The sequence below is a fragment of the Haematobia irritans genome, chromosome 1 (assembly GCF_050003625.1).
Source record: "Haematobia irritans isolate KBUSLIRL chromosome 1, ASM5000362v1, whole genome shotgun sequence".
In the NCBI taxonomy this organism is placed as follows: domain Eukaryota; kingdom Metazoa; phylum Arthropoda; class Insecta; order Diptera; family Muscidae; genus Haematobia; species Haematobia irritans.
In genome coordinates this window covers 100,402,780-100,474,868 of record NC_134397.1, presented here as the reverse complement: position 1 = coordinate 100,474,868, position 72,089 = coordinate 100,402,780, and the positions used below count along the sequence as shown (strand labels likewise).

The following is a 72,089-nucleotide window of genomic DNA, read 5'->3' as shown; positions in this document are numbered from 1 at the left end:
TTAAAAAAACAAATTGCAGCACAAATCGGCACAAACCTAGCACAATCCAGCACAACTTTCAAATTTTCGAAATTCGAAAATGGCAATTCTACTTTCTTGGACATGATTCTGGCAAAAATTTTGTTGAAAAAAGTTTTTTCGAAATATCTCGGCTATTTGATAAAATTTAAAAAAACAAATTGCAGCACAAATCGGCACAAACCTAGCACAATCCAGCACAACTTTCAAATTTTCGAAATTCGAAAATGGCAATTCTACTTTCTTGGACATGTACATATCGTAGAACAAATAATTGAAACGAACCAGCTAAGCAAATAAATTGTTGAGCAAATAAATTATCGGGTCATTAAATACGCCTCAATATAACAACGTAACAATATGTTTGTTTTATGTGAACATATTATATGTTTTGAAGCATTTTGAGCCCAAAAATTCATTTTAAAGAAAATAAACTTTTCAGTTTTTGCTTTGGATCATTTCCCACCAAGTTATAATACTGTTATGAATTTGATATTTTTAGATTTAAGTTTATTCAAATTAGTTTCCATTAATTTTAAATTGTAACGATCAGACTACAATAATGTTTTTGATTTTTTTGGTTTTATGTGTTGTGTTGTTGTGGAAATTTTATATGTTGGCCTGCCTAACAAGGTGCCGGCGCTTAAAAACGCCACTTGGCACAGCAATTTGAATAAAAAGATTTTTTTATTTAGGTTGTAATGCCGGTTTTAGGCTTTAAAACTTGAATGATACTTTATTTGAAATTTGATGATTTATACTACAGTAACGGCATTTCTAATTATATTTTCTTTTTTTCTAACATACCCTTAAAAATAAACAACAATCCTTATATCTAAACATATGTTCTATTATTTATTACTAAACAGCTGTTTGAATTACAATGTAACTTAAACTATTGAACAGCTGACTTAAAGCTAATGTTCCGAATACACTCCTCATCATTGATTTATATTTGTTGAGTATAACAATTATTTATACCCAATTTATCCCCAGGAAAATGGAAAACATCTTCAAATTCCTTAAAAATTTCAATAATTGACTGCCTGGAATCAGGATCACATGTTCCAATATCAACATTGGCCTATAAAGTTTCAATTCTTCCGGAATTACGTGACTTCGAATGATTAGCATAGCAGATGTCATTCACTTAATACTATGTTCACGAAATTATCGTAAACGAGGATTTTGGCCGAAATTCTCCTAGATTTCAGTAGATTTTCAAAATGAAAATATCAGCTGATTTTATGAGGATTTGGACGAAATCTCTTCAAAATCTCGAATACCTTCACCGTGCAACGCTGAGGAACATTCCGTTCTAAATTGTAATAAATTGTACAACGCTGTGTTTGTATGCAAACAAATTTTTTCAATCGGCGTTTCAATTCGAAAGTTATGGAAAGGTAAGTATTAAGTTAATTTTTTGTTTATTAGTTAAATAATTACAAATTGTAAATATTATAGACGAAAGTATAAGAACAATGCAAATTGGAGCCCTGATGCCGAAGCTTGTCTGATCCATGTGTGGAGGGATAATGCCTCCAAGTTGCCAGGAAACACAGCCACACATAGCATGACATGGCGAAGGAAATGGCAACGTTTGGATACGAATTTTCAAAATATGAAATAAAAATCAAAATTCATAATTTAACCAACAAATACCGCTGTGAGAAAAAAAGGTTGGCCTTTCTGGAGGTACATCATCAAGTTGGAGTTGGTTTGAGGAAGTACATGCCATTATAGGATCACAATCCAGCAATAATGACGAAGAATTGATGGAAGATAATTTTACAACAGGTTACCTACCTGTCACATTCATAAAAAAAACATTGCCGTAAAAAACACACCGTCAGTTTTCAGTAGATTTTAGATGTTTTCGCAAAACTGTATGTATGTATGTTAGTTGGATATACACAAAATACACAGTTCCAAAGATTTATTTTCTGACATGTCGTTTTGTTATTTTCGTAAAGAGCCAATTCTAATAATTCTTATTGCATTTGCTTTTGTGTTGGTCGTAAAATTGAATTTAATATTTTAGTCGTAATTTTTTGACCGATCTATGTAATTATAATCTACAATCCAATACAGTATGAGTAGGTTTTGGGATATAATCTGTAGTGAGTACTCTTTTTTAATACCCACCACCATAGGATGGGGGTACTCAAACTTTGTCATTCCATTTGTAACGCTTCGAAATATTGGTTTCAGACCCCATAAAGAATACATATTCTTGGTCGCAGTGAAATTGTGAGTCGATCTAGCAATGTCTCTAAATTTGAGCTCTTGGAGAGGAAATTTCAGCCCTCTGGTTGAAACTTCGTACGTGATGTATATTGATATGCCATCTAACAATAATGCAAAAATTGGGTCAAATGGACCAAGAAGTAAAGTGCCTTGTATAGGAATTCAATCAACCTTTTTTATATTACATAGTTTGCATATGAACCACAGGATGAGCGTTTTTCAAATGCAACAACTTTTCAGTTTGAGGGTAAATATAATTTTCAACATAAATTCAACTTGACTTGAAATAGCTCATCTTCAATACATCTTCAAATTGTTTGCGAATTACTTCAAATTTGCCAAAATGTTGACGAAATCTTTGAAAAGGTGTTGAAGGTAATATGAGAAAACTTTGACAAAACACTACCCTAAAATGCAGCGAAAAAACCATGTGGTTTTCAATACTTTTTTGTGCAACGAAGTTCGTGGTCAATTGCAAGAAATTAAAAAAATGGAAAATTTTAGACAAATAACCAAATTGTTTATAAAAATAGGTAAGTGAAAATAAAAAATGAAATAAAACTTTAAGGAAATCACTAAATGTATATCTCTATGCAGAAAACTAAAATTATTATTATGGATTCTACACCCTCAAAAAAAATCGCTTCTCTAACATATGTTCCAAACATATTTTGCAGGAATCACATATATTATTGGATACTGCCGAAACATTAATATGTTTGTTTTATGTGAACATATTATATGTTTGGAAGCATTTTGAGCCCAAAAATATTATATGCTTGGAAGAATTTTCCCCAAAGAAGATTGTGCTCATTCCCTCATATAATTTTCACTTCCACGAAATTTTTTAGTTCTTGGCACCTTTTTGTGTAATACAAATAATGTTGAAGAAATTATTCAATTTTTTTAATTTTTTAAATTTTACCTTTCTCCTGGACGGAGGACCATACAGTTTGTAAGCCGACACACTATTCACTGGGCTACGTAGCTGTTATGGTCTCCTGTAGACAATTATCGTTATAAGTTAATATAGCATAGTTTGCAGCGCCCACGACCCCATAGAAACATAACAGTATTTAACAGAAACATACATTTGTTGGCCACGTGGAGCAGTGGTTAGCATGTCTGCCTTGCATGCAAAGGGTCGTGGGTTCAATCCCTGCTCCGACCGAACACCATTTTTTTTTAATTTACACATTTGTACTTAATTTTTACCTTTAAGGCCGGTATTAAGTTGGCATTATCACTCTAAAATGGAAATGTTTTGCCTTTTACTTTTCTTTAATAATTCATTTTAAAGAAAAAAAACTTTTTCAATTGTTTTAGCTGTAAAACTCGAACTTAATGTCCGCTTTTCTACTTGAAGGTGTCCGTCAACTCCTCTTGGTTTATTCTCCTGGTTCCGAATGTCTATTCTCTTTACTCCGAATACTCAATCTAATATTCAAATTAAATAATATTTAGACTTAAGCATATTAAATTTTTGGCCTTATCATAAAACAGTTTTCCGAAACAACATACAAGCGGTTTCACAGAAATTGCTCCCTTTTGATTCTCTCGCTGTGTTATGTTGATATCTTTCGTCAACCCTCCCGGTTTACATCTCTATTTCTTTCTCTATACTCTCTCTCTCTCCCTCTGTCGCTCTCTAAATAAAATATCACAACATATATATGTCTACTCGAAATTTGTGAATTTATATATGTTTACATTCACACATATTATTTTTATGAAACATTCATGCCCCAAACATAATATATTCTAACATATTAACATATGTGTCCCAAACATTTAGTGTTAGTTTAGGAACATTAAATGTTTGCACTTAAATATATTGTGTTTAAAAATTGTGCCCGAAACACATTTTGTTTATATCGGAACATATGAAAAACATATTTTTCTAACAGTGTACGTACTTGAAAACATTAAAAAGCTGACCGATGAAAAAATGGTGGACAATTAACTGGAACTGCTAAAATAGTTTATAATAATTGGTACGTCAATATGAAAAATTAAATCAACACTTTAGAGAAGTCACTAAATTTAAATCTCTTTGCAGAAAACTAAAATCTTTGGACGCTACATTCTTGCAAACATTAAGAAGTTGACCAATGAAAAATGAGTGGCTTATCGACAAGAAAAAGTTTCCAGAAACATTACAACATGCAACCAATTAAAATTGTTAAAAACAACAAATTGTTGAAATCAACAACTTCTGGATGAAAATGTGCATCACAACGTCAGTTTAATTTATATGCTATTATCAGTTTAAAATGAATATTTTGTGAATTCCTTCTGCTGGAAATCAATTCTAACACGCGGTCCATTACGTTCCTAATTTCAAATTGCCCGCATGTTAATACATTTTAATGCTGTTTTATGACACCAAAAGGAAGGAAATCGAATTATCAATGCAAAAGTGTTTACTAATAAATTTAAATCTCTAAATTTAAATCTCTTTGCAGAAAACTAAAATCTTTGGATGCTACATTCTTGCAAACATTAAAAAGCTGACCAATGAAAAATGAGTGGCTTATCGACAAGAAAAAGTTTCCAGAAACATTACAAGTGCAACCAATTAAAATTGTTAAAAACAACAAATTGTTGAAATCAACAACTTCTGGATGAAAATCTGCATCACATCGTCAGTTTAATTCATATGCTATTATCAGTTTAAAATGGATATTTTGTGAATTCCTTCTGCTGGAAATCAATTCTAACACGCGGTCCAGTACGTTCCTAATTTCAAATTGCCCGCAGTTTAATAAATTTTAATGCTGTTTTATGACACCAAAAGGAAGGAAATCGAATTATCAATGCAAAAGTGTTTACTAATAATGTTTAAGATATATAAAGTTTTGGCTTTGACTTTCAATTTGAAGTGGGGATATCATTCATACAAATTTAGGTTGAAAAGTATTTGCAACGATGTTAATTTTGAATTTGACTCGCATCGAAAATTGTTTGACAAATTATTGAGTAGCGATGCATTTCAATTTGAGGATAACATTTGAGATATTATTGCTAATGTGTTGAATTTCACTGTTGAGGGTAATGTCTGTTTTTTGTTGAGAACGCGATTTTCTCAACAATTTCTCAACTTGAATATTACCCTAATCCTTTGAAAAAATGTTTGAAAAATTGTTGAAATTTAGCATTTTTCAAACGTTTGTGTTTATTGGGAAGTTTAATTTGTTTCTCTTCCGTTCACAATATTAATTTTCACGCCGCTGCGTATTTCATTTGTATAAAAGGTTTTCTTTTATAATTGTTTACTCATATTATAAAAGTAAGCAATAAAATAATGTTTAATCGGCTATATAATTTTCTTTTAGCTACAATGGAGAACGAAAATGTAGAGTGGAGCGAACTCGAAATTTTAGAAGATGTTGCGTGCCCCCTTTAATGGCGCTAAGGTGGTTTCCGACAGCTCGCGGCACATACCTCAGACGGTTCCAACCCACCAACCTTAGCCCAGAGGGACGAACACTAATTGAAAACATTGACATATCAAACAGAACAAAAAAAACGATTATCAACACGAAACACACTATTTGACAGTGGGAGCTTGATCTTTGCCTCCCTTCCATGGTTCTTGTTGTCCTAGCTTACCTTACTTTTGCAAGAACCCCTTATCCCACACACTCACCTCACATGCCTATACCACTCAGTTCACCTCCTCATAATAACAAGACTAACACATCATAATTTCGATTTCACAAAACATTACAAACATATTTAGTCATCATTAAAAACATTCAAAAACTTATCACTATTGACATAAAACAACAGCTTTAAAAATTATCTTTTTTATAAACAAAATATTGACACTGACAAAACAAAATATTGAACAACTAACACCAAATTTTCAATTATTAAAGTGAGCCATTGGCTCAGATTTGCCTATGTTAAAACTCCAGACGTATTTTGGTTTTTTACCCCTTTAACGGCTCGCAAAAATTATTTGTATCACGAATTCCTAACTAAAAGAGCTCTCTTAATTAAGTTTGGGGGATCTAAACACTTAACGACCCCAAAAGGAACGAAATATGTTTAAAATAGTAAAATTATTATTTTTGATATTTAAACTTCATGTGCATTTCACGCCAGCTTGGCACTTGGGAGACTCTCTTTTCGGTAAGTAATAAAAATTCTTTTACCTTATTTTCCAGTGTTTTAATATTAGAAAATTTCTTCCCTTGCAGGTTATCAAGGGATTTGTTGAGGAGAGATGACAGTCGCGGCTACCTCGCTTCAAGCAATTTTTTTTTTTGAACGATGCAGATAACAATGCCAAACAATACCAATCAAGCAACACGTCGTTGACCCCCAGGTTATGTTTACTTCAGTGGAGGTCAGCAGTTTATGAATGCTTCCTTTGACTTGGCGTACTACACATCATAAAATAGAAATGCGAAAAACACACAAGAACATTAACATGTAATCGAGCTAACATAATATAACCATTTTCCACACTCACTTTTATTAATTACGCCAACCGTAAAAATAAATAACCAAACAAGCACTTCAAAATATTGAGTTTTTATAATTTAACGTTTCTTTCTGCTTATATTCATCTCTGGCACCAATGAACCAGAGTTGATACTTCTTCTGGACTGGGTCACAAATATTGTCAACGACACTGACTAAACTGGCGAGAATGATCGTCTATATGGCGTCTAGCCCTTTTATATGGCCCAACCTGACGCTCCAGCCATTTTCCCCATTTTTGTTCCCGTCATGTTTGTTTTTATTTACTTTCCTATATATCAATAGCTACCAACAATTTTCGTGTTTACCCTACATTTTCCTTTCCAATAGGCCCATTCACTTTTACAGTGTTGTATGTACCCCACCGCATACAACTCTGTAACTTGGCACCACTTTTGTCAACCCTGCCCGAATAGCTGTCAACTTTCACATTTTATTTCCTGTTCCGTCGGCCACACCACTGTCGTCGAACCAAAAAAAAAAATTATAATAAATTTCCCCCAAAAATTAAAACAATTATAAATAATTCAATTTAACCCTGCCAACATTCCAAAGTTCCATTTCATCCTCATCGCTACCACAGACTCGTAAATGTCACCACAACCATGTGATGGGGGAAGCATATCAAAAAGTACAAAATGTACATGAAAGTATTTTGCCATCACTACTGTTAGAAGAGCCATTTTATTTTTTGTGAAACGCCAAGCGCAACCAGCTTGTTATATTTTATTTAAATAAAAACGAAAATAAAGTTCTGAAAACATAGATATTACGCTTAAAATTGTGAAAGGTATATGGTGAACAATTTTCGACTTTCCAAATAGAATAAAGTGATCGTTTTTCAAATATTTTTCCAGGCACGCTGTCTCCATCGAAAATAAACAAACTGGCTGATAGACGCTGTAATATGTAACTTGCTACTTAAAACTCAACATCATTCTTTTATTAATGCAAAAAATTATGTTAAATGTGATGAGATAAACCGAAAAATGTTATATTTATAAGAAATTATAAATGTTTAATCAAATCAATAAACATCTACACAATCGTGTTTTACTTGACCACAATGATTCTTCCACAATTACCTTAAAATGCACTTTTTCTGATAGTTTGTAGGGGTTCTTATTGGCGTCCTTAGAAATTGATCTAAATAGGCACCTAATAATTTCACTGATGAGAAACTTTTTCGTAGTAACTTGGCGTGGTACAACTTCTCAATAGTGAGGGCGCTTTTCCGCCGAGTTTTTGATGTCGTATATGATTGTTTTCGGCGTAGTGGGGATTCTCAGAAGCGCCCCCAAATTCAAAAAATGTTGGCTGGGAATAACTAACCAATATTAACCTCATTTGAGGCAACGGCAAATCTGTTGCCGTGTGTAGCACCCAAGACAAGGTGGCTCTAATATGCTATCTCCACTGGGCCCTTTAGCTGCCAGTCTGCAGCAACTGTCCCCCATCTGCGCCCCAGGACTCCATGCCGTGGGATAGTGTCATAGTCCACTTGCCATGCAACAAAACTTCGTGCTTTCTGCCACAAAGAGAAAGAACGATGTGCAGGCAAGGTCTACCAGAAACATCGGACCATCCACCCCGAAGCACAGATGTCACGTGTAAAATGTAACCCTTAACCAAACTTCTCAGATCTCATACTATCTTCTTTCCACAGGAGCAAAAAAAGAGCTTCCAAAAAAGTAGTTTGGATCCCCAATCTGTGATCCGGAAGTAGTGCGAACTTGGATCATCTCCAATGAATTTTACATGGGCTTGTCATAGGACGGAAGTACTCCCTTTTTGGATCCTTTGCATTGCTTTAGAAGTTGTGCCCTGGAAGTTAATTTGTATAGGTGGGTACTATGTTCGGTTTTCGAGTTGAAAATCACTTTATTTTCGCGATTACTTTTCCTGAAATAATCAAAATTATAAATTAAAACCAAAATATTCCTGTAAAGTCTTGTCGAAATCTAGGGGAACAAGAAACTTCGCATCAATTGAGTTAATTTGTCTGCTTCATATTGAACTGTTTTAATAAAGTAACCGCGAAAATTTCAACTCGAAAAGCGAACATAGTACTTACCTTATGAAGGAATTTAGAAAGCGAAAAAATTTTTTTTCAACCAATTTCACTTTTTTTTCATCCATATTTTTTATTACACTATTATTTTCCTATTATCTAATTTTTTACAATTTGAAAAACTTTTTCGCTCCGACCAGGCGTTGAACCTAGGTTTGTTGGCACCATAACAGAACGCCTTAGCACACTCAGCCATTGAACATAAAGCGACAAAAGGCCTATTCAAATGTTTATGGTATGATCGTAATACGACACCAAGGAATAACATTCTAATTGCTTCTCGATATGTTCTTTATTAGTATGAACGAAAAAATAAGAAACGCAGGTTCAATTCTCACCAGCGGCAACTTTTTTATCAAATATTTTTTAAAAATTTTTTTTTTTATTTTTTATTTTCGTCATATATTTTCGTATAAATATATTTTGTCCATTAAAAATCAACAAAAAATTAAATATTCTCATAATTTGCAAAACCTTCGCAAAATAACTTCTATGGAAGCGAAAAAGTCAAACGGCACAGGTTCAAATCCCAGCGGAAATGAAATTTATTTTTTTATTATTATTTCTTTACTTTTTTATTAATTTTCTATTTTTGATATTCATTTTTTTTGTAAAATTTAAGTGTCCAAAATTTGCACTTAAAATAGCCTGATTGCGTATTTTCTAGTACTTGTCCACAACGACTGCATCGGAAGTAGAAAAAAATCATTGGGGGATCCCAAGATGCGCTTTAGAAGAAATTTTTGTGGACTTGTCCAAAAGGACTGCATCGGGAGTGGAAAAAATCATTGGGAGATCCCACGATGCGCTTTAGAAGGTATGTTTGTGGACTTGTCCAAAAGGACTGCATCGTAAGTTGGAAAAAGTCGATGGGGGATTCTGGGAAGGGCATTAAAAGAAATGTTTGTGGAACAACTTCAATTTTTTTTTGCTGGGATACTCCACCCTGAGAAGTTCTCTACTGCACTTGCACGGGTGCCCTCAAGATCGCTATGACACCATCCTCTTCATCGCCACATGACAATCTGCCGCTGCTTATGTCACGTTCGCTGTCTGCTTCTGCTACGCCGAAATTGCCACCATAACCCAGGTAAGTGTCCCTAATTGACTAATAGTAGTGAAGATGTGCAATTTCCACGTGACTGCATTGCGCCGTCGCGTCTAGCTGCCATTCCGTAACGCTTGGCCACTACATTTAGCCACGTCGCGTCATACTTTTCCCACAGACTAGTGTCAGTGTCACCCCAACCATAAAAGCCGACCATGACCTCCAACCAATTTCCTAGTATCGCCGGACGTCGTTAAAACTTCCAATTGAGCTTTCCTTGAGATTAAAATAAGAATCAATTTGTGCCTCATTTGCCACCATGGTATACTAATAAGTTGGCCTTAATTCATTAAGTGACTGTAAAGGTCAAACTTAACAAAATATTGTTGATATCTTGACTTTTGAAGTTGTTAAAAACACTCAAATTGAGACTAGAAACTCGGTATTAACTCGAATATCAGAAGGAAGTAAGTTTGTACTGACTTTGTTACAAGCGGGTGAATTGTACAACAAAAATGGCCAAAATCTTGCTCACCGTTGAATAATATGCACTCGACATATATTTCCATAACGTCAATACACAGTTTTCATCAGTGATACAGAATTCAATTAAATCTTTTTACATTTGTTTATTTACTTTTCAATGAAATTGTGATGATCCCTTTCCATACTTTTGGTTATTTTCGTTTGTTATTGAGGCTTTCTTACCAACAATTTTTATTCCAGAAATGGAGAAAAAAAACACACATACACTATTTAGTTCATTCATGCTTTTGTTGTATTTTCCTATTGGATCAATTAATTGCCCAATTGGTTATAGCGGACAATACAATTAAGCGGTTGAAGGGTACTCGGTTCCAAATTCATTGCAAAAGCTAATTCCATGATGCTACGCGAGTTAATATTTGTGCACAACAACCACACTTGCATTGACCGCATCCCCAATTAATGGTTTACATCAATCGATTTCTACAATTCGCATCTCAATCGTGCCCAACTGACAATTATTATTCGTGATATTTTCCATTTCGGATTATCGTAATCGTGGGATGTGAATTTATTATATTGCACAACATCTGTACACAAAAATCCTGACTAATTTGCATTGAAAATTCTTTGCGATGGCCCCTTCTCTTCACGTGATTTCTCCCACAGTGTATCTTCTCTACTTCCATCCAATTTCCTCTCTATTCTATATTTTCATTCTGCCATCAAAAAGAAATCCGCACTGCCGTGTCACAGATCACAGGCCTATACACAAAAACAAACACGTCATGATGATTCTTTCCTGACTCACGCTTGACTCATATCCCTCTTGCTATCCGGTTTCCATGTAAGTCTTCCTTCATAACGATCTATTGCTGTGCCAATATTATTTGATTAGCCCTGCCTTTATCTTTCGCCTCAAAAATCATTTTCCATTAAAGGCCGGTATGCACCTCTAGCGAAAAATTTCATTCCCATAAGAAATGCATTGCTATTTATGCTAACGAAATTTTCGGTAGCGTTCAATTTCGTAAGCTGGTACGCACCTCTAATGAAAATAACAGGGTTGTCAAAAGCATATTTTGGCAGCAAACATTTAATTTACAATCATTGTGTGCGTAAAAGTTTTAAAAGGTCTGTAAATAATAAACAATTTATTTGAGGAATATTTGGAACATATATTAACAATTTTTAAAAGCGATTAGCTGGTTTAAAATTTGTGTACACAGCCCTGTTTTTTTGTTGTAGACTTAAATAAATTTAAATTTTTACTACCGAAAATTTCGCCTTAATGCTTAGTACTAAGTTCGTTTATGCGAAACACGAATATCTTCATATATCTCCGTAAATAGGGTCTCAAAACCAGATATGTTAACTTATTTATGCGAAATAATATACCGGGCTATTTTTTCTTGCGAAAAATCCAGGGTTGTATAAATATGTTCTTTAAAATGATCAAAACAAAGATTTCGCATTTATTCCGCGCTAACTTTTTTTGTATGAAGTATTTTTTTCGCGCGAAAACGTGATCTTAGTACTAGACTTAAGGCCGGTATGTACCTCCATAGACCAAGGAAGGTATAGACATCTCAAGTGAATTCACAGCGCTGTAGTTTGTCTGCACACCGTAGATGGCTCTTTTTCGTCTGCAATTGAGTGATTTTTTAATTTGGCTTTAATTTGTTTTCTTTCCTTTGTTCTCTCGTTGAAACACCAAATATTGTGAAAGTTTATAAAATACTATTCATCCACACCTTTTTTGTAATGCAAATTGACTAATTTATACGGTTATTCTCGTTTTCCAAAAATAAATTGAGTCACTTGACTGCGCAATTGAGTGGAATGACTGCGCACTGCAAATAAACAAAACCATGGTGAATTATCAAGGTATGTCTCTATATTTTCTTGGTCTATGGTACCTCTAGCACACAATGATTGTAATAAATTAAATGTTTGCTGCCAAAATATGCTTTTGACAACCCTGTTATTTTCATTAGAGGTGCGTACCAACTTACGAAATTGAACGCTACCGAAAATTTCGTTAGCATAAATAGCAATGCATTTCTTATGGGAATGAAATTTTTCGCTAGAGGTGCATACCGGCCTTTAACAACAACGAATGTATTAATGGTGATGTAACTTGATGACCACTTGCCACTGAGTAAGTATAAGTAAGTATATTTTTATTGAGACTTATTCATTTCGATTACAAAGTTGATGTGTACTTATCGATAAGTTATGGTAAACTTAGAACTATATCTGTCTTGTTCTAATACACGATTTATAATGTAAAATAGCACCTTGCTTCATAGAAAATATTTCGATTGTGCGTATATTGCACATTATATGAATGAAAATAAGGCTTGCTCTTGACCTTTACTTTTTCTTACAGAGCGTGGATGTCTGCGTTATTATAATAAATAATTAGAATCTACAACTATAAGACACTTAAAACGAAATAACAATTTTTGTTAGCGACGAATACTAATGCAGTTACATGTAGAAAATACATAATAATAGTTTAACCTTAATATCACAGTTTAATCGAATATGCAGGAGCATAATACAGGTACTTTGTGTTTTGATGTTCATGAAAATAGTTTCTATGACTAGATTAAAAGAAGAAAATGTATATAATTATTAATTATCCCCTGTGTGTCGCAGGTGTTGTTTTCTGGTAGAATTGCGGCAAAGTATGGCTGGCTGATTCATTGTCAGAGATTTCATTGATGATGGCAACGGGTGAAAGATATTTAAAATCAGACCAGTTAGAGTATTTTTCTATATTATATATTGTGCTCAGCAATTCATTTTCGTGTGTCTCTAGTCTCTCAATAAATTTTCGCTGGATGCTGAAAGCGTATCTGCATAGTGGTTGAATCCCTGATGTTTCGTAAATATGGGAATTGGAGAATTTTTTTTCGCGGCTTTGATAATGTTTATTGACGCATTTCCTCAAGATTTTCCTTTCCAGTATCTCCAATTCGTTGGCTACTGTCGGGGAGATAGTGAACCAGATTGGAAATCCGTATATCAACATTGGTCGTATGGCACCTTTGTAAAGTAGAAGTTTTGTCTTTTGTGGTAAGTGCTTGTTTCCCAGAATGTAAGAGAATGACCCAAGTACACGTTTTGTCTTTCTCAGAGTTTCTCGTGCATGTGTGTTGAACTTTAGCAAGTTGTCAAATGTTACTCCAAGATATTTTATTTCCGTCTCGAATGGAATTTCGATGTCATTTAGTGTAAGTTTGAGTGTTTTGCTCTCAGGGACTACAAACCTGGGGCATTTACGAGATGCGTTTCTTATGCATATTGCTTCGGATTTTGAAGCGTTTATTGTTATACCCCATTTAAGGTAATAATCAGTTATGATGTTGAGGTGTTTGGTTGCTTTGCTAAGTGCATCCGCCGGAGATATGCTATGGGCGTAAATTAGACAGTCGTCCGCGTATAGTATTGCTTGGAAGCCAGCATGGATATGTGGAAAGTCATTTAAGAAAATATTGAATAGGTAAGGAGCCAGAACGCTGCCTTGCGGCACCCCAGTGTTGACGTCGCATAAATTGAAGGAGTCCCTTGGATATCAACTGTAAATTTTCTGTTGGTGAAATAGCTGGAGAGTATTTTTATTATATATGGGTCAGTTTCCAGTTCGACTAGCTTATACAAAATTCCCATATGACAAACAGAATCAAATGCCTTTTGGATGTCAAGGGCGATGGCGACAGTACAATTTTGGTTCCTGAGATTTGAGGTTATATCGTTGTGGAATTTGAAAAGTGTATGTTGAGTGGAATGATTTTTTTTGAACCCAAATTGGAAAATTGATATGGCGTCGAATATGAACTCATTTTCAATTTTTTCTTTTAGGATATGTTCAAAAAGTTTTCCTATGTTGGAAAGAAGAGAAATTGGACGAAAGTCTGCCGGCTCAGAACTAGTGGCCTTTTTCTTGATGGGCAATATCTTTGCCACCTTCCAGGCTGAAGGAAAGTATCCATTATTAATGCAGTGGTTAAATACACTGGTAAGTAGGTTTATCGTACTAGAGGGAATTTTTTGATAATGAAATTGGAAATCCTATTGTTTATTGTTATTGTTTATGCGCTGGATAATAGATTCGATCTGCCTAGTATTAGTAAAATGAAAATTGTCGGAGTTTTGAGATGCGTTGAAGCCTTCATTGAATGTATATATATGAGGTGTTGTATGCCCGATATATGCGGGTACTTTTGTGTCGAGGTCCGGTACGGGATTGAGAGGGATTGTACGTCGAAAGACTGTAGAGTAATATTGCTGGAAGTGATTCGCTATATCATAGGGAATAGTGGAGACATCGTTATTAATTGTAATTTGATTACAAAATGGAGATTTTGTTTTCCCCGTTATCTGATAAATTTCTTTGAAGGCGGACCGACCAGGCTTTATATTTTGCAGTTTTTGTTTAAACTTTTCAGCCTGCTCAATATTGACCAATTCTTTTATGATAATTTGTAATAGCTGTATTTGCTTAGAAATAATAATGTACTCGCTACTTCTTCTATTCCCAGTACGATGGAAGATGTTTTTCAATTGCTTCTGCCAGATGTGTTTCACTTTAAATAGCTTTTTCGTCCTTTCTGACAGGGGGAACTTATTGTTGTTAATTAGTATTTGTTGAGAGTGAGCATCATGTATTCTTTGAAAACTTTTGTTGAACTCGTCTATTAAAGAATCAATTTCAATGTTTTCCAGGTTGTTATTATGCTGAGGTAGCAGACGGCTTGAAGCTGAATTCATGTCACCGCGGAAATTGTTCCAATTGGTACTTTTGTATGATGTAATTGTAGCTGGAGTTCTTAAAAGAAGGCCAGAGTGTTCCAGTTTTAAGGCAAGTTTTATTGGAAAATGATCTGAAAAGGATGGTAAAGTTGATATCATATAGTTTGATGAGTTTATATTTATTAGATGTGAGCTGATTAAGAAATGGTCAAGATATGAGGGACCATTAGGATATGATGGCGAAGAATCACAAAGTCTGACAATTTCCAATGAATGATTTTCCAGCCAATTGAGAAGAAAATTTCCATTTGCATTCTCGAGGGTATCACCCCAGTGTGGATTTTTTGAGTTGAGATCTCCTCCGAGAATGAAGGCATCAAAACTTGTGCATAATTGCAGTAATTTTTCCATGTCGGATTGTAACATTTGTACTGGATGATTGCATGGTATATACACTGAGCCAACCAAGAATCTTTTTCGGATGTTGTTAAAAAAGAATTCAATTTTAACTAATGAAGTTTTAATTCCCACGTCGTTTAAAAAGACTCTATCATAGTGGATTGTATTTTTTATGACAACAGCGACACCTATTGGTGAGTTGTCATATATAAAATTGTATCCTTCTATTTTTACCCTTTTTCGTTTCAGATGGCATTCCTGAATAAATCCAAAATCTATTTTGTTGTGATACAGCGTATTTTTAAGATCTATTTGTCTACTAGTATCAACCAGTGACCGTACGTTGAATGTTAATAAATTTATAGATCTATGGTCCATATTTAGATTTTATTTTTTTTTTTCGCTTCAGTTTTTGGCATTTTTGTATATTCAGAGAGGAATATATTCACCTCTTGCTCAATTGTCAGTTCTTCTGGTTCGAGAAAAAGGAACTCAATTTCATGAATTGTTCGATGATTGATGGCGGTTTTGGTATTGCTACGCTGTGTTGCACTGAGCGTGATTGGAATAGATCAGCAAAACTTAGATCAGGGATGACATTGGATGAACGTATAACCTTTTGTACATTATTTTTGGCAATGGTGCGTTCTTCCGCAGCCTTGGCAATTCTTTGCCTTCTAGCTGCGGCGTATTTTTTGTACGTTGGACATCCACGCCAGTTAGCTGGGTGTCCAGCTTCTTCGCAATTATTACAATACGGTTCCATATTGTCCTCTCGTTTTCGTTGACATTCGCCAGGGTTATGATTTTGGTCGCATTTTACGCATCTGTAACCAGAATTGCAGTTACGTGAAATGTGACCCCATCTTTGACATCTGCGACATTGAATTTCAGTTCCTTTTTTCTTAGGTTTTTCCCATTCAATAATTTGATTTTGTAAGCCGGTGACTTTAGAAACATCGCTTATATTTTTCCCTGGAAGAAGTGAAACAAGAAAAAGACCGGTGTCAATTTTATTCTTTATAGAATTTGCTGTTGTAAATTTGACAATATTTGCCACTGTGTCAGGTACTAGGGTGTCTAATTCAGATTTAATATTTTCAATCTCAGTATTTGGAGTGAGTCCTCTCAACACCAATGCAGTTTGTTTCATCTCCTTTGGGGTGAATGAATATGAATGGATACTTTTTTCTCTTAATATTGTCATCATTGAAGAGTGGACAGCTATGTCTGCAAAGTAAAGTTTACTTTTATTTTTGTTTATATTTTTAACTTTAAACGGAAAAGTAGGTATTGTGTTGCGTAAAGTATCGACCAGTGTTTTAATGTCGACATTATAAATAAAGATGGGTGGGCACCATTTTGGTTTTCCTAAGTTTTTATTATCATCATTCTTACTGTTTTTTCTTTTTGGTGGAGGTTGAGAGCTGGTGCTGGCGCTTTTAATATTAACGTCGGCTAATACCTCTAAAATTCCAAACCTGTTCTGGTCCGTTGGTTTATATCTTTTTAATTTTTCTGATAAGTCAGGAATTACGATGTCTGGGGTAGATGCAATTTCTAATCTTTGTCTCTTACGTTCATGTACTTGGGCATTCAATTGGTCATATTTGTTGTTGCCTGCAGGGCATACTTGTTGATGTTGGTTTGCTGTGGGAATTTCTTCCCCTTGCCACTGAGTATAAATACTCATTGCAATGTGTTTCCTCATCGTTATAAATGGTAAGCGCGAGATGGCGCTACTTAAGCACTTTACCGAATTTCAATACCGTCCACAATTTCAATACCGTCCGAATTTCAATACCGTCACAACACCCCGTCCACAATAGGTATATCCATGGCTGAACAAGAAGGTTAAATCATGGGCCCATATGATTACAATTTTTTTATTTCGACAAAATTTTAAGATGTCAATATCATATGTTTATGGTGATTGCAGCTCTCCAAATGACACTGTATAGCAAATGCATCTCAAACAAACTCGCGCATTCATAGCTGGAGAATTGTTCAAAGATGACTTGAGTATCTTGATAACATATTCCAGACCCAAAATACCACGCACATCAGCTTTTAAACTGCATCATAAACTGTTTTTGTTAGTAGATGGCGAAGATCCATTTGACTGACTTCCATTCTTAACTTTGGTGGGTATTATAGTCTTATTTGTCTCATATCGGCGTTCATCGGATGAATTATCCACTTCACAATCACTCATAGGTGACGCAATTAAATTTGAACCTTTATTTTTCTCTGGATTTTAATTATTGTTTCAGGACAATTGAAAGAATAAATAATTGCCACTTTTACCAATGCCATACGATTCTTTTATCAGCTGATTTTGACTTCTTAAAATTGTAAACAACATATTGAAATTTGTTGTTTTTGTTATCGTTATTCAACCTCCTTATTCAGCCATGGGTATATCCATCTCGTCTACAATAGTGGTGTACAAAAAAAGGAAAACCTCTAATACCACCACATACTACATTCGTGTTGCCACCAGTCTGGCCACTGCATGAATCCAAATTTATACAATGAGTGTTTGAGAAATTACTAAATCGGATGACCAGTATTTGGAGCCTCATAGTGTGATTATATTTCTATTATCACCTTTCATTCCCCTTCTTGGAAAAACCCTTTTCGAAAAATTTTCTATTCTGTCACAACCGGTTTTCCTATCTATTTCACGGAAGTTCTCCATTTCTATGTGTCCGTCGATTGTTAATTTCCATAACATCGCATTGTCCATATCCATAACTACGAGTGGGTTGCCTCCACATTTTGGGATTTCGACAAAGCGCTTTTAAAATCAGGCACATTTACTGACCTACTCAAATCATGGTCATTTGAACCATACAAACATTCCTACTATTTTGGGTAATCATCAGAATATTTTCTTTTGTGTTCGTTTATATGAACATACGTGTGCGTTTATTTACCCTTATCCCCAAATTGAGTTCATAACATGATTGAGACATATTTAAGGACAGGCATATTTTATATGGCAGTGGAAAGTTTCGACACCAATAACCAAATCAACTTCTAGCGTAGACCAAGGAAGGTATAGACAACGAAAGTGAATTCACAGCGCTGTAGTTTGTCTGCACACCGTAGATGGCTCTTTTTCGTCTGCAATTGAGTGATTTTTAAATTTGGCTTTAATTTGTTTTCTTTCGTTTGTTCTTTTGATGAAACACCAAATATTGGAAAAACATGTAAAACTCTATACATCCACATCTTTTTGTAATGCAAATTGACTGATTTGTACGGTAATTCTCGTTTTCCAAAAAGAAATTGAGTCACTTGACTGCGCAATTGAGTGGAATGACTGCGCACTGCAAATAAACAACACCATGGTGAATTATCAAGGTATGTCTCTATTTTAATTGGTCTATGCTTCTAGCCAATAATCCATTCACAATAAAAATAAGTCAAATTTAGCGCTGGTTTAACTGCGGAATTTTTTCTTCTTTATATACTGGGTTATCATTTATTCGGTCATTAATTGATTTGACTCGTAAGCAATCTTTCCTTTGCTCCGTCTACCAAACATCCATCCTCTTGGCACATAGGTATCTGTCAGCCTACAAACCACCATCAAAAAATATATCTCCATCGTCTTCGGTGTAGAACGTTCACAATGACTAATGAGCTTTACAGACTATCAGTTATTCCGGACGGAATGTCGGTGTTTGTAAAGAATCAGTGTGTCGGATCGATACGACTTGTCGGCGATGACTAAATAATCGGTAAATGTGTTATCGATCCAATAAACATGCAACAGTATCGATTATGCCTTCGGACTTAACTTATAATGTGCATAATATATGGGATATGTTCGACACGAGCACTGTTGTCCGGAATAACTGATAGTCTGTAAAGCGCATAAGATACCTATAGTCAATGAAAGCCATCATCATGCTTCACCCTTTCTTCAACACACACCAGTGCCATTCCCCATTGATTTGTCAAGGCTTCAGCATTATTTTCATTAATTTCCCTTCCGACTTCTGGGGATTTTCCCTTCGCCCAATGCCACACTTCCTTACCGAAGCATATAAACAATCAAAAATTGACTATTTCTACACGGACGAAAAAGACTGTTTTTCATATGTTTGGGTATAAACATTATATGTTTGCAACTCAAATTTTTAAACACAATATTTTTGAGTGCAAACATATAATGTTCATAAACTAGCATAATATGTTTGGGACATATATGTTAATATGTTAGAACATATTATGTTTGGGACATAAAATGTTTGTAAATATAATATGCTTGGATTCCAACATATATTAATTTAGAAATAGCCCATAAACATATATGTGTTTACAAAGAGAGACCATAGACCAAGGAAGGTATAGACATCTCAAGTGAATTCACAGCGCTGTAGTTTGTCTGCACGCCGTAGAGGGCTCTTTTACGTCTGCAATTGAGTGATTTTTTTTAATTTGGCTTTAATTTGTTTTCACTCCTTTGTTTTCTTGATGAAACACCAAATATTGTAAAAGCATACACAGAAAAAAATATCACCAAAATATTTCCAATTAAAAAGTTAATTGAAGTTGAAAATTTTTTTAATTAATAAATTAATTGATACAATTAACTTTTTAATCATGATAGAAACATTAAGTTAATTAAGTCAATGATTGAAAATTTTAATTAAAAAATTAATTGATACAATTAACTTTTTAATCAAATTCGGAAGACTAATTCAGTTAAAAAAGTGCTGATTTTTTTTTAATTAAAAATGTATTTCAAACAATCATTTGTTAATCCAAATAAAAACTCTAAGCCAATTCAGAAAGTAATTAAAAATAGTTACCTTTTTTAAAATAAAATAATTGAGTTTTGCAATCAACATCAATTAAATTTTTAATTGAATCAATTAAAAAATTAATTGAAAATTGCTAAAAAATCAATTAATTTTTTAATCAAGAATTTTTTCTATGCCCAATTAAAACTGTGATTGATACTATCATTTTCGTGATTGAAGACATTTCAATTAAAAAATTAATTGGATCAATTAATTTGGTGATTGAATCAGAAAAATTTTTTTTTGTGTGTATACATTTCTGTACATCCACACCTTTTTCTTAACGCGAATTGACTGATTTGTACGGTAATTCCCGTTTTCCAAAAAGAAATTGAGTCACTTGACTGCACAATTGAGTGGAATGACGCGCACTGCAAATAAACAAAATCATTGTGAATTATCACGGTATGTCTCTATATTTTCTTGGTCTATGGAGAGACAAAGTGTATGCTGGAACTAAAATAATGAAAGTAACCAATTGGCGCATTACAAATATATATACACAAAGAAAATTTCATTAAATATAGGAAAAATACTACGTGTGAATATAAACAAGTATAAATTTACATATTATGAGTAAACATATATATGTTGTGATATAAGACTTCGCCAAAAATTGTATATGCTTAAGTAAAATATTAAAATGAGTATTCGGAGAGAAAATTCATTCGGAACCAAGATAAAATATATTTGACAAAAAGAGCATGAGTTTTGTTTATCATTTTCGCATTACGGGCACAATTTTTTTGTTTCGTCAAAACAAATCGGAACGTAGGACGAGTAAGTCAAAATATTCAAACAAAGGTAATTAAAGGGATCTTCATAAAAACTAACGAAACGGCACTATACACTGAACAAAAAGCATATCCGGTTCCAAAGATTGTGTCTCCACTTTAACAATTTTGATATTGATTCCGAACCAAAGAAGCGGAGAATACAAGTAAGGATGCTTTTAAGAAACAATTCTCTTTTAAATGGGGTTTTGTGTACTTGACTCTACGAAGCACATTTCAATTTTTCGCTTTTTTAGCTTTTTTCATATGCTTTAAAATGTCCGTTAAAAACAAGACTTCCAGTAGAAAGTATGCTATGTTTCAAGTAAAAAATGTCTTTAAAATAAAGTATTGAAAAACATATCCTATTTTGAATGATTTTTGCCTTGTAGTCAAGATGCAAAAATGCAACAAATTTAAAGACAGTTTCATTAATTTTAAAGAATTTTTCTGAATTATTAAAGTCAAGTTGACCTTAGTCCAAAATTTGTTCTTTTATGTTATGATACCCATTTTTAAGTCAAATCACTTAATTATAACGACAACACGACTTCATTGAAAGTATCGACCTATGAAGATCTATAAAAACAAGATTAGTTCCTCTTTATTAATGAGTAGTCCAAGAGGAGTTGACGGATTTTTTCGAAAATAAAAGTGGACATTGAGTTCGAGTTTTGCCGCTAAAATTATTTCTCATTTTAGCGGCAAAACCAGAATAACATTACAACTTTTTCCGGTAAATTGTATTATAACATGGTGGGGAAAGATCCAAAGCAACAATTGAATAAGTTTATTTTCTTTAAAAGAAATTATTAAAGAAAAGTAAAAAGGTAAACATGGCCGTTTTAACGTGATAATACCAATTTATTAACGCGTGTATAAATTGGTATTATCGCGTTAAAACGGCCATGTTTACCTTTTTACTTTTCTTTAATAATTTCTTTTAAAGAAAATAAACTTATTCAATTGTTGCTTGAATTAAATTAAGTACAAAATTATTCGTTAATAAAAATTCATATTTATTTGTATTTCTAAATTAATGGTGTTACATGCTAGCAAACAATTGTTCACACCAAAATAAATTTATGTGCTGTTGTAAAATTAAATACTGTTAGGATTTAAATATAATGTGCTTTTGAATGGTTATCGTTAATCTTAGGATTCGATGGAAAAATATTTATATATACTCGACTTCACGTTCTTCTTTTGTAAGAGTTTTTGAATTTCTTCGAAAATTTTAAACTTGTATACAAAAACCTTTATTTGTTACACAATTTTTATTGTTGCTATAAAAAAATAATATTTGATTTGAACTCAGTCCATTTCGTTTATATCAAGCACTTTTCTTTTCTGACTTTAAGTCTTTTATAAAACACACTTTACAATTTCGTAGTAAAAATTTAATATAATAGTATGTAATGCTGAACACTTTTTCGGGAACTTCCGAACGTATCTGGAATATATGTTAAACAAAAAAAAATGTTGTTGGTCGAAGCAGAGATCGAACCCAGGTCCCCTGTCACGCAAGGCGGACGACCAACCACTGATCCACGCTGCCAACAAATGTATGTTTAACAATGTTATGTTTGCATCGGCTCGTGGGCGCCGCAAGCTATGCTATATAAATATAACGATAATTATCTCTTGATGACCATAACAGCTACGTAGGCCAGTGGTTAGTGTGCTGGCTTACCAACTGTGTGGTCCGCTGTTCCGGCAAAAGGTAAAATTAAAAAAAAATATAAAATATAATAATTTCTTCTAAAATGTTTGTATTACAGAAAAAGTGAGAAAAATGTGAGGGAATATACAATTAGGCAGAAAAAAAAAATTGAGCACAATCTTCTTTGGGAGAAAATTATTCTAAGCATATAATATTTTTGGGTTCAAAATGTTTCCAAACATATTATATGTTCACATAAGAACACATAGTTTTTTGGAAGCAACATTATTGAATTTGGATGGAAAAATACAAAATGTTTGGAACTTAGACTAGCCAAACATATTATATTGTTTAGAACAATATGCTTTCAAACATATTATATATTGGAAGAAATCAAACATATAAATGTTTGGGCAATACCCAAAAATGTATATGCTTGAAGCAAAATATGTTTGGGAGTATATGTTACAGAAGCGATTTTTTTGAGGGTGTAGTAGAAACAAAACAAAATAGTGCAGCAAATTAAGGAATACCTGCCAGTGGTTAACCATTACTCTACTTCGTTCATTCATTATCCGCTTTACAGATTATCAGTTAGTGTGTAAATATAACCATAGCGATAGGCGAAACATTTTTGCCGCAACGGCAAATACAATAAGCTTGACGACGTTTCCTAGCGTTTTTGTTGTCAATACAGCATGCTTTGACAATATTAAACAATGAAGTTGAATAAAAACATACAATGGCTTGTTATTTGTTGAGTTATCTACACGTGTCCAGGCAACAGCAATTCCTAGTGGTGAGTTAAAAAAATTGATAAGCGATGGCAACACTATACCAGTTTTCGCCAAGGAGTTAGAATAAGTTTTAATTTAGCGACACGCCGCTAGCCGTCACGGTATTCCGTCGCGGATTTTGGGCTTCCCATAAGAAATACACGTAAATAAGTGTTCGCCTACCGCCTATCGCTATGGTTATATTTACACACTTATTCCGGACGACAGTGCTCGTGTCGAATATATCTCATATATTGTGCACATTATAAGTTAAGTCCGAAGGCATAATCGACACTGCTGCATGTTTATGGGATCGATAACACATTTGCCGATTATTTAGTCATCGCCGACACGCCGTAAGATTCGTTACAAACACCGACATACCGTCTGGAATAGCTGATAGTTTGTAAAGCGCATTATTCCCAACCGTGTTGCCACCTACCACCCTTGCAGTATATTGTAGCATATTTGAAATCAAGCCCAATTCCAATGTTATTATGTTCCCCATGACCACATTGATCATCAACATTCCCAAATAAAGCTGGGTACTATGTTCAATTCTCAAACAGAAAACCCTTTTGGTTTCCATGGTTACCCATTTTAATTAATTAATTTAGTAACAAAATATTTATTGCAAACAATTCATTGGCCCTTTTCGATTCAGTATTTTAAATTTAAATAGTCCTCATAAATGTATTTGTACTTTTAACTCATTGTTCTTGTGAACAAAAGAACCACTGACTTCTCTAAAGTGGTGTGCCCTGGAACCAAAAAACAAAAACTATGTTCACATGATGATGGAAATGGTTTTCAAAATCCAGCCAAAGTGGATTTTGGAAATGTATTGTGAATAGGGTGTCGGCCGATCCAAAGGATATAAATCTGGTAAGTTTTAAATCTGGAAGGTGATTATCTGGTCTATGTCAGAATTTCAAGAATGTATGTATAAATAATGAATCTAATAGTCAAGTGTACTGGTCATTACAAACATATCGATCGTCGTAGTCTACAATTAATTGTATTCAACTCATAATAATTTCGAAATAATTTCGTCTTGAAATCCTTATCTTCATCAAATGTCATAATCCGTACCTACACTGACAAAAAAATGTCATTATAATCCGTCGTCGCATTTAATCATTCCTGGGAATCTTTTTACATGGTCACTACACTGAAAAAAATATGTATCCTTACTTGGAACGATTACCGGTACAGAAGGAAACCAATTCTAAATCCATTCAGAAAATCGACAACGTTTAAATGAAGAATAAAAAAACAAGTGTTACAAATATTTATAACTCCGGGCGAAAAAAAAATGTTGAATCCGTATACATACACAAAAAAATTGATTCTATTAAATTCTGATTGAGGTGCCTTCAATTGCAGAAATGATAGTATCACTATAAAACATTAATTGAAAGTCAATAAAAAAATTGATCTTAGTTTTTCGTAGTTGATCCTTGTTGTAATACAAAAAAGTTGAATCGATTGAAATACCAATTGTATATTTCTTGAAACTCGATCAAACCTTCCATCTAAAAGAATTTTTGTCAATTTTCTTCCCGGTGTAACAATAGAGTTCAAAATTTAAACAAAGGTCGAAAATATTGTCAGTGGCTAATTGAAAAGTCAAAATAAAATTTATCTGTGGGACTGAATTATATTACCAATCTCGTAGATTGTGAACCTCTGCCTAAACTAAAGTCGCCATATAATTCCAATAAACGTTCTCTCTCACTCTATCGCTTCACGTATCGAGATATTACAACGTGGGGAACTTCCACACCCTGAGATACCTCTAGTCGGGCTTCAGTCCACATAGTTTCGTCCTGTCATATATTAAGCTAACTTTCTCACACTTCGCTGAAATATCTATATCATGACACTGCACCTGTCGCGGGTCATAGTAACATTCGCTTCATTCCAAAAGGGAGCGCCCTGATGACGGTTCCCTGTCCTGAACCATTTGTAGCACCTATCAAATAAGCCTAAAATGTGGCAAATTACTTAGTATACTGACAGGCGATCACTATGCATTTGGACGCTTGATACATAATTTCCCCACACATATCTCCATTCCGTATTACACTGTCATTACACCGATTTTCAAGCCTTAATATCCTTGGCATGATACCGACCTAACGGTTTGCGTTGAAGTGTCTCCAGTTCATACATATTATTTCCAACTGTTCTAACAATCCTACACTTTAAAAATTTCTTGCACAACTTGGCGTTTAGATTCTTTTTAAAATCGGATAAGGCATGATTCCGACGATAGTCCTCTTGTCCTGGAATGAATTTGATTTTTCTGGCTCTGTCATCATACCTCCTCGCACTTGTTTCGTATGCCTTGTACATCTTACTTCTGATGCTCTCTCTAAGAAGTTCTATTTTGTCACCTTTGCTTAGATTTTGCACTTGATGGTCCGTCAATGAATGTAATTTCCTCGCTAATCTTTAGTCTGCCCCACTGGTGTACATATTATTTCCAAACAAGGCAAAAAATGGATTTACACCAGTGGCAGAATGGACAGCAGTCCTCAGAGCACATTCTATTTCTGAGAAGTACATATCCCAATCCCGGTGATCATTTTCCACATAGGTCCGTATTGCTGCCAGAACCGATTGATTGACTCTTTCGGAAGCATTCGATTGAGGTGCATGAAATGCAGTCCTCACGTGATTTATCTGATATGCCTCAATCATTTCCTCAAATTCTTTGTCGCTATGAATTGTCTCAGGCACCCCGAATTTGTGGAAAATTTCTTGTACTGGGAATTTAACGACATTTTGAGTAGTTGCTTCTCTCATGGCATGTAAGAAGGTAAATTTTGTGAAGTGGTCTACCACTATAAAAATGTACGCATTTCCATTCTTTGACCTCGGATATTTTCCTAGGAAATCTATGTACAATTTCTGAAATGGCCTTTCTGAAATAACTTCTCCAATCGTAGGGTGTAATGTATGATTTGCAGGCTTCACTTCTTTGCACACCTGGCAATTACGAATATATTGTCACACTTGAGTCGCCATTTTAGGCCAGTAATAAAATCTTTTGAGCCTTTCTAATGTTTTTGCGATACCACCATGACCTGCTATCATATTATCATGAGGTTTTTCTATGAGTGTATGTGTGATTTCTTGCGGAATCCATATTTTCCATTCCTTATCCCCTATTGACTCAACTGTAGGCTTTCTCCGAATGAAAACTTTATCGCCATCAACTTTAAGATCGGGCAGTTGGACCTGGTTGTTCTCTATAGTTTCACGTATGTCTTTGTATTCCTCGTTCTCAAAAGCGGTCGTTTCAAAGTCGAGCAATTCCAATTCAACTTCCTCTATTTCGATTCCTTCCTCTACTGGCATTCTTGACAGCGTATCAGCTACAACATTTTTTGATCCTTTTCTATGTTCTATCGAGAAATCATAAGCCTGAAGTTGTAATGACCATCTAGCCAGGCGTCCACTAAGGTCTTTCAGTGACATTAGCCATTTCAAGCTGGCGTGGTCTGTAATTACAGTGAACTTTATCATCTCTACATATGGATGGAATCTTTTTATGGCTAATACTGCCGCTAAACATTACTTTTCGGTGACTGAATAGTTTTTTTTTGGCACGAATTGAGTTTTTGTGAATAGAAAGCAATAGGGTTCTCTGTACCATCTGAATTCTTTTGAAACAGTACTGCTCCGATTCCATAATCAGAGGCATCGCACTGAATAAAAATATCTTTCCGGAAATCAGGATGTCTGAGTACTGGGGCAGACGTCAGCGCATGTTTCAGTATTCTAAATGAATTTTCCGCTTCAGGTGTTATTGAAAACTTCTTACCCTTTTTCAAAGTGTCTGTCAGAGCGGCTGATATTGAAGCAAAATCTTTGATAAATCTTCTATACCAGCCTGCTGTGCCCAAGAAACTTCTAACTTCCCGGGGATATATTTATTTCCTGTATCGCTTGCACATTTTCCGGATCCGTTTTAAGCGTTCCGCCTCCTATGATAAACCCTAAGTACTTCAATTCCCGAAAACAAAATAACGACTTTTTCAATCCAATTGGTAGGTTTACCTTGTTTAAGCATTCAGCTACCTCACGTAGGATTTTCAAATGTGTCTTAAAATCGCCTGCTATGATGAATAAGTCATCCAAATAGATAAAAACGTTTGATTTAAGTCGTGCCGGGATTACCTTGTCCACTAGTCTGCAAAGCCGTTGGGCTGCGATACACACCCCGAACGGCATTACTTTAAATTGGTAAAGTGGTCGACCTGGTACCGTAAAGGCAGTATAAGGTTTGGCCTCTTCTTCTAATTCTATCTGCCAAAACGCGTACTTCAGGTCGACACTGCTTATATAATAAGTCTGGTCTATATGACTAAGAATTCCATCAATATTTTGCAATGGGTACGCGTCTTTCACCGTCAACGCATTTAATTTTCTCGCGTCAAGACAGAATCTATTCTTGCCTGGTTTTCGTACCACAGTTGTTCGGTTACTCCACGGTCCATTACTTTCCTCAATTACGTTCAGCGCTAGCATGTTGTCGATTTCCTTATAAACTATATCCTGAACTGCTGGAGATAGAGGATAATGTTTATCCTTCACAGGGATTGCACCATCTATGAGCTTTATCTCATGTTTCTCTATTGATGTACATCCTAAACCTTTTTCCTCAAACGTTGGAAACATCCTAACCACTTCCTTCAATTCCGCTTCCTGTTCTGGAGATAGAATGTGCATTTTCATATCCTTTTGTGTCGAATGCCCATGTATCTCTTTCTGAAGATCCAAATTGACTTCCTGTATTGAGAATATGTCCGGAGCTAAATCGAAAGCTCTCCAAAAATCTACACCTAAATATAATTTCTGCTCCAAATCAGGGCATAAGTACAGAATCGAGAAGCCCACAAATTTCTATGTCTCCAATTTTCACATTCGCATAAGGCCTTATATCTCTTTTGTCGTTAAATTTCCCAATTGCCTCACAAATGTTCCTTTTCAAAATTTTGTTTTCCCTTTGCCTCTCTCTGAGCTTCAAAATCCTTTCGGATATCTTCCTTGCCTTTTCAGGATTGTGTATTTTTAATATTTCAATGGGGTCTTGATTTTCCTTCTCTTCTGTAATTTCGTCTAAAATCTGGTTTCTTGTTTTTTCATAAATTTCCTTTCAGGTCTGCAGTGGCAGATAATGTCGTATGGCAGTGTAGCTTGGTCTATATTCGTTTTATGTAGTGTTTACTGTTTCGGTTTCGATGCGGGTGGCTCCGAACGATGGTTCCCTGCTACTGCCATGTTCTTCCTCGAGTTTCCCGCTTTGCAATTACGTTGGGTCGAAGGACAATCCCTAAAGGTTGAATTACATACCATGCGTCAATCCGTGCGTTGATGGAAGGGTTGATTTTTTCTGTTTGCGGCAGACTATTAGGGCTTTTGATTTCAAATAGAAATTTCAACTCTTCAATAATCGGACGCATTATACGCATTGAACGCATGGTATGTAATTCTACCCTAAAGATGTGGCCTGGGACTTGGCAATTCCAACATCATCCCCCCTATAGCCTCTACATTTCCTACGCTATCCTCCTCTACAACCTCATAGGGCTCACTTCCGTCCACTAGAGCGTTAACCCTCATTGTTCGGTGCGAACTAGGAGGAATAGACGGCTGTTCCCTTTTGAAGAATGTCTTTTCGACTTCCAAACACTCTATTCTCAATTGCTCCAAAGACGAGACGTTCATAGAGTAGACAATACTTGATAACGATTTCCTCAAATTCCTCTTCGCTAAACCGATCATCTCATACTCTGCTACGAGCCGTTCGAGTTTGAACCTCATTATGTTCAGATCGTGAAAATAGGCATTAATACTCTCTCCAGGCATTTGCTTCCTCTCCAACAAGTCTCTCATCTCTTCGAAATATGATCGCCGAGTCTTATATCTCTCCGAGAGAGCATGTTTCAACGACGGCCAGTCGGTTACTGTTTCATTGCGCTGTTGCAACCAAACCCACTCCAGAGCCGTCCCTGACAATAACATATGTATCTCGTCCATTATCTCTTCCCATTGTAGTTTGTAGTGTTTCTGGAAGTATTCAAGGCAGTATATGAAATCATCGACACTCAGGCCATTTGGACTTCCATTGAAATTGATTCCAAAACGTTCTACTTTAATTCCCCTATTCGATCCGTTTTGGTATATATTAGGCACAACTTGATTATATGAATTCCCCGTAGTTGTGCCCGATGGAGATGTCGACGAGGGTTTGGCAAAATTTCGTTGGATTCTGGTTGCCCAGAATCACCATTTCCTCTATTGTTTGCCAAATGCGACTAACGTCAAAGGCAGATAATCGATTTCGCTTGCTACGACTCTTCCCGTCCGAAAAAAAACTCATTTAAAATCACAAACCAAAATGCTAGAAACTTAGTGCGTTCAGAAACTCAAAAATTTGACTCAATGACACCAAATAATGAAATTATAAATAATATAATAAAATAATAAAAAAAAATGAGCGCAAGGAGTAAGAAAAATAAAAATAATTGACAAAAAAAAAAAAAAACAAACAAAAATCTCAATAAGAACGCAAAACATAAAATAAAAGTAAAAAAAAAATAAATAAATAAAACTTATGACTAACACAATAAACAAAAAATCAAAATAAATAAAAACAAACAAAAAGAAACCTTCACCACAAAATAAAACATAAAATAAAATAAAACAAAAATGAAAAAAAAGATTAATAAACGTAAACTATAACAAAGAAAAATTGTTTTGAAAAATGAATAAATTGACTGCGATTTTAAACTTGACAAACAGACATTTACTTAGAGGAGGTTTACTGAGTGTTAACTTTCAAGGCTATGTGATGTGAGGAGTGTGGAATTTTTCTAATATTTCTCTGTTTATTAAAAAAAATAAGTGACCCATTTGGGACCGCAAATAGTGTGTCGAAAGACTGGACATTAACAAAGATTGAACAAACATTAGAAAAGAGTTCACGTCGCCAAGGCATTTTCTCGAATGCATATATTTCAAGAAAAATATCTCCTGACTCCGGCAATACAGACGCATTCCACTTTTGGGAATCCCGTCAGTTATTGCACTTCCCCATTCCAAAACTCTAACACTATGGACGTTACTTTACACTATTGAAACAAACAAAATCACAGGTCATTGACAATACAATCTTTGTTATACAATAAACGAAACAAGCTATTGCACAGACCTCATATACATGTAGGCAAGGCATATTAATCCAGGTAAAGTCATGCAATCAGGTGACTAATATCGACATTCATCTTGTCAAAGGCTTTGTTTACGTTTAGTAGATTTGTTTACATTCTTTGTTTACATATATATTGCCATATGACGGAGGCATAAGGCAAATAAATGTTGAAGAATGTATTGCTAAACTGAAACACTATGGTTCGAGTGTACGAATTGAGACATTAAGGAATCTAAGAGATGTAATAGCAATAAATCATGGGATCCCTATGAAGTTCAAAGAGCTTATATGGAAAAGGTCATCATATGTCTACGAGATGGATCAAATGGTTTTCTGGAATCCCCAACGGGTATAAAATAAAGTATAACAATGTAACCACCAATAAAACAAAAACTTTCTCATAGGAACCGGTAAAACCTTATGTTCATCTTTGGAATGGCTGCAATCCCGAAAAGAGGAAATGAAGATGCAAATACAACAAACAGCACCGCCACCAATTATTTTAAAAATAATCCTATTTAGGCGGAGCACCTGTAAATGATTGCTCGTGCAAAGCCCAAGGGTGGTATCTGGGGTCTTCCTAAAATAATATATATACTGGGTACTTGAGGTACCCATTCACAACTAACGCAAGCTATGTAAGAATTAAAGCGGACATCTTTCTCATTTACGAGAGCGGTGGTTTTGGGATCCAGAGATCAATTGTGTATATATCCCGAGATATTGCGAGAACAGGGCAATTCAAATAAAACACAGATCGATTTGTCGATTGCGAGTCCAAAAAAGAACTTGTGCATTTCATCATCGTGTGGAATCGCGCAAAGATGATCTGGATTAATGGACATTGAAGACTTGGTTAAAGTAGGTAAAAACTCAAAATGTGTCCATATTATGGAGCCAAAGAATAGATTGAAGATGTAGACAATGTGTTTATGTCTTATAACTATTTATTGGACAAATCTGCACGGAAACAAATAGAATTGAATTGAGCAATACCTCATAATATCGTAAAGATAAATAATAAATAATTTTTATGATTTTTTATAATTTTTAATGGATTCTAACGCTTGTCTGAAACGTTTGACCTCAAATATTTTCAAAAATTCATAATGTTTTCAGATTGAATTTAGCATTTTTTCGACAAAATTTAAATAATTTGTACCATTTTATGAATTCTTAAACAGTTCTTAACCAATTTGAAACAAAAAATTTAACATTACCAATTAAAAATATGAATAAACCATGTTATAAAAAATTGAATGAAAAGAACTTCCTGTGTAGTTAAAATGAAGAACATCATTGGGAGTACATCTTCTGGAAGTTCTTTTAAAGTTGTGCCTTTGGAAGAACTTCCAAATTTTTTGATGGATAACTCTGCACTTCTGCCACATAGGATCAGCAATAATTTTTTATGAAATAGCGCAATGCCTCATGCAAACGATCCATAAATTCTGTTCCTGGTGTAATACAATTGCTACCGAATCGTTCGTGTTCTCTCACTTCACCTAGGCTCTGTGCTAATCATTCCAAAGTTCAGCTTCCTTGGCTGAACGAAAACGTCTACTACGCTGTTGATTCATTTTTGCACGAGGGGCCACGCCGTCAATGGCCATAAAGAATAATTTCTGTGGTTTAATTAGAAAAAACAACTTGTCAATATAGTTGAATATGTCCTTCAACATATCCTCCTGTTATGTTGAGAGGGATGTTTGTATCATCGGAATGGGAGCAATTGTGAATAATGCCATTCATATCCAAATAAAGATTATCAAAATCGGGAACCTAAATAGAATACACAAGAAGCTCATAATTATTTCCTCCAACTTGTTACATGTCACTCCACACTTACGCATTGTTCCCAGGCCAATTCACTGAGACAAGGATACCGTTCACTTATGTAGCGGAAAAATTTCGCCCCATTTTTTGTTGTTGTTTTGTATTGATGTCTGCCTTAGGCATATATTTAACTACAAATCACTTTTTGTTCTTTGTAATAAACAATTGTTGGCTGAAAACAACACTACACATACACAAAATGTCAACTTAAGTCATCTGCCATTTTAGTTTGACATTATAATTATCATGGGGGGGTACACACGTTTGCTCGTGACTTTACCTTTAATTAATATGCCTTGACATGTAGGTTAGGTTAGGTTAAAGTGGCAGCCCGATTAAGATTCAGGCTCACTTAGCCTATTCAGTCCATTGTGATACCACATTAACTAAAAGTACCTATTACATATGGGCGCCACCGTGGTGCAATGGTTAGCATGCCCGCCTTGCATACACAAGGTCGTGGGTTCGATTCCTGCTTCGACCGAACACCAAAAAGTTTTTCAGCGGTGGATTATCCTACCTCAGTAATGCTGGTGACATTTCTGAGGGTTTCAAAGCTTCTCTAAGTGGTTTCACTGCCAGGTGGAACGCCGTTCGGACTCGGCTATAAAAAGGAGGTCCCTTGTCATTGAGCTTAACATGGAATCGGGCAGCACTCAGTGATAAGAGAGAAGATCACCAATGTTGGTATCACAATGGACTGAATAGTCTAAGTGAGCCTGATACATCGGGCTGCCACCTAACCTAACCTAACCTACATATGGGCACTTCTAGTTATAACCGCTGAACCTTCTCGATTATTTTTCTTCGCTGAACCAACCAAATTGTTCCAAAAACATTAGCAGACTGCTTTAGTTAACGTTTTCCAGATCCGCCAGTAATCTGAAGCTATATGCTCCTAAAAGTTGCTTGCGCTTTACACAAAATGCAGGACACTCACACAAGAGGTGTTTAATTGATTCTTTTTCCTCCGCATCATGACAGCTCATACAATAGTCATTATACTTCGCGCCAATAGTTTTTGCAAAATCGCCTATCAGGCAACGACCCGACCCGAAGACATTATCTAGTGTGCGGTTTAAGTTGAAATGGGGCCATATTTGCTTGGTGTCGTTACAACCCTTGCAATTCTCCCATCGAACATTTGCCATCATAACAGCCTTCTCACGCAGCATGAGCTTGCAGGTACCTAGGGGCATACCAACAAATTCTAGTTCCCCTGGAAGTCCCTAGCCTTGCCAACTCATCCGCTTCGCAGTTCCCCGGTATGTCCTATGGCCAGGCACCCATATTCGGTGAATATTGTACTGCTCAGCCATCTCATTGAGAGATTTGCGGCAGTCGATGGCCGTTTTCGAGTTGAACACAGAGTCCAAGGATTTTATTGCAGGTTGACTGTCTGAGTATATATTAGTGCCCACATTTTTTGGAACATTACTTCTCAGCCAATTCGCCACCTCTTTTATTGGTAATATTTCAGCCTGAAAAACACTACAGTGATTAGGTAATCTTTTCGCTATTCGAAGTTCCAGATCATTAGAATATATTCCGAACCCCACTTGTCCATCCAATTTGGAGCCATCAGTGTAGAAATCTATATACATGTAGAGCAAAATCCTAATTCTCAAATAAAACTATAACTAATATTGCACAAATCCCAATTCACTTCAAAATTGTGGCAGCAACACTAGAAAGATTTCTGAAAATGCGATTTTTCCCTTTCACTATTTTTTCCTATTTTCTATTGCTTAGTACGTAGATGTTATTGCACTGAATTATTGTAATTTTGCTACCCAAGCCAAATTTTGTCGCCATTTTGGCTTGGGTTTCAGTCATTTCTTTGGGCGCCATACTGTTGCGTGACCCCATATAATGGCGCTAAGGTGGCTTCCAACAGCTCGCGGCACATAGCTCAGACGGTTCCAACCCACCAACCTTAGCCCAGAGGGACGAACACTAATTGAAAACATTGACATATCAAACAGACAAAAAAAAAACGATTATCAACACGAAATACACTATTTGACGGTGGGAGCTTGATCTTTTGCTCCCGCACTTTGTCCTCCCTTCCATGGTTCTTGTTGTCCTAAATTACCTTACTTTTGCAAGAACCCCTTATCCCACACACTCACCTCACATGCCTTTACCACTCAGTTCACCTCCTCATAATAACAAGACTAACACATCATAATTTCGATTTCACAAAACATTACAAACATATTTATTTTGTCATTATTAAAAACATTCAAAAACTTATCACTATTGACATAAAACAACAACTTTAAAAATTCTCTTTTTTATAAACAAAATATTGACACTGACAAAACAAAATATTGAACAACTAACACCAATTTTTTAATTATTAAAGTGAGCCATTGGCTCAGATTTGCATATGTTAAAACTCCAGATGTGTTTTGGTTTTTTTTAGCCCTTTAACGGCTCGCAAAAATTATTTGTATCACGAATTCCTAACTAAAAGAGCTCTCTTAATTAAGTTTGGGGGATCTTAACACTTAGCGATCCCAAAAAGAACAAAATAAATTAAATTTTAACTCTACTGTCTAGACGCTTTGTGACAAATTCAACGCTTCCCTACTTGGTATTAATTATCCTTTAAACGAATATAATATTAATTTACAATTCCCTAACAACTACCAAAAAAGATATATGTAACTAAACAATTTTAAGCCTAAATTATATATTCAACAATTTCTGTTAGCAAAAATGTTAAATTTTGTAGATTATATGTTTTCCCTTTTTATGTTTAAAATAATAAAACTATTATATTTGATATTTAAATTTCATGTGAATTTTCACGCCAGTAATTAATCGTTTACTTTCTTATTTTCCAGCATCAAACTGCTGCCACTTTGTTGCATAAATCGCGGCTTGGCAGGAAGTACAAAATGTACTTCATACATGTATTTTGCCATCACTACTTTTACAAAAGCCATTTTATTTTTTGTGAAACGCCAAGCGCAACCAGCTTGTTATATTTTATTTAAATAAAAACGAAAATAAAGTTATGAAAACATAGATTTTACGCTTAAAATTGTGAAAGGTATATTGGTGAACAATTTTTGATTTTCCAAATGGAATAAAGTGATTGTTTTTCAAATATTTTACAGACACGCTGCCTCCATCGAATAAAAACACTGGCTGATAGACGCTGCTACATGTAACTCTACATCATCATTAATGCAAAAAATTATGTTAAATGTGATGTGATAGTGGTATAAATGTTATATTTTTAAGAATTTGTAAATGATTAATCAAATTAATAAATATCTAAACAAACGTGTTTTACTCGACCACAATGATTCTTTTACCACTATCTTAAAATGTGCTTTTTCTGATTGTTTGGAGGGTCTCTTATTGGCGTCGCTCTAAATTGATCTATAAAGGCACCTAATAATTGCACTCATGCGAAACCTTTTTGTAGTAACTTGGCGTGGTACAACTTCTCAATAGTGACGGCGCTTTTCCGACGAGTTTTTGATATCGTATATGATTGTTTTCGACGTACTGGGGATTCTCAGAAGCGCCCCCAAATTCAAAAAATGTTGGCAGGGTTCACCTCTGGCACCAATGAACCAGAGTTGATACTTCTTCTGGACTGGGTCACAAATATTGTCACCGACACTGACTAAGTTTACTGGCGAGAATGATCGTCTATATGGCGTCTAGCCCTTTTATATGGCCCAACCTGACGCTCCAGCCATTTTCCCCATTTTTGTTCCCGTCATGTTTGTTTTTATTTACTTTCCTATATATCAATAGCTAGCAACAATTTTCGTGTTTACCCTCCATTTTCCTTTCCAACAGGCCCATTCGCTTTTACAGTGTTGTATGTACCCCACCGCATACGACTCTGTAACTTGGCACCACTTTTGTCAACCCTGCCCGAATACCTGTCAACTTTCACATTTTATTTCCTGTTCGGTCGGCCACTCCACTGCGTCGAACCAAACAAAAAAAAATCATAATAAATTTCCCCCAAAAATTAAAACAATTATAAATAATTCAATTTAATAACTAACCAATATTAACCTCATTTGAGGCAACGGCAAATCTGGTGCCGTGTGTAGCACCCAAGACAAGGTGGCTCTAATATGCTATCCCCACTGGGCCCTTTAACTGTCAGTCTGCAGCAACTGTCCCCCATCTACGCCCCAGGACTCCATGCCGTGGGATGGTGTCTTAGTCCACTTGCCATGCAACAAAGATTACGAAAATGAATTTCTATTCTCCCAGACGGTAGATGAACCACCAGTTTCAAGAGCTAAGCGGGCGCAAACATCGTCGTCACCATCTGAATGCTCTTCTGCGCCGAGCATTCAAAAGGCCCCTCGGAGAAAAAGGAAAAACACTTACGACGATGTTCTCACCGTGATGAAAAATACGGAAAATATTTTGCGACAGGAATGCGAAGACAGAAAAAAATCGATGAAGAACTTCTGAAAATTCAGAAGGAGCAATTGCATCTGGGATAAAAATGAAATTGAAAGAGAGAGGAATGCTGTTTTAAGAAATTGTTGCTTTAAATTAATGAAAAGAGTTTAATTTTAAATATTGAATGTTTATTTAAAATTATATTTTATTTTAACAACGTTCCTAAATAGTGTGCTTAAGAATTAAAATATACATTTAATTTTTTTAGACTAATATTTTTGTTTTAAAAACAAGAAAACTAAAAACATTTATGTTAGAGTATTTGTATTTTATATTAGAGTATTGAATTTATAAAAATCTATATTTATCCTTAAAAATTGTGTGAAACACAAATAGTTCTCAGTACTTCTACTTTTTATTTAAAGCAATTTGAATACACTTTTAATTTCATTTTTGTTTAAGCTTTTTGTTTTAACAACAAAATAAAAACTATGTAATATTGTACAAGAAATGCTCTCATTGAATGTATAGTTCGAATTCCATGTTATGTTATGGCCTGCAAAGAATACACGTATATTATATTTTTTGCATATTTATTTTTAATTTCCACTTTTAAAACTTGAACACATTACCTGCTTGTGTATATTTTTATTTATTTCTCTGTTTGCATCAGATACTCAGCCAAAAAATTTCCCATTTCTCTTCCTTGTATATTGAAATCATAGCTTATTGAGATTTTTTGTTTGTCATTTCGCGGTCCTCCATTTCTAAACATTTTTCATTAATACTGCCATTTTTCTCGTTTAAAAAATTGTGTAAACAACAACAAGCCTTTACATTTTTTTCATGTTAGTTAGGTTGTTGTCAATACCTTTTCCAATGCGTCTAAAACGAGCTTTAAGATGACCAATGGCATTTTCAACAACCCGACGGCATTTTGAAAGGCAGTAATTAAAGCATTTTTCTTCAGAAAATGCTTCTGTTGAAAATGGATAGGGTTTCATTAAAAACCGTATGTTTAAAAGCTGAATCGCCTATTATATAGGTAGGTATATTTCTGCCATTAATTATTGTTGAGTTTTGTTTTAATCGGCCGTCGGTAAGCACGCGATATAAACTACTTTTTTCAAAAATGGAGGAATCGTTGCATCTTCTAGGAGCCCCAACATTAATATACAAGAAACGATACCTACAATTTTTACAGAAGAATATTTCATAAGAGATATTGTGATTTCAGTATCAATGTATATATACCTGTAGTCCACTAAAGCAGACAAAACAGTGGAATACCATCCCTTGTAGTTGTTGTTGTTGTAACAGTTTTTAATGTAGTTTCATCCATTTTGTTCTATGCTTGTGTAGTTCAGCTGGTAGCCAGATCAAGGAACTCTGCGACAAGGATGGGGTGTGTCCAGAGTGATCTGGTAGTGAGACGGATAGGCTTAGCTGGGCAAGCAAAAAGGTGACGAGTGTCAAGTGGCCCTTGATTACAGATGGGACAGACGTCAGCTACGCTGCTATCAATCACTGATAAGTATGAATTGAGGCGGCTGCACTTGCCTGATCTTAGTTGGGAGGTCTTTCTCCTCCGGTGCTATGGGCGGCGGTCGGACTCCGAGAACAGGATTAACCTTGTAGCTTCTCACCGCTTCAGCTACAGTATCCTCATGAATCCTGTTCAGACCTGTCTGATATGCTGCCTGATCTAGAGGCTCTCTTTTGTAACGCTGGATCTCGTGCTCTAGAAGGTGAAGATCAACCCTTACATTCCTGGGTGGAGGTTGTCTATCCACAAGATGGTGATTCGGATGACAACTTCGATGGCAAGATAAGAGGTACTGCTTTGACAACATGTAGTTGTGTCGACGCACTGGGATGATCTTGGTCTCCGCATAAAGGTGATCCTGGGCTGTACTGCGGAGACATCCTGTTGCGGTTCTAAGGGCAGCGTTCTGGCAGGTCTGTATATTATTCCACTGCGTGTCGCTCGTTTGAGGTGTCCACACTGGCGCTGCATGGTTTACCACTGACCGGCCAATTGCCTTATATGTAGTTAACAAGGTTTCTTTGTCCGCACCCCAAGTGCTGCCGGCAAGCGACTTGAGGACCTTGTTTCTACCGTGGAGCTTTTCACAAATTACAGTGGCATGGGCGGACGACTTATAAAGGCTGTCGAATGTGACCCCGAGAATCTTGGGGTAATATGTTGTCGAAACTGTTTCGCCATCGACTGTGGCATTCAACTGCCTGCGTACTTCCGCCGTCCATATAGTGAATAGTGTGGCTGAGGATTTGGTGGGAGATATCCTCAAATTTCTTGCAGTGAAATAACTGGTAAGATCAGCGAGGTAGACATTTAATCGATCGCAAATGTCATCAACAATGGGCTCGGATGTCATGATTGTGCGCCGTCAGGAGGGGGTGGAATCGAGCACAGGTAGAGGTTAAACAGTGTCGGAGATATCACCCCGCCCTGGGGAACTCCCTGTTTAACTCTACGGGGTTTTGACTTCTTGTCCCTGAATTCCACGTACGACTGGCGTCGACACATATAATTCAGAACGATTCGTTCCTGCGGTAGGGACGTGTTCTCGATGTCCTCGAATAATGTGGCATGGTTGACCGTATCGAACGCTTTCGATAGGTCAAGCGTCACGAGGACCGTCCTATGACACGGCTTGGGCTGATTAAGTCCCCTATTGATATGTGTCGAAATGGCATGTAAGGCTGTCGTCGTAATGTGTGCCTTACTGAATCCATGTTAATGGTGGGCAGCTGGAAAATTCTCCACAAGGTTGGGGAGGAGTCTTATTCAACCCTCGAACGGAACGGACGTGTTTTTTAATAGTGGATAAACTCATCGTAATAGGTACCTACTAAGAATTTCAAGTGTGGTGGGATATTAAGCCACCATGCAGCGAAATTCAAAGTCATCCACTGGGTTGCTAACTTCAGGGCCCAGTGGACGGGTATCGACTGGAGTTATAAATTTGGGCAATGACCAAGAGTTAAGCCCAATTAGTCGACCTGTAGACGGGTCGACAGGTGGCGACAATTTGACAAGTCGAACCTTTTCTAAGGTAACAACATCAAAAGGATGTAATCCATCACGAAAAAGATTCAAGGAATGCAGAAATGCTTTGTTTATCCTAAAGAAGTTAGGATTAGTCGACCCAAGCACGCTGTCGGCTAAACGAAGCGATTCCTGAAAATGGGCTCAAGGAATTCTTGAGGCTGGAAAAAGGGAACGATCACCGGATGAGCTTCCATCCTCCAAAGATTGTTTGCCTCAGTTGCTAAAGACAACCTTGTGATGGCTATCATTAATAAAGGAGCATTGGACGGTATGGTTCCAAAGCAAAAATGGGGGGAAATTGAGAATGCTCTGTCTGTCGTCTACTCACAGGTACTGGAAAAGTTTCCCAGTCCAGATCCTCGACACCAAGAGGCTGGTTGTTATCAAGGACGATTTAAGCTAGTCGCATTTGAGGACCAGAGGTCTATAGAATGTTTTAAAGCTGCTCTGATACTAATTGGTGAAGTTTGGGAAGGATCTGCTCTAGAGTTAGTCGAGAAGAAAGACATACCGGCTAGACCTAGAGCACATGCGTGCACGTACAAACCCTTCTGACCCTGAATCTATTTTAAATACACTGAAACGATGCAATCCAGATCTTCCAACAGCTGATTGGAAGGTTGGCCGTTTGGATGAAGTGGATGGACCAAGACGGCATGCAGTGTTTATATTGAACACTCAGTCTTTACCACATCTAGCAAAGTCTCAGGGCCGTGTATGTTATGGCTTTCATTATATCCAAATGAAGGTATATAAAAACGATCAGCTAAAGGATTCAGAAATGGACAAGCCTCTGTCTGAATCAGAAGTAAGCGGATCCTCTTGCGTTGTCGAGGGAGATACCAAAGTTGAAGACATGGATAGACACCGTATGCGAGAGGAGGTTTCTATTGCCTCAGAACTCACCAAAGTTGAACCTATGGTTATTGCGAGAGTCACCGAGATCTCTGAAGAGGACATTCTTGATGACTCGATTGAAGCGGCTGATGTGACGGTTGTTGAAAATCTCGATGGTCCTACGGATCCTCCAGATAAATCTTCGTCATTGTAAGGCTGCATGTGCTGTCTTAAAAGTTCTCCTGATGAAAGGGGACATAGATATAGTTCTTATTCAAGAACCATATGTTTATAGAAGCAAAATATGTGAATTAAGTACTCCGGGGTGCAAACTATTGCAGTATACTGGTAATGATGTAAATCGAGCCTGTATAATTGCTAAAAACGAGCTCAACTTGTTTCTGCTACCTTCAATGTGCAATACAGACACTGTCGTTGCCAATTTAGAAATAGCCAAATGCAAATATTGGGTATCTTCGGTCTACATGGGACATGACAGGGAGATGCCTCCATATGCCGTTAAGACCTTAGTGGAGGAGTCACTGAAAACAAAGACGAAACTCATTATGGGATGCGATGAGAATGCACATCATAGTATATGGGGAAGTAGTGATACTAATGCAAGGGGAGAGTCGCTAATAGAGTTTATTTTGCGTACTAATCTGGTAGTTTGCAACAAGGGAGATGCCCCAACCTTTGTCACTAAAAACAGGCAAGAGGTTTTGGACATCACCTTGGCCTCGCAAGAACTGAATGAAATGATATCTGAGTGGCAGGTTTTAAGTGAACACAGCTTCTCAGATCTTGGGTTTCAGTCATTTCTTTGGGCGCCATACTGTTGCGTGACCCCATATAATGGCGCTAAGGTGGCTTCCGACAGCTCGCGGCACATACCTCAGACGGTTCCAACCCACCAACCTTAGCCCAGAGGGACGAACACTAATTGAAAACATTGACATATCAAACAGACCAAAAAAAAAAACGATTATCAACACGAAATACACTATTTGACGGTGGGAGCTTGATCTTTTGCTCCCGCACTTTGTCCTCCCTTCCATGGTTCTTGTTGTCCTAAATTACCTTACTTTTGCAAGAACCCCTTATCCCACACACTCACCTCACATGCCTTTACCACTCAGTTCACCTCCTCATAATAACAAGACTAACACATCATAATTTCGATTTCACAAAACATTACAAACATATTTATTTTGTCATTATTAAAAACATTCAAAAACTTATCACTATTGACATAAAACAACAACTTTAAAAATTCTCTTTTTTATAAACAAAATATTGACACTGACAAAACAAAATATTGAACAACTAACACCAATTTTTTAATTATTAAAGTGAGCCATTGGCTCAGATTTGCATATGTTAAAACTCCAGATGTGTTTTGGTTTTTTTTAGCCCTTTAACGGCTCGCAAAAATTATTTGTATCACGAATTCCTAACTAAAAGAGCTCTCTTAATTAAGTTTGGGGGATCTTAACACTTAGCGATCCCAAAAAGAACAAAATAAATTAAATTTTAACTCTACTGTCTAGACGCTTTGTGACAAATTCAACGCTTCCCTACTTGGTATTAATTATCCTTTAAACGAATATAATATTAATTTACAATTCCCTAACAACTACCAAAAAAGATATATGTAACTAAACAATTTTAAGCCTAAATTATATATTCAACAATTTCTGTTAGCAAAAATGTTAAATTTTGTAGATTATATGTTTTCCCTTTTTATGTTTAAAATAATAAAACTATTATATTTGATATTTAAATTTCATGTGAATTTTCACGCCAGTAATTAATCGTTTACTTTCTTATTTTCCAGCATCAAACTGCTGCCACTTTGTTGCATAAATCGCGGCTTGGCAGGAAGTACAAAATGTACTTCATACATGTATTTTGCCATCACTACTTTTACAAAAGCCATTTTATTTTTTGTGAAACGCCAAGCGCAACCAGCTTGTTATATTTTATTTAAATAAAAACGAAAATAAAGTTATGAAAACATAGATTTTACGCTTAAAATTGTGAAAGGTATATTGGTGAACAATTTTTGATTTTCCAAATGGAATAAAGTGATTGTTTTTCAAATATTTTACAGACACGCTGCCTCCATCGAATAAAAACACTGGCTGATAGACGCTGCTACATGTAACTCTACATCATCATTAATGCAAAAAATTATGTTAAATGTGATGTGATAGTGGTATAAATGTTATATTTTTAAGAATTTGTAAATGATTAATCAAATTAATAAATATCTAAACAAACGTGTTTTACTCGACCACAATGATTCTTTTACCACTATCTTAAAATGTGCTTTTTCTGATTGTTTGGAGGGTCTCTTATTGGCGTCGCTCTAAATTGATCTATAAAGGCACCTAATAATTGCACTCATGCGAAACCTTTTTGTAGTAACTTGGCATGGTACAACTTCTCAATAGTGACGGCGCTTTTCCGACGAGTTTTTGATATCGTATATGATTGTTTTCGACGTACTGGGGATTCTCAGAAGCGCCCCCAAATTCAAAAAATGTTGGCAGGGTTCACCTCTGGCACCAATGAACCAGAGTTGATACTTCTTCTGGACTGGGTCACAAATATTGTCACCGACACTGACTAAGTTTACTGGCGAGAATGATCGTCTATATGGCGTCTAGCCCTTTTATATGGCCCAACCTGACGCTCCAGCCATTTTCCCCATTTTTGTTCCCGTCATGTTTGTTTTTATTTACTTTCCTATATATCAATAGCTAGCAACAATTTTCGTGTTTACCCTCCATTTTCCTTTCCAACAGGCCCATTCGCTTTTACAGTGTTGTATGTACCCCACCGCATACGACTCTGTAACTTGGCACCACTTTTGTCAACCCTGCCCGAATACCTGTCAACTTTCACATTTTATTTCCTGTTCGGTCGGCCACTCCACTGCGTCGAACCAAACAAAAAAAAATCATAATAAATTTCCCCCAAAAATTAAAACAATTATAAATAATTCAATTTAATAACTAACCAATATTAACCTCATTTGAGGCAACGGCAAATCTGGTGCCGTGTGTAGCACCCAAGACAAGGTGGCTCTAATATGCTATCCCCACTGGGCCCTTTAACTGTCAGTCTGCAGCAACTGTCCCCCATCTACGCCCCAGGACTCCATGCCGTGGGATGGTGTCTTAGTCCACTTGCCATGCAACAAAGATTACGAAAATGAATTTCTATTCTCCCAGACGGTAGATGAACCACCAGTTTCAAGAGCTAAGCGGGCGCAAACATCGTCGTCACCATCTGAATGCTCTTCTGCGCCGAGCATTCAAAAGGCCCCTCGGAGAAAAAGGAAAAACACTTACGACGATGTTCTCACCGTGATGAAAAATACGGAAAATATTTTGCGACAGGAATGCGAAGACAGAAAAAAATCGATGAAGAACTTCTGAAAATTCAGAAGGAGCAATTGCATCTGGAAAAAAAATGAAATTGAAAGAGAGAGGAATGCTGTTTTAAAAAATTGTTGCTTTAAATTAATGAAAAGAGTTTAATTTTAAATATTGAATGTTTATTTAAAATTATATTTTATTTTAACAACGTTCCTAAATAGTGTGCTTAAGAATTAAAATATACATTTAATTTTTTTAGACTAATATTTTTGTTTTAAAAACAAGAAAACTAAAAACATTTATGTTAGAGTATTTGTATTTTATATTAGAGTATTGAATTTATAAAAATCTATATTTATCCTTAAAAATTGTGTGAAACACAAATAGTTCTCAGTACTTCTACTTTTTATTTAAAGCAATTTGAATACACTTTTAATTTCATTTTTGTTTAAGCTTTTTGTTTTAACAACAAAATAAAAACTATGTAATATTGTACAAGAAATGCTCTCATTGAATGTATAGTTCGAATTCCATGTTATGTTATGGCCTGCAAAGAATACACGTATATTATATTTTTTGCATATTTATTTTTAATTTCCACTTTTAAAACTTGAACACATTACCTGCTTGTGTATATTTTTATTTATTTCTCTGTTTGCATCAGATACTCAGCCAAAAAATTTCCCATTTCTCTTCCTTGTATATTGAAATCATAGCTTATTGAGATTTTTTGTTTGTCATTTCGCGGTCCTCCATTTCTAAACATTTTTCATTAATACTGCCATTTTTCTCGTTTAAAAAATTGTGTAAACAACAACAAGCCTTTACATTTTTTTCATGTTAGTTAGGTTGTTGTCAATACCTTTTCCAATGCGTCTAAAACGAGCTTTAAGATGACCAATGGCATTTTCAACAACCCGACGGCATTTTGAAAGGCAGTAATTAAAGCATTTTTCTTCAGAAAATGCTTCTGTTGAAAATGGATAGGGTTTCATTAAAAACCGTAAGTTTAAAAGCTGAATCGCCTATTATATAGGTAGGTATATTTCTGCCATTAATTATTGTTGAGTTTTGTTTTAATCGGCCGTCGGTAAGCACGCGATATAAACTACTTTTTTCAAAAATGGAGGAATCGTTGCATCTTCTAGGAGCCCCAACATTAATATACAAGAAACGATACCTACAATTTTTACAGAAGAATATTTCATAAGAGATATTGTGATTTCAGTATCAATGTATATATACCTGTAGTCCACTAAAGCAGACAAAACAGTGGAATACCATCCCTTGTAGTTGTTGTTGTTGTAACAGTTTTTAATGTAGTTTCATCCATTTTGTTCTATGCTTGTGTAGTTCAGCTGGTAGCCAGATCAAGGAACTCTGCGACAAGGATGGGGTGTGTCCAGAGTGATCTGGTAGTGAGACGGATAGGCTTAGCTGGGCAAGCAAAAAGGTGACGAGTGTCAAGTGGCCCTTGATTACAGATGGGACAGACGTCAGCTACGCTGCTATCAATCACTGATAAGTATGAATTGAGGCGGCTGCACTTGCCTGATCTTAGTTGGGAGGTCTTTCTCCTCCGGTGCTATGGGCGGCGGTCGGACTCCGAGAACAGGATTAACCTTGTAGCTTCTCACCGCTTCAGCTACAGTATCCTCATGAATCCTGTTCAGACCTGTCTGATATGCTGCCTGATCTAGAGGCTCTCTTTTGTAACGCTGGATCTCGTGCTCTAGAAGGTGAAGATCAACCCTTACATTCCTGGGTGGAGGTTGTCTATCCACAAGATGGTGATTCGGATGACAACTTCGATGGCAAGATAAGAGGTACTGCTTTGACAACATGTAGTTGTGTCGACGCACTGGGATGATCTTGGTCTCCGCATAAAGGTGATCCTGGGCTGTACTGCGGAGACATCCTGTTGCGGTTCTAAGGGCAGCGTTCTGGCAGGTCTGTATATTATTCCACTGCGTGTCGCTCGTTTGAGGTGTCCACACTGGCGCTGCATGGTTTACCACTGACCGGCCAATTGCCTTATATGTAGTTAACAAGGTTTCTTTGTCCGCACCCCAAGTGCTGCCGGCAAGCGACTTGAGGACCTTGTTTCTACCGTGGAGCTTTTCACAAATTACAGTGGCATGGGCGGACGACTTATAAAGGCTGTCGAATGTGACCCCGAGAATCTTGGGGTAATATGTTGTCGAAACTGTTTCGCCATCGACTGTGGCATTCAACTGCCTGCGTACTTCCGCCGTCCATATAGTGAATAGTGTGGCTGAGGATTTGGTGGAAGATATCCTCAAATTTCTTGCAGTGAAATAACTGGTAAGATCAGCGAGGTAGACATTTAATCGATCGCAAATGTCATCAACAATGGGCTCGGATGTCATGATTGTGCGCCGTCAGGAGGGGGTGGAATCGAGCACAGGTAGAGGTTAAACAGTGTCGGAGATATCACCCCGCCCTGGGGAACTCCCTGTTTAACTCTACGGGGTTTTGACTTCTTGTCCCTGAATTCCACGTACGACTGGCGTCGACACATATAATTCAGAACGATTCGTTCCTGGCGGTAGGGACGTGTTCTCGATGTCCTCGAATAATGTGGCATGGTTGACCGTATCGAACGCTTTCGATAGGTCAAGCGTCACGAGGACCGTCCTATGACACGGCTTGGGCTGATTAAGTCCCCTATTGATATGTGTCGAAATGGCATGTAAGGCTGTCGTCGTAATGTGTGCCTTACTGAATCCATGTTAATGGTGGGCAGCTGGAAAATTCTCCACAAGGTTGGGGAGGAGTCTTATTCAACCCTCGAACGGAACGGACGTGTTTTTTAATAGTGGATAAACTCATCGTAATAGGTACCTACTAAGAATTTCAAGTGTGGTGGGATATTAAGCCACCATGCAGCGAAATTCAAAGTCATCCACTGGGTTGCTAACTTCAGGGCCCAGTGGACGGGTATCGACTGGAGTTATAAATTTGGGCAATGACCAAGAGTTAAGCCCAATTAGTCGACCTGTAGACGGGTCGACAGGTGGCGACAATTTGACAAGTCGAACCTTTTCTAAGGTAACAACATCAAAAGGATGTAATCCATCACGAAAAAGATTCAAGGAATGCAGAAATGCTTTGTTTATCCTAAAGAAGTTAGGATTAGTCGACCCAAGCACGCTGTCGGCTAAACGAAGCGATTCCTGAAAATGGGCTCAAGGAATTCTTGAGGCTGGAAAAAGGGAACGATCACCGGATGAGCTTCCATCCTCCAAAGATTGTTTGCCTCAGTTGCTAAAGACAACCTTGTGATGGCTATCATTAATAAAGGAGCATTGGACGGTATGGTTCCAAAGCAAAAATGGGGGGAAATTGAGAATGCTCTGTCTGTCGTCTACTCACAGGTACTGGAAAAGTTTCCCAGTCCAGATCCTCGACACCAAGAGGCTGGTTGTTATCAAGGACGATTTAAGCTAGTCGCATTTGAGGACCAGAGGTCTATAGAATGTTTTAAAGCTGCTCTGATACTAATTGGTGAAGTTTGGGAAGGGTCTGCTCTAGAGTTAGTCGAGAAGAAAGACATACCGGCTAGACCTAGAGCACATGCGTGCACGTACAAACCCTTCTGACCCTGAATCTATTTTAAATACACTGAAACGATGCAATCCAGATCTTCCAACAGCTGATTGGAAGGTTGGCCGTTTGGATGAAGTGGATGGACCAAGACGGCATGCAGTGTTTATATTGAACACTCAGTCTTTACCACATCTAGCAAAGTCTCAGGGCCGTGTATGTTATGGCTTTCATTATATCCAAATGAAGGTATATAAAAACGATCAGCTAAAGGATTCAGAAATGGACAAGCCTCTGTCTGAATCAGAAGTAAGCGGATCCTCTTGCGTTGTCGAGGGAGATACCAAAGTTGAAGACATGGATAGACACCGTATGCGAGAGGAGGTTTCTATTGCCTCAGAACTCAGCAAAGTTGAACCTATGGTTATTGCGAGAGTCACCGAGATCTCTGAAGAGGACATTCTTGATGACTCGATTGAAGCGGCTGATGTGACGGTTGTTGAAAATCTCGATGGTCCTACGGATCCTCCAGATAAATCTTCGTCATTGTAAGGCTGCATGTGCTGTCTTAAAAGTTCTCCTGATGAAAGGGGACATAGATATAGTTCTTATTCAAGAACCATATGTTTATAGAAGCAAAATATGTGAATTAAGTACTCCGGGGTGCAAACTATTGCAGTATACTGGTAATGATGTAAATCGAGCCTGTATAATTGCTAAAAACGAGCTCAACTTGTTTCTGCTACCTTCAATGTGCAATACAGACACTGTCGTTGCCAATTTAGAAATAGCCAAATGCAAATATTGGGTATCTTCGGTCTACATGGGACATGACAGGGAGATGCCTCCATATGCCGTTAAGACCTTAGTGGAGGAGTCACTGAAAACAAAGACGAAACTCATTATGGGATGCGATGAGAATGCACATCATAGTATATGGGGAAGTAGTGATACTAATGCAAGGGGAGAGTCGCTAATAGAGTTTATTTTGCGTACTAATCTGGTAGTTTGCAACAAGGGAGATGCCCCAACCTTTGTCACTAAAAACAGGCAAGAGGTTTTGGACATCACCTTGGCCTCGCAAGAACTGAATGAAATGATATCTGAGTGGCAGGTTTTAAGTGAACACAGCTTCTCAGATCTTGGGTTTCAGTCATTTCTTTGGGCGCCATACTGTTGCGTGACCCCATATAATGGCGCTAAGGTGGCTTCCGACAGCTCGCGGCACATACCTCAGACGGTTCCAACCCACCAACCTTAGCCCAGAGGGACGAACACTAATTGAAAACATTGACATATCAAACAGACCAAAAAAAAACGATTATCAACACGAAATACACTATTTGACGGTGGGAGCTTGATCTTTTGCTCCCGCACTTTGTCCTCCCTTCCATGGTTCTTGTTGTCCTAAATTACCTTACTTTTGCAAGAACCCCTTATCCCACACACTCACCTCACATGCCTTTACCACTCAGTTCACCTCCTCATAATAACAAGACTAACACATCATAATTTCGATTTCACAAAACATTACAAACATATTTATTTTGTCATTATTAAAAACATTCAAAAACTTATCACTATTGACATAAAACAACAACTTTAAAAATTCTCTTTTTTATAAACAAAATATTGACACTGACAAAACAAAATATTGAACAACTAACACCAATTTTTTAATTATTAAAGTGAGCCATTGGCTCAGATTTGCATATGTTAAAACTCCAGATGTGTTTTGGTTTTTTTTAGCCCTTTAACGGCTCGCAAAAATTATTTGTATCACGAATTCCTAACTAAAAGAGCTCTCTTAATTAAGTTTGGGGGATCTTAACACTTAGCGATCCCAAAAAGAACAAAATAAATTAAATTTTAACTCTACTGTCTAGACGCTTTGTGACAAATTCAACGCTTCCCTACTTGGTATTAATTATCCTTTAAACGAATATAATATTAATTTACAATTCCCTAACAACTACCAAAAAAGATATATGTAACTAAACAATTTTAAGCCTAAATTATATATTCAACAATTTCTGTTAGCAAAAATGTTAAATTTTGTAGATTATATGTTTTCCCTTTTTATGTTTAAAATAATAAAACTATTATATTTGATATTTAAATTTCATGTGAATTTTCACGCCAGTAATTAATCGTTTACTTTCTTATTTTCCAGCATCAAACTGCTGCCACTTTGTTGCATAAATCGCGGCTTGGCAGGAAGTACAAAATGTACTTCATACATGTATTTTGCCATCACTACTTTTACAAAAGCCATTTTATTTTTTGTGAAACGCCAAGCGCAACCAGCTTGTTATATTTTATTTAAATAAAAACGAAAATAAAGTTATGAAAACATAGATTTTACGCTTAAAATTGTGAAAGGTATATTGGTGAACAATTTTTGATTTTCCAAATGGAATAAAGTGATTGTTTTTCAAATATTTTACAGACACGCTGCCTCCATCGAATAAAAACACTGGCTGATAGACGCTGCTACATGTAACTCTACATCATCATTAATGCAAAAAATTATGTTAAATGTGATGTGATAGTGGTATAAATGTTATATTTTTAAGAATTTGTAAATGATTAATCAAATTAATAAATATCTAAACAAACGTGTTTTACTCGACCACAATGATTCTTTTACCACTATCTTAAAATGTGCTTTTTCTGATTGTTTGGAGGGTCTCTTATTGGCGTCGTTCTAAATTGATCTATAAAGGCACCTAATAATTGCACTCATGCGAAACCTTTTTGTAGTAACTTGGCGTGGTACAACTTCTCAATAGTGACGGCGCTTTTCCGACGAGTTTTTGATATCGTATATGATTGTTTTCGACGTACTGGGGATTCTCAGAAGCGCCCCCAAATTCAAAAAATGTTGGCAGGGTTCACCTCTGGCACCAATGAACCAGAGTTGATACTTCTTCTGGACTGGGTCACAAATATTGTCACCGACACTGACTAAGTTTACTGGCGAGAATGATCGTCTATATGGCGTCTAGCCCTTTTATATGGCCCAACCTGACGCTCCAGCCATTTTCCCCATTTTTGTTCCCGTCATGTTTGTTTTTATTTACTTTCCTATATATCAATAGCTAGCAACAATTTTCGTGTTTACCCTCCATTTTCCTTTCCAACAGGCCCATTCGCTTTTACAGTGTTGTATGTACCCCACCGCATACGACTCTGTAACTTGGCACCACTTTTGTCAACCCTGCCCGAATACCTGTCAACTTTCACATTTTATTTCCTGTTCGGTCGGCCACTCCACTGCGTCGAACCAAACAAAAAAAAATCATAATAAATTTCCCCCAAAAATTAAAACAATTATAAATAATTCAATTTAATAACTAACCAATATTAACCTCATTTGAGGCAACGGCAAATCTGGTGCCGTGTGTAGCACCCAAGACAAGGTGGCTCTAATATGCTATCCCCACTGGGCCCTTTAACTGTCAGTCTGCAGCAACTGTCCCCCATCTACGCCCCAGGACTCCATGCCGTGGGATGGTGTCTTAGTCCACTTGCCATGCAACAAAGATTACGAAAATGAATTTCTATTCTCCCAGACGGTAGATGAACCACCAGTTTCAAGAGCTAAGCGGGCGCAAACATCGTCGTCACCATCTGAATGCTCTTCTGCGCCGAGCATTCAAAAGGCCCCTCGGAGAAAAAGGAAAAACACTTACGACGATGTTCTCACCGTGATGAAAAATACGGAAAATATTTTGCGACAGGAATGCGAAGACAGAAAAAAATCGATGAAGAACTTCTGAAAATTCAGAAGGAGCAATTGCATCTGGAAAAAAAATGAAATTGAAACAGAGAGGAATGCTGTTTTAAAAAATTGTTGCTTTAAATTAATGAAAAGAGTTTAATTTTAAATATTGAATGTTTATTTAAAATTATATTTTATTTTAACAACGTTCCTAAATAGTGTGCTTAAGAATTAAAATATACATTTAATTTTTTTAGACTAATATTTTTGTTTTAAAAACAAGAAAACTAAAAACATTTATGTTAGAGTATTTGTATTTTATATTAGAGTATTGAATTTATAAAAATCTATATTTATCCTTAAAAATTGTGTGAAACACAAATAGTTCTCAGTACTTCTACTTTTTATTTAAAGCAATTTGAATACACTTTTAATTTCATTTTTGTTTAAGCTTTTTGTTTTAACAACAAAATAAAAACTATGTAATATTGTACAAGAAATGCTCTCATTGAATGTATAGTTCGAATTCCATGTTATGTTATGGCCTGCAAAGAATACACGTATATTATATTTTTTGCATATTTATTTTTAATTTCCACTTTTAAAACTTGAACACATTACCTGCTTGTGTATATTTTTATTTATTTCTCTGTTTGCATCAGATACTCAGCCAAAAAATTTCCCATTTCTCTTCCTTGTATATTGAAATCATAGCTTATTGAGATTTTTTGTTTGTCATTTCGCGGTCCTCCATTTCTAAACATTTTTCATTAATACTGCCATTTTTCTCGTTTAAAAAATTGTGTAAACAACAACAAGCCTTTACATTTTTTTCATGTTAGTTAGGTTGTTGTCAATACCTTTTCCAATGCGTCTAAAACGAGCTTTAAGATGACCAATGGCATTTTCAACAACCCGACGGCATTTTGAAAGGCAGTAATTAAAGCATTTTTCTTCAGAAAATGCTTCTGTTGAAAATGGATAGGGTTTCATTAAAAACCGTAAGTTTAAAAGCTGAATCGCCTATTATATAGGTAGGTATATTTCTGCCATTAATTATTGTTGAGTTTTGTTTTAATCGGCCGTCGGTAAGCACGCGATATAAACTACTTTTTTCAAAAATGGAGGAATCGTTGCATCTTCTAGGAGCCCCAACATTAATATACAAGAAACGATACCTACAATTTTTACAGAAGAATATTTCATAAGAGATATTGTGATTTCAGTATCAATGTATATATACCTGTAGTCCACTAAAGCAGACAAAACAGTGGAATACCATCCCTTGTAGTTGTTGTTGTTGTAACAGTTTTTAATGTAGTTTCATCCATTTTGTTCTATGCTTGTGTAGTTCAGCTGGTAGCCAGATCAAGGAACTCTGCGACAAGGATGGGGTGTGTCCAGAGTGATCTGGTAGTGAGACGGATAGGCTTAGCTGGGCAAGCAAAAAGGTGACGAGTGTCAAGTGGCCCTTGATTACAGATGGGACAGACGTCAGCTACGCTGCTATCAATCACTGATAAGTATGAATTGAGGCGGCTGCACTTGCCTGATCTTAGTTGGGAGGTCTTTCTCCTCCGGTGCTATGGGCGGCGGTCGGACTCCGAGAACAGGATTAACCTTGTAGCTTCTCACCGCTTCAGCTACAGTATCCTCATGAATCCTGTTCAGACCTGTCTGATATGCTGCCTGATCTAGAGGCTCTCTTTTGTAACGCTGGATCTCGTGCTCTAGAAGGTGAAGATCAACCCTTACATTCCTGGGTGGAGGTTGTCTATCCACAAGATGGTGATTCGGATGACAACTTCGATGGCAAGATAAGAGGTACTGCTTTGACAACATGTAGTTGTGTCGACGCACTGGGATGATCTTGGTCTCCGCATAAAGGTGATCCTGGGCTGTACTGCGGAGACATCCTGTTGCGGTTCTAAGGGCAGCGTTCTGGCAGGTCTGTATATTATTCCACTGCGTGTCGCTCGTTTGAGGTGTCCACACTGGCGCTGCATGGTTTACCACTGACCGGCCAATTGCCTTATATGTAGTTAACAAGGTTTCTTTGTCCGCACCCCAAGTGCTGCCGGCAAGCGACTTGAGGACCTTGTTTCTACCGTGGAGCTTTTCACAAATTACAGTGGCATGGGCGGACGACTTATAAAGGCTGTCGAATGTGACCCCGAAAATCTTGGGGTAATATGTTGTCGAAACTGTTTCGCCATCGACTGTGACATTCAACTGCCTGCGTACTTCCGCCGTCCATATAGTGAATAGTGTGGCTGAGGATTTGGTGGGAGATATCCTCAAATTTCTTGCAGTGAAATAACTGGTAAGATCAGCGAGGTAGACATTTAATCGATCGCAAATGTCATCAACAATGGGCTCGGATGTCATGATTGTGCGCCGTCAGGAGGGGGTGGAATCGAGCACAGGTAGAGGTTAAACAGTGTCGGAGATATCACCCCGCCCTGGGGAACTCCCTGTTTAATTCTACGGGGTTTTGACTTCTTGTCCCTGAATTCCACGTACGACTGGCGTCGACACATATAATTCAGAACGATTCGTTCCTGGCGGTAGGGACGTGTTCTCGATGTCCTCGAATAATGTGGCATGGTTGACCGTATCGAACGCTTTCGATAGGTCAAGCGTCACGAGGACCGTCCTATGACACGGCTTGGGCTGATTAAGTCCCCTATTGATATGTGTCGAAATGGCATGTAAGGCTGTCGTCGTAATGTGTGCCTTACTGAATCCATGTTAATGGTGGGCAGCTGGAAAATTCTCCACAAGGTTGGGGAGGAGTCTTATTCAACCCTCGAACGGAACGGACGTGTTTTTTAATAGTGGATAAACTCATCGTAATAGGTACCTACTAAGAATTTCAAGTGTGGTGGGATATTAAGCCACCATGCAGCGAAATTCAAAGTCATCCACTGGGTTGCGAACTTCAGGGCCCAGTGGACGGGTATCGACTGGAGTTATAAATTTGGGCAATGACCAAGAGTTAAGCCCAATTAGTCGACCTGTAGACGGGTCGACAGGTGGCGACAATTTGACAAGTCGAACCTTTTCTAAGGTAACGACATCAAAAGGATGTAATCCATCACGAAAAAGATTCAAGGAATGCAGAAATGCTTTGTTTATCCTAAAGAAGTTAGGATTAGTCGACCCAAGCACGCTGTCGGCTAAACGAAGCGATTCCTGAAAATGGGCTCAAGGAATTCTTGAGGCTGGAAAAAGGGAACGATCACCGGATGAGCTTCCATCCTCCAAAGATTGTTTGCCTCAGTTGCTAAAGACAACCTTGTGATGGCTATCATTAATAAAGGAGCATTGGACGGTATGGTTCCAAAGCAAAAATGGGGGGAAATTGAGAATGCTCTGTCTGTCGTCTACTCACAGGTACTGGAAAAGTTTCCCAGTCCAGATCCTCGACACCAAGAGGCTGGTTGTTATCAAGGACGATTTAAGCTAGTCGCATTTGAGGACCAGAGGTCTATAGAATGTTTTAAAGCTGCTCTGATACTAATTGGTGAAGTTTGGGAAGGATCTGCTCTAGAGTTAGTCGAGAAGAAAGACATACCGGCTAGACCTAGAGCACATGCGTGCACGTACAAAGCCTTCTGACCCTGAATCTATTTTAAATACACTGAAACGATGCAATCCAGATCTTCCAACAGCTGATTGGAAGGTTGGCCGTTTGGATGAAGTGGATGGACCAAGACGGCATGCAGTGTTTATATTGAACACTCAGTCTTTACCACATCTAGCAAAGTCTCAGGGCCGTGTATGTTATGGCTTTCATTATATCCAAATGAAGGTATATAAAAACGATCAGCTAAAGGATTCAGAAATGGACAAGCCTCTGTCTGAATCAGAAGTAAGCGGATCCTCTTGCGTTGTCGAGGGAGATACCAAAGTTGAAGACATGGATAGACACCGTATGCGAGAGGAGGTTTCTATTGCCTCAGAACTCACCAAAGTTGAACCTATGGTTATTGCGAGAGTCACCGAGATCTCTGAAGAGGACATTCTTGATGACTCGATTGAAGCGGCTGATGTGACGGTTGTTGAAAATCTCGATGGTCCTACGGATCCTCCAGATAAATCTTCGTCATTGTAATGCTGCATGTGCTGTCTTAAAAGTTCTCCTGATGAAAGGGGACATAGATATAGTTCTTATTCAAGAACCATATGTTTATAGAAGCAAAATATGTGAATTAAGTACTCCGGGGTGCAAACTATTGCAGTATACTGGTAATGATGTAAATCGAGCCTGTATAATTGCTAAAAACGAGCTCAACTTGTTTCTGCTACCTTCAATGTGCAATACAGACACTGTCGTTGCCAATTTAGAAATAGCCAAATGCAAATATTGGGTATCTTCGGTCTACATGGGACATGACAGGGAGATGCCTCCATATGCCGTTAAGACCTTAGTGGAGGAGTCACTGAAAACAAAGACGAAACTCATTATTGGATGCGATGCGAATGCGCATCATAGTATATGGGGAAGTAGAGATACTAATGCAAGGGGAGAGTCGCTAATAGAGTTTATTTTGCGTACTAATCTGGTAGTTTGCAACAAGGAAGATGCCCCAACCTTTGTCACTAAAAACAGGCAAGAGGTTTTGGACATCACCTTGGCCTCGCAAGAACTGAATGAAATGATATCTGAGTGGCAGGTTTTAAGTGAACACAGCTTCTCAGATCAGCGCTACATCAGTTTCAAAATTGATGTTCATATCACCAAGACAATATTTCCGCCAAATGTTAGGAAAGCTGACTGGAATAGGTATAGGGAATCGTTCAACATGATGATATCGGAAATAACGGAGACAAATATGAGAAATGTGCAAGATATCGAACACGCAGTGGAGCGGATTACTAAGGCCTTCAACATCTCACTGAAAGCTGCATGCCCTAGAGGGAAGCCAAGGGAAAAAAATCGACCACCATGGTGGTCTACGGAAATAAGTAATATGAGGAAATCCTGCAGGAAGCTCTTTAACAAGGCAAAGTACACCAGAGTCCCTGAGGATTGGGACACTTACAAGAAGAATCTGAGAGGATACAAGCGAGAACTGAGAAAGGCTCAGCATAACTCTTGGAATGATTACTGCAGCAGTATTGAAAATACGTCCGAGGCTTCCAGACTACGGAAGGTTCTAGCATCCACCAACTCCGCTCCAGGTTTCATTAAAACGTCGGAAGGCAATTGGACAACGTCCAGTGAGGAGACGCTGGAGGTACTATTGGACACACATTTTCCTGGAAATCAGACGGTTCAACTATGTAGTGGCGGTCCCACAGTTGCTCAGCGGTCGTTTCCCGTCGAGGAAATTGTATCGGAAACTAGAAGAAGATGGGAGCTAAATAGCTTTGGACCATTCAAATCCCCCGGACCTGATGGAATTACTCCGGCGGAGTTACAAGCAGTAACTGACAAAATTATCCCCTGGTTGTCGGCGATATATAAAGGATGTATCAACTTATCATATATGCCAGGAAAGTGGAGGGAAACAAAAGTCGTTTTCATACCTAAAGCGGGAAAAGCCTCTCACTCGAGGGCGAAGGATTTCCGACCAATCAGCTTATCCTCATTCCTACTTAAGACTCTGGAGAGGATGATAGATATTTATCTTAGAACTAGCATCGATTCAAGTTTGTTCTCGAAACGACAGCATGCATACTCGAAGGGCAGGTCTACTGAGACCGCATTACATGAACTAGTCAGCTTTATTGAGATCACTATCTGTCAAAGAATACACAATCGTGGCGTTTCTACACAAAACAAAATTTTTTTCTGATTCAATCACGATATTAATTGATCCAATTAATTTTTAATTGAAATGTCTTCAATCACAGAAATGATAGTATCAATTAAAAATTAAATTGCAAAAACGATGCACTATCCGGAACTGGAACAACAATATTGGGTGTAAGATGCTGCGGCGGAGAATATTGTTGTACGGGAGATGTCGGGGAGGTCGCATAGTCAGACGACCCACTGCTGTTATCGCTGGCACAGCACCCTGCCACGTAGTCAGTATGACTATACTCCCGCAACGATGTTAAGCCTTAGCAGTTCCGGTAAGCACCCACTCCAAGCACCGGTTACACCTGACCGAAACCGAACGGTGGTGGATCAGGTTTCAGCAGACTGAACAATACCATGGTCCGGGGTTCTCCTCTATCCCGACTCGGGCCAACAGCAAAAGGAGAAGGCTCCCCGGGATGCACCTTCTCCAACACAAAAAGACGAACGAAACAACACGTACACTGATGTGGCAGCCGCTGGCCAATGGATGGGGTTCATCGGGTCAATCCGGTACACATCCCAGAGACAAATATGAGCACTGTGCAAAATATCGAACAAGCAGTGGAGCGGATTACTAAGGCCTTCAACATGTCACTGAAAGCTGCTTGCCCTAGAGGAAAGGCAAGGGGAAAAAATCGGCCGCCATGGTGGACTATGGAGTTAAGTAATATGAGGAAATCCTGCAGGAAGGTCTTTAATAAAGCAAGGTCCACAAGAGCTCCGGAGGATTGGGACACTTACAAAATGAATCTGAGAGCATATAAACGAGAACGGAGAAGGTCTCAACAAAACTCTTGGGATGATTACTGTAGCAGTATTGAGAATACGTCCGAGGCTTCCAGACTACGGAAGGTACTAGCATCCACTAACACCGCTCCAGGTTTCATTAAAACATCGGAGGGAAATTGGACAACGTCCAGTGAGGAGACGTTGGAGGTACTTTTGGACACACACTTCCCCGGAATTCAGATAGTTGAACCATGTTCTGGCGGTGTAACAGAGGCTCAGCTGTCATTTCCTATCGAGGAAATTGTGTCGGAATCTAGAATAAAATGGGCTTTAAATAGCTTTGGACCATTCAAATCCCCCGGACCTGATGGAATTACTCCTGGACTGGACACCTCCCAAATGTGGACAAAATTTAAGAGACCGTTGGTATCCACTTCTGAGATGTTTCAATGCATATTGAAGAATTGCGTAGAAGGCTGAAACAATCCCCAATTTCGTTGCAGCTTGAGTCTGCCACAACAAGTCATATAGTAATAGTGAATAAACCGCAAAGTTTTAAACCAATTTGTCATTGAAATAATATTTATTTTATTTGATAATACGTTTTGCTTGAAACCCTTATATTTTTATATTATTCAAAAATCAGGATGTGGGCGTAAATTGATTTGGTCACAGGATATAAGGGGCTACTAAAATATTTCCATCGTCATCTTTATATTGCACTTAATTTTACCAACTGCATAAATACTAGTTACTGTTGTTTACTAAAACCGCGAATTACAGAATAAATAGACCTTTAAAATTAACAGATTTTAATTATTAAAAGCAAACATTTTTTTTCACAAGAGAAATGTCAAATTGAATTATGCAAAATGTTAGATGTTGAACATATAAACGCAATATTTCATTTTTCGATACACACAAAAAAATTTCAAGAAAATTTTTCCAATTAAAATTGTAATTGAGTTTTAAAAAATATTCAATTAAAAATGTAATTGATTCAACAAATTTTTAATTGAAACAAAAAGCAATCACAAAAATAATAGTATCAATTAATTTTTTAATTGGATCAATTAACTTTTTAATTGACCTTCAATTAATTTTTTAATTGATACTATCATTTCTATGATTGAAGACATTTCAATTAAAAATTAATTGGATCAATTAATTTCGTGATTGAATCAGAAAAATTTTTTTTGTGTGTAGTTTCCGTTCGTTCTCGATAAATGTACTTAAGTGTAAAAAGACTATTAGCATATATTCCAGAAAAGTGGAGGGAAACAAAAGTCGCCTTCATACCTAAAGCGGGAAAAGCCTCTCACTCGAGTGCGAAGGATTTCCGACCAATCAGCTTATCCTCATTCCTACTTAAGACCCTGGAGAGGATTATAGACTTGTATCGTAGAACTAGCGTGGATTCAAGTTTGCTCTCGAAACGACAGCATGCATACTCGAAGGGCAGGTCTACTGAGACCGCATTCCATGAACTAGTCAGCTTTATTGAAAGCTCACTATCTGTCAAAGAATACACAATCGTGGCGTTTCTAGACATCGAAGGGGCGTTCAATAATGTCCATCCGAGCTCGCTATTAAATGGACTGACAACTCTGAATGTTGATCCAGGTATACTTAGGCTGTTAGACGAACTTCTAATAAAGAGACGTATTTCAGCCACACTAGGGCAAGCAAACATACAAAGGTATGTGAACAGAGGCACTCCCCAAGGAGGAGTTCTATCATCTCTTCTTTGGAATGTTGCTATAAACAACCTTCTGGTTTCCCTAGAAAAAGAAAGGATAAAAGTGGTGGCATACGCAGATGATGTGGCGCAAGCAGTCAGGGGAAAATTCCAATCCACAATCAGAGATATTATACAGAGAGCTGTCCGGATGACTGAGAAATGGGCGAAAGATAATGGTCTTGGGGTAAATCCAGCAAAGACAGAACTAGTCATGTACTGCAAAGATCGCAAAAATCTCACGGTTAGGCCCATTTCCTTAGGGGGTACTGAAATTCCCTTTGGTGAGTGTGCAAAATACCTTGGTGTTATTTTGGACAGGAAGCTGAATTTTAGGCTTAATATTTAAGAAAGGGCGAAAAAAGCCACGGTAGCTTTGTACTCGTGCAAAATGCCAATAGGGAAAAAGTGGGGACTAAAACCAAAAATTGTGCATTGGCTATACACGGCAGTAGTTAGACCTATAATGCTATATGGTGTTGTAGTCTGGTGGCCGACACTTCAGAAACCGACTTGTTTAGATAAAGTTCAGCGTATGGCGAGATTATGTATCTCAGGCGCATTTAGTAAGACAGGAACAGACTCCCTTAATGTCATGCTGCATCTATTGCCTTTAGACATTTTGGCCAAACAGTCAGCTGCAACAACGGCTGTTACGCGAGCTATAGCTGTGGTCGGAAAAAAGTGACGGTCACAGTTCGGTCCTCAAAGTAATGCAAGATGTGCCTAACGTAGTGGATTACACCCTGGCAAAACCACTTTTCGACAAAAAGTTTGGGACTCTAATTCCCAACAGTGGGGCGTGGTGTACACCCCGGGGAATAAAAGACATATAGATATCTATACTGATGGCTCCAACTTGAATGGACAAGTGGGGTTCGGAGTATATTCTAAAGATCTGGAAATTCGAATAGCGAAAAGATTACCTAATCACTGTAGTGTTTTTCAGGCTGAAATATTGGCAATAAGAGAGGTGGTGAATTGGCTGAGAAGTAATGTTCCAACAAATATTGGCATTAATATATACTCAGACAGTCAACCTGCAAAAAAATCCTTGGACTCTGTGTTCCTTAACTCGAAAACGACCATAGACTGCCGCAAATCTCACAACGAGATGGCTGAGCAGTACAATATCCACCTAATATGGGTTCCTGGCCATAGGAACATACCGGGGAACTGCGAAGCGGATGTGTTAGAAAGGCTAGGAACTACCTTACATACCAGGGGAACTAGAATCTGTTGGTATGTCTCTGGCCACCTGCAAGCTCTTACTGCGTGAGAAGGCTGCTATGATGGCCAATATTCGATGGGAGAATTGCAAGGGTTGTAACGACACCAAGCAAATATGGCCCCATTTAAACTTAAACCGCACGCTAGATATGCTAGTGTTCTCGAGACACCAGATATCACTCCTGATATCTGCTATAACGGATCGCTGCCTGATAGGCGAATTTGCAAAAACTATAGGTGCGAAGTATAATAACTATTGTATAAGCTGTAATGATGTGGAGGAAAAGAAATCAATTAAACACCTCTTGTGTGAGTGTCCTGCTTTTTGTGTAAGTGTAACGTAGTTTTCTTCGTGGGCTGAGGTAGGCCAGTGGCCGTCCAGGATTACCTTTTAAGGATCCACAAACCTTAAATATTAACACACTACTTTTTCTCTTTTAGTGGGTTTTGTTGATAATTCTTATTTATATAAAATACAGTTTTGGGTAAGGACAATGAGTGGGCTGAATGGGTGATAACGACTGATGGGGCTGTGACTATGAAATGTAGGTTGAGCTGGGTCAGACGATGGCGCAGACTGGGGTAATGCTGGTTGATGTATGGGCGATGTTGCTTGACGATGATGAACCGGTGTCGGTGAATTGACTGGATACGATGATGAACGGTGTCGGTGAATTGACTAGATACGATGTTGAACGGTGTCGGCGAATTGACTGGATGCGGTGTCGTACGGTGTCGGTGAATTGGCTGGATGCGGTGTTGAACGATAAATTGATTGGACACGACGATGGGCGGTGTCGGGTCGACGGTGTTGGTGCACGGTGATGACGATGATATCGGGGTTCGTATACGATGAAGACGATGGTGTCGGGCCGTCGGTGTTCGTATAGGATGAGGGTGGTGGTATCGGGCTGACTGTGTTCGTGTTTATGTATGTGGGACCAATCAATCTGTTGGAGGGAGAATCTCATGAGCCAAAACAAAGTCCACAACTATTTTGAATAGTAGTTGACTTTGTACTCCGGATGATATTATGAGTAAGAAAGAAACCAATATTCAGATGATGGAATGAAAAGAATAAAACCGCAAATGGATTTCAGATGTGAGGAATAATATTGGATTTATTTTCTGAATAAAGGTCTTACCAGTTTGAATCGTAAATTTGAACAGAACAGAGGTTTTTTAGTTTCTGCGGAAATTGTACTTTGACATTGTTTGACAAGGTGGTGAATTGAAGTTGACATACAAAAATGCATTTATCGATATTGTTACGTTTTTATATTTAGGCGTTTTTAATTACCCGACAATTAAAACACAGTTCTTTTAAATAACGACAATCTACAATTTATTTACTATGACTTCACACTTTACAATTCGTTCACACTGAAGTTATTCGTTTGACGCTTTAATTAAGACTCACTCGTTAGCAGCATGCGAGCGCTTTTATATATGACGGTGTGGCAATTCGAGAACATTCTGGTAGCACTACAATATTCTGGCAACGCCAGAACATTCTTAGACAATGATAGAAGGATCTACGACCATTAAGTCATTCATCTGGTGGCTGCCAAACACATACACACTCACATAGATATGCGCTCGCATTACTACAAGAACAAAAACAATGACAATATACAATGAGATGAAATGAGAATGCAAAATAACAAAACAAAGGGGTTGTTATCAAAGAGAGTGAGAACTTACATGAAAATAAGCAAACAAAAGAACATAAAAGAAATTCAGGAAAGTGCTAGAAAATGAATAGATGATTCCAACAAGCTATAACGAAATTTTATCGTTACAATTTGAAATTTAAGTTAACGGAAACTAATTTAAATAAACTTAAATCTATAATTATCAAATTCGTAACACTGCCTCCCGCTTAAGCCTGTTCGTCCCGAACAGGCACAGAACCTGTTCCGTAAGGAGCCAATCGTTCCAAATGTACAACTTTCATCTTTGATCTAGGGCTGTCGTCCTTCTGAATCCGGTATACAACATCATTGATCTTCTTGATGACTTTGTATGGGCCTTCCCACTGTGTTTGCAGTTTAGGACACAATCCTTTCTTTCGTTGCGGGTTAAATAGCAGAACCAATTCTTCTTCTTGGAAGCCTTCAGTATTTACAGCACGATCGTATCTCGCCTTCATTCTGTTGCTGACCATTTTTATTTTGTTGCGCACTGATTCGTGAACTTCACCGAAAGTGTTTGGGATGTCGTTTCTGTTTTCTTCCATGGCGAGCTCATTAGGTTTAGCACCGAATATCAGATCACCAGGCAACTTCAACTCAGTTCCGAATAGAACATTGGCCGGTGTTCGAGAGGTGGAATCATGAATGGCAGATCTATACGACAGCAAAAACTTTGGTATATGCTCGTCCCAGTCCCTCTGGCCGTTGTCCACCACTTTTCGAAGATGTTCCTCCAGGGTGCGATTAAACCTTTCTACCATGCCATCGGATTGTGGATGTAATGGCGTAGTCCTCGTTTTCTTGATACCAAGGGATTCACACATCTCTTTGAATATGGCCGATTCAAAATTTCTTCCCTGGTCTGAGTGAATCTCGGACGGCACACCGTAGCGACATATCCAGTTTTTGTTGACCACATCCACAATCGTTTTTGCCTCTTGGTTTGGAATTGCATACACCTCCGGCCATTTGCTGAAGTAATCCATGACCACAAGGACATAACGGTTTCCAGAATCACTTACTGGGAAAGGGCCTGCCACGTCCATTGCTATTCTTTCAAACGGGGCTCCTGGTCTATATTCTTGCATAGGACCTCGACTTTTCCTTGTTGGACCTTTCGCCTTCATGCAGTTCTCGCAATTGGCTACCCATTCAGCAATTGATTTCTGGCATCCAACCCAGTAGAATCGTTGCTTCACTTTCTCGGCGGTTTTGGTTATTCCCAGATGACCTCCACTGGGACCATTATGGAACTCCGCCAAAACATCTCTTATTTTGGAATCTGGAACGATGATCAAATTTCGGCTGCTCTTGCCATCTTCGCTTTCCCATTTACGTTGCAGGGATCCATTGACTAGAACTAAACTATCCCATTGAGCCCAGTATGCTTTCATAAGTGGACTTTCGGCTGCGATGTTTTTCTTGCTGGGTTTCTTATTTTCTTGTTTTGCCGAAATAATTTTTCTCAGAATGGGATCTTTACGTTGCTCTGTTGACCAGTCTGTGCCAGATTCGATGTGTAACTGCCTGACATTTACAACTGTCTCCTTTGGTTCAGCCTTCGAGTAGCGTCTGTTTTCTACATTGCAATGCCGTCGTGTCAAGGCTTGATCAATAACTTGTTTGCCACCTTTTCTATTATCCGCAAAATTTGAATTTGAGTCGCTTGGCTTTGTGGTCGCCTTCTTCTGATTATTGTTTAATGGAGATGGCGAGATTGACCCCGACGTTTTACGCCACGCTTTACATTCCCGGGAAAGATGTCCAGCCCTATCACAGTTATAGCATTTCATTCTAGATTTATTTGCTTGCTGCTTCATTTCTTGCATTATCTGCTTTAGAGCCTCTTTTACCAATTCAATGACCGATTTCGATTCTTCACACTCGGTCTCTACTCTGCGTACTTTGTGAATTTGAGGCCGTGCCAGCAATCTCGCAGTCTCTTGTACAAGTGCAAATGTTACTGTTTCTGTGAATGTAGCTTTTTGTGCGGCATATGTTGCACATTTTATCTCAGGGTCTCGAATGCCATTCACAAAAGTCTCAATCTTGATACGATCTATAAGAGGATGATTCTCTCCAGGGTATGCCAAAAGCACTAGCCGCTCAACTTCTGTTGCGAAGTCTTGTAGGGTCTCGTTTGATTTCTGGACTCTACCTCTTAATTCCATTCTAAAGATGTCTTGCTTGTGCTCTCCACCATACTTGCGTTGAAGCGCCGCTATTACTTCATTATAGTTATTTCTAGAAGCAGCGGGAATGCTTTGTATCACATCAGCAGCATTGCCCTTTAATGCCAATAGAAGTTCAATTGCTTTATCATCGTCATTCCACAAATTTCTAGAAGCAACCATTTCGAATTGGAATTTGAAGACATCAAATGACGTTGAGCCATCGAAAACAGGAGTTTTGATTTTTGAGCCCTCAATGACGCGCACTGGACCACCTTTAATTTCCAGCTCTGACATTTTTTTCTCGATGTGCAGAAACTTCTCATCATGAACCATAATTTTCTCATCCACAGAAAGAACTTTCTTATCCAATTCCACAATTTGATTTTCTATATGGTCCACACGTTTTTCCATGCCTTCAGAAATTTGTTGTAGTTTTTCATTGAGAATTCTAGAATTTTCATCGAATTTTTCTTCCAATTTTCTTGAACTTGCTTCCATTTGTAGGGCATTTTCTTTCTGCAATCTAGAATTTTCTTCCATTTTTCTAGAATTTTCGTCGAATTTTTCTTCCATTTTTCTAGAATTTGCTTCCATCATTTTGCTCAAAACATTGAGCATTGATGTGTAATCCACAACACTCGAAGCCACAGATGGAGTTTCTACACTGCTTGTATTGACGAGTATTGATTCATCAATGTCTTCCTTATAATCAAACTCATGCGTCGCAATGTCCATATTACGCCGTTCAAACTCTTCCAGTAGACGCTTTTGAAGCTGGGCCTTATTGCCTGTTGTCGGCAGCTCCAGTTTGCTCAATTCCTTTTTTAAGTCTTCCACACGAAGCTCATTAAACTTCATTGTAGATTTTTTTTCCGTTATCCCACTTCTGACACCAATTGTTACGTTTTTATATTTAGGCGTTTTTAATTACCCGACAATTAAAACACAGTTCTTTTAAATAACGACAATCTACAATTTATTTACTATGACTTCACACTTTACAATTCGTTCACACTGAAGTTATTCGTTTGACGCTTTAATTAAGACTCACTCGTTAGCAGCATGCGAGCGCTTTTATATATGACGGTGTGGCAATTCGAGAACATTCTGGTAGCACTACAATATTCTGGCAACGCCAGAACATTCTTAGACAATGATAGAAGGATCTACGACCATTAAGTCATTCATCTGGTGGCTGCCAAACACATACACACTCACATAGATATGCGCTCGCATTACTACAAGAACAAAAACAATGACAATATACAATGAGATGAAATGAGAATGCAAAATAACAAAACAAAGGGGTTGTTATCAAAGAGAGTGAGAACTTACATGAAAATAAGCAAACAAAAGAACATAAAAGAAATTCAGGAAAGTGCTAGAAAATGAATAGATGATTCCAACAAGCTATAACGAAATTTTATCGTTACAATTTGAAATTTAAGTTAACGGAAACTAATTTAAATAAACTTAAATCTATAATTATCAAATTCGTAACAATATATATCTTTAAGGCAATTGGCCATTCTCAAAGTCCCAGTAGGGAATGCATTAAAGAAAAAATATTCATTAGGCAAAGAAAATTTAGGTGTTTATGTGGCATAAACATTAGCGCCCGGTTTCAAGATATTGATAATGAAAACTCATATCAAATATAATTCATTTTACTAACTAGTTACAATTTTTAATTTCATGCATTTTTAGTTTTAAATTTAATAGTTAAAATAATAGTATTATTATTATTGTTTTTTTTTTTCATAATTTATTAGTATAGTTTAAGGAAGTTCACGTTTGCATTAATTCTCAAGATTCAGTGCTTATTTCGGTTAAGTGTCTTCAAAAAAAAAATTCAATTAAAATTTAGATAATAGTGGCGAGATTAGTTTGGACATATTCCATAAATTGACCAACCAAAAATAGTTTTTTTGGCAGTGGGTAGCCCACTTCTATTTAGGAAGCCCTCGCTAATAATTCGAGAAAAATGATCGATATAGGAGCAGATTTGTAAAAATCTTTATCTGCTAAAACAAGATTAGAAAAGTGTTGGACATAGGACTGCGGAATCGATTTGCTGGGTGTATGCATAGATATACGATTGTTAACTTTCAAAACAGCATCGATAGATATATCGGAGTTATGTGTGGATGTCAATGTGAGTGGGGAAATAGTTTCTTCTTCCAATGTGAGGGTGGTCAAATCCAATTTGTCCACAATTTTCGAAGAAATAATGTTAGAATTAGAGCCGGAATCCAGTAGACAACGTAGAACACAATTTCCCTTTTTTGTAGAAACAGAAACCAAGGCTGTTGGAAGCAGAGTGACCGCATTTTGTTTCAGTATAGCTGAAAGGGTTGTGCTTGCTGAGTTAAATGCCGTCGATGGTGTAGAAGATACTGTAGCTTTTTCAGTTTTCACAGAAGACTTTTTAGACAAAGATGATGTGTTTTTCTTTTGAGTATTCTGCAATCTTGGATGGGCATGGAGCAAACTATGATGATCATTTTTGCAATACCGACATCCAGTCGTAGTGAAACACGCATTTCCGGAATGTTCATGTGCCAGGCAGTTTTCACAATAGCCATATTTTTGAACTGTATCTTTGCGTTTCGTAATGTTCATAGTCAGAAAACGCTTACATTTTCGCAACGGATGGGATTGCCTACATAACCGGCAGATATATGTAGAAGTCCTTTTTTGTCCACGATGGTCTCTGTTGATTTTAGGTGACATTTTCTTAGCAGGGATTATGGAACTATAAAACAAAAAGAAGTTGTTGATTGGAAGTCGGAAATACGAATCGGGGATATTGCAGAAAGTGCTATTTATGGCGTATTTTCAAATGGGAGTACAACGAGTTTGGTGATTGTTGTTGATTGGAAGTCGGAAATACGAATCGGGGATATTGCCGAAAGTGCTATTTATGGCGTATTTTCAAATGGCAGTACAACGAGTTTGGTGATTGTTGTTGATTAGAAGTCGGAAATACGAATCGGGGATATTGCCGAAAGTGCTATTTATGACGTATTTTCAAATGGGAGTACAACGAGTTTGGTGATTGGCCTGGTTATGATCCCTTTTTGTGTCTTGACTTCTGCAACTCGGACTCTGTTGTCCGCGAGCCTATTAAAAAATGCCCAGGAGTAAGGGCGTATAGGTCTGATGGCTCTTTGGAGCAGGGGGAAAGTGGACGTGAATTAAGACAAGCTTCAATTTTGGAAAAGAGTGTTTGAAATTCTTCATGTTTAAAGTTTAAAGCAACTTTTTTAAAGTGAATCTTGAAGCTTTTTACCCCCGCTCCCAGAGACCACCCATATGTGGAGCACCTGGAGGGATAAAATGCCAAGAAAATTTTTGGTGTGCATAATTGGATGTGACAGATTGCTGTGAAGTTTGTAGAAAGTCTTTCGCTAGTTTCCTGGATGCGCCGACGAAGTTGGTCCCGTTGTCGGAATACAAATGTAATGGGCAACCACGGCGGGAAACGAATCTGCTGAAAGCGGCCAAAAAGGCGGAGGTTGAAAGCTCGGACGTGGCTTCCAAATGTATCGCTTTAGTGGAAGAACAAATAAAGACACAAGTGTATCCTTTTGAAATGCGACACGCTCGACCAGAATATGACTTAATGTTAAAAGGACCGGCGAAATCTACTCCGGTATGGGTAAAAGGGCGAGTAAACTCTGGTCGTTGAGGTGGTAAGGCGGACATTAGCTGCGTTTGGCATTTACGCCTATAGAGTACACATGGTTTGCACTTATTTGTAGTGGCTTTTATCAAATTCTTTGCCTTGGGTATCCAGTACTGTGACCTGATCAATTTAAGTACCAGTTGGTTGCCTCCATGAAGTTTCCCTTCATGGATAAACCTTGCAAGGAGGCGAGAATATTGAGAATTATATGGCAAGATGATTGGATGTCTCTCATTGTACGTTAAAGCCGATGAAGCCGAGAGACGACCACAGACACGCATTATACCTTCGTTGTCCAAAAATGGATTAAGGTTTAATAGTGAACTAGATTTTTGGATATTTTTCTTTGTGGATAGTGCCATGTATTCATTGGGATAACACGCTTTCTGGCACATAATTTGGAGTCTATTATGGACCAAAAGGACTTCAAAGGTAGAAATATCTTTACTGGTCCTGTGAAAGCTTTGTCGGTATTTAGGATAGAGAAATCGGTATATATAAGCAATTACTCCAATTGCTCTCGGAAGTGAGGAAAGTTATCTAAAACATCATCAAAATTGGTGAAAAAGGAGATGTTAACTTTTATGTTTTTTCTTTCCAAAACAATATGCTCTGTGTTGTGATATACTGGAAAGTTATCCTCAGTATTTCTAAGGAATTCTGGGCCTTGCCACCACAGATCATTTTCGCCTAAGTCTTGTGGAGAAATACCTCGGCTTGCTAAATCCGTAGGATTATGTTCGGATGGAACATAGTGCCATTTGGAAGGCGAAACGACTTGAATTATTTTGGCAACTCTATTGGCTACAAAAGTAGTCCAAAAGCAAGAAGGTTTTGCTAACCACGATAATACAATGGTGGAATCTGTCCAACAATGCAATGAAAATTTATCGATTTGTAATTGCGGAACAATATCATTTCAGATAGCAATGTTGCACCACATAATTCTAGTCGTGGAATCGACAATGTTTTGATTGGTGCAACTTTGGTTTTAGAAGCTACCAGGTGTGTACTTACGGACTCATTATTTTTCACACGGATGTATAAAGTAGCAGCGTACGCTTTTTCTGAAGCATCGCTGAACCCATGAAGTTGTACGATGCTGCTAGGACAATATTGGAACCATCTAGGAATTTTGATGGAATTTACGTGGGAATAGTTGGTTTGAAATGCTATCCATTTTTTCAAAGTCTCTAGATTCAACCTTTCATCCCACCACGTAGCATCAACCCACACTTGCTGCATAATTATTTTAGCTACTATGATGTACGGTGCCAACCAACCAGCTGGATCAAATAATTTCGAAATTTGGGATAATACTTCCCGTTTCGTGTACGAGCAAGTGGGTGGAAATTCCTGGACAACAAAGAAAAATGAATCGGACAGAGCATTCCAACGAATGCCAAGAGTCAAATTCTAAAAAATCAGCATTAAGCAAATCAGAAGATGGAATGTCAGCTAAAATGGATTTAGAATTTGAAGTCCATTTCCGCATTTGAAAACCTGCTGACTTCAATGCTAAAATCAGCTGGTTTCTAGACTCAACCGCTTCGGGAATTGTATGGGAGCCGACTAAAACATCGTCCACATACATTGAGCTTCTAAGAATTTTGCTAGCTTTGGGATACCTAGTCTCGACATCATCTGCCAGTTGTAAAATGGTGCGGAACGCCAAATAGGGCGCACAATTTACACCGAAAGTGACTGTTTTGAGTTCAAAAGTATCTAAAGGATCTTGTGGATCCTTTCGGACAAGTATACGTTGGAAGGACGTTTGTGTGGGATCGACAAGAATTTGGCGATACATCTTGGTTATATGCCATTGAATACGAATCGGAACAACCGCCAATTCAGAATGGGTATTATGAGCTCATTCTGTAAAATGGGACCAGTATGCAATATATCGTTTAGGCTTACCCCATTGGATGTTGGGGCCGAAGCATTAAATACTACTCAGACTTTAGTAGTAGCGCTTTCGGGGCTAATAACCGCGTGATGCGGAAGGTAGTAGCTTCTGGAATCATCAGAATCCGCATAAGGGATAACCCTCGCCATATGGCCAAGGGTGATATATTCTTCCAGAACGCTATCCTATTCCGTTTTAAAAGAAAGTATACGAGTTAGACGGGCCTCATTCCGAAAATATTGGGCCATTGCAATTTTTCGAGATCGATCAATATTGATATCTTTTGGAAATGATTCCTTGAATGGGAGAGATACAATATATCTCCCCACGTTATCTCTTCTTGTAGTACGATTGTATAATTCCCCACAGAATGTATAATAACCGCGTGATGCGGAAGGTAGTAGCTTCTCGAATCATCAGAATCCGCATAAGGGATAACCCTCGCCATATGGCCAAGGGTGATATATTCTTCCAGAACGCTATCGTATTCCGTTTTAAAAGAAAGTGGACGAGTTAGACGGGCCTCATTCCAAAAATATTGGGCCATTGCAATTTTTCGAGATCGATCAATATTGATATCTTTTGGAAATGATTCCTTGAATAGGAGAGATACAATATATCTCCCCTCGTTATCTCTTCTTGTAGTACGATTGTATAATTCCTCATAGAATGTATCTGATGAAGAAGCAAAATTTCTCTTTGGAAGGTCTTCCACCTCCCAAAAGCGTGAAATCTCCTTATCGAGTGAGATTTCACAGAAGTATGAAACAATAGGAGATGAATTTGTTCCGGTGTTCGGAATAGGCACCGTCAGTATCCATCCCAATACTGACTCCTGGGCCATAAGAGAGCCACAAATTTGTCGCTTGAGGCCAGGAAGCAAAATGGACGGAAGGATATCTGCCCCCAACAGGATATCAATTTTGGAGCTCTCGTAGAATCTTGGTTCAGCGAGGGGAATTGTGGGCAGATTTGAAAGTGAACTAGTGTCAAAAGAAGTTGCCGGAAGATTCCCGGAGAGATGTGGCACAACAAGTGCCGTCGTGAAAACTTCTATCTTTTCATCGATATTGGACCCGAGCACAAACGAGCATTCCTTTTGTACCGCTGCCGAAAAAGTATTATTTAGACCCGAAATTTTGGCGCTGGTACGTCTAAAAGGAAGTTTCAACATGTTGAATAGTTTTTGTAAAATAAAAGTCCCTTCTGAACCCGAGTCGACTAATGCTCGAGCCGTATACGACAAACCGCTGTGGCAGACTTTCACAACTGATGTTCCTAATAAGACAGCCCTAGAACTCGAAGTGAAACACGAATGAACTATGCCGCTGCCCGATGAATGACTGTAAGGAAATCGAGGAAGACGGAAGCGGTGTAGCATTCGCATTAGAATTGGTGTCAGTAGGCTGCAGATTTTGTGGCCTATGAAGTAGAGTATTGTGTCTTTTACCACAGATACGGCAGAAATTTTTACTTGTACATGTTTTCGCTGTGTGTACTTTCGAAAAACAGTTTATACAAA

At 37.4% G+C, this 72,089-nt stretch overlaps 3 protein-coding genes, 5 long non-coding RNA genes and 1 pseudogene across 8 annotated transcripts; 5 read left to right on the top strand and 4 right to left on the bottom strand.

Annotated features, from left to right (window-relative positions):
- Positions 1 to 7,212: 7,212 nt before the first annotated feature.
- LOC142240592 (uncharacterized) lies at positions 7,213 to 7,823 on the top strand. The gene is made up of 2 exons (XR_012723325.1): positions 7,213 to 7,546; positions 7,614 to 7,823. It is a non-coding gene; the product is annotated as an uncharacterized LOC142240592 (long non-coding RNA).
- Positions 7,824 to 23,294: 15,471 nt separating this feature from the next.
- LOC142240572 (uncharacterized) lies at positions 23,295 to 35,912 on the top strand. The gene is made up of 3 exons (XR_012723318.1): positions 23,295 to 24,435; positions 35,464 to 35,672; positions 35,740 to 35,912. It is a non-coding gene; the product is annotated as an uncharacterized LOC142240572 (long non-coding RNA).
- Positions 30,770 to 31,747, top strand: LOC142221505 (regulator of telomere elongation helicase 1 homolog). The gene is made up of 2 exons (XM_075291260.1): positions 30,770 to 31,124; positions 31,180 to 31,747. The coding sequence occupies exons 1-2, from the start codon at positions 31,064 to 31,066 to the stop codon at positions 31,314 to 31,316; spliced, it is 198 nt and encodes a 65-aa protein (XP_075147375.1). The 5' UTR covers positions 30,770 to 31,063; the 3' UTR covers positions 31,317 to 31,747.
- LOC142221506 (uncharacterized) lies at positions 31,804 to 32,934 on the bottom strand. Its single transcript, XR_012718073.1, has 2 exons — positions 32,625 to 32,934; positions 31,804 to 32,557 (listed from the first exon to the last, which is right to left on the bottom strand). It is a non-coding gene; the product is annotated as an uncharacterized LOC142221506 (long non-coding RNA).
- Positions 35,913 to 42,758: 6,846 nt separating the features above from the next.
- LOC142240565 (uncharacterized) lies at positions 42,759 to 43,202 on the top strand. The gene is made up of 2 exons (XR_012723315.1): positions 42,759 to 42,962; positions 43,030 to 43,202. It is a non-coding gene; the product is annotated as an uncharacterized LOC142240565 (long non-coding RNA).
- Positions 43,203 to 50,047: 6,845 nt separating this feature from the next.
- LOC142240560 (uncharacterized) lies at positions 50,048 to 50,491 on the top strand. The gene is made up of 2 exons (XR_012723311.1): positions 50,048 to 50,251; positions 50,319 to 50,491. It is a non-coding gene; the product is annotated as an uncharacterized LOC142240560 (long non-coding RNA).
- Positions 50,492 to 52,158: 1,667 nt separating this feature from the next.
- Positions 52,159 to 62,317, bottom strand: LOC142229402 (uncharacterized; annotated as a pseudogene).
- Positions 62,318 to 68,040: 5,723 nt separating this feature from the next.
- On the bottom strand, positions 68,041 to 69,023 carry LOC142229393 (uncharacterized). Its single transcript, XM_075299950.1, has 2 exons — positions 68,300 to 69,023; positions 68,041 to 68,180 (listed from the first exon to the last, which is right to left on the bottom strand). Exons 1-2 carry the CDS (start codon positions 69,021 to 69,023, stop codon positions 68,041 to 68,043), a joined length of 864 nt encoding a protein of 287 aa, XP_075156065.1.
- Positions 69,024 to 69,498: 475 nt separating this feature from the next.
- Positions 69,499 to 70,468, bottom strand: LOC142229387 (uncharacterized). Its single transcript, XM_075299941.1, has 2 exons — positions 70,208 to 70,468; positions 69,499 to 70,077 (listed from the first exon to the last, which is right to left on the bottom strand). Exons 1-2 carry the CDS (start codon positions 70,466 to 70,468, stop codon positions 69,499 to 69,501), a joined length of 840 nt encoding a protein of 279 aa, XP_075156056.1.
- Positions 70,469 to 72,089: the final 1,621 nt, after the last annotated feature.

What these genes read in the sequence shown, in the direction of transcription:
- LOC142229393 (XM_075299950.1), bottom strand. Translation starts at nt 69,023, where the DNA reads ATGGCACTATCCACAAAGAAAAATATCCAAAAATCTAGTTCACTATTA. An exon ending in TTGGCATTTTATCCCTCCAG is followed by an intron (nt 68,181 to 68,299) that starts GTGCTCCACATA and finishes CCAAAATTGAAG; the next exon opens with CTTGTCTTAATTCACGTCCA.
- LOC142229387 (XM_075299941.1), bottom strand. Translation starts at nt 70,468, where the DNA reads ATGTATCGCCAAATTCTTGTCGATCCCACACAAACGTCCTTCCAACGT. An exon ending in CCCATACAATTCCCGAAGCG is followed by an intron (nt 70,078 to 70,207) that starts GTTGAGTCTAGA and finishes CTGATTTTTTAG; the next exon opens with AATTTGACTCTTGGCATTCG.
- LOC142221505 (XM_075291260.1), top strand. Translation starts at nt 31,064, where the DNA reads ATGGAAAAGGTCATCATATGTCTACGAGATGGATCAAATGGTTTTCTG. An exon ending in TTTTCTGGAATCCCCAACGG is followed by an intron (nt 31,125 to 31,179) that starts GTATAAAATAAA and finishes ACTTTCTCATAG; the next exon opens with GAACCGGTAAAACCTTATGT.